This window comes from Podarcis liolepis (assembly GCF_965112155.1).
Source record: "Podarcis liolepis genome assembly, chromosome: 7".
NCBI classification, from domain to species: Eukaryota; Metazoa; Chordata; class Lepidosauria; order Squamata; family Lacertidae; genus Podarcis; species Podarcis liolepis.
The window spans coordinates 41,285,196-41,357,284 of NC_139561.1; the positions used below are offsets into that span (position 1 = coordinate 41,285,196).

Genomic DNA, 72,089 nt, shown 5'->3' on the forward strand with positions numbered 1-72,089 from the left:
ACCATATACCTATGGGAAGCCTGCAAGCAGAACCTGAGCACACTCCCCACTTGTAACCACCAGCAACTGGAATTCAGAGACATAATTGGACAGAGGCTATATCCCTTGATAGCCTTTCACTCCCTGAATTTGTCCAATCCTCTTTTAAAGACTTCCAAGTTGGTGGCTATCACTGGATGTTGTGGTGAGAAGTCTGCTATCCAGGCACTAACTGTTGATGGACAACTTCAGGGCCTATGCTCCCCTTTTCTTCTGTTTCTTTATCCTTAGACTTGTCACGGGCCTCTCAGTGCCATCAGGAACTGGCATGGTTTGTCAGCCACAGGCCGAAGAGGTGTGGTGGAAGGAGAAGAAACAGAAATCACAGTCTCTTGGCCTAACTACCTCCCAGAGTGATTGTGGGGATGAAATAGTGAAGCAGGAGAACTGTGTACACCACCTTGAGTGTCTTGTAGGAAAGGTGAGATATAAATGTAATCATAAACTTAAAAACAAAGGTCCCTGGTCCAATCTCTGGCACCTCTGCTCATCAGAGAACCTGGACAGCTAATGCCAGTCAAACAGAAGAGACTATTGTGGACTAGATGATAATAAGGCAACTTGTTGTTCTCCTGATATGGTAAAAAAAATGCCAGATCTTGCTGTGTGAGGGTGAATTCCAGTGGCCCAGGACCGCAATACCTCAAGGACCACCTCTCCCCATATGAACCAACCTAGTCTCTGCGATCATCATCTGAGGCCTTTCGTTGTGTGTCCACTCCACAAGGGATCTGTTTTGAGAGAATAGGGCCATAATAAGGAGTGGAAACTCTGACAGAATTTGTTGTTTTATTTTTTTAAATTAATGGACTCAATATTAGGTATGGCGATAACTTCTCATTGTATCAGGAAGGACACCAGCCTTTGCCCACATCCATGGTTTGGTACCTGGAAAGCACCAAGCTGAGAATAGCTACATAGCAGTCGTATTGTTCTTTCTTTCCTTCTTGCCACTACATCAGTCCCAAATCTTACCATTTCCCCTCTGACATCATTTGAAAGATTTCATCATAGCTGATGTTCTCTTCTCAGACTTCTTGTTCACGTGGACTCCTAAGAGATATTCCTACTGACAGCCACAATTTGGACAGGAAACATGGGAGGCAGGGAAGCATGAGGGATGGTGGCGGTGACTATTATCAGTTGACAAGCACTGGCTGAACATATCCTGAATGGAAAGTGAGCCAAGGTTAAAGTTGATACCTTTCCCAGCTTTCAAATTTAAAATTGGAAGCAAAATATTTTTGGATTGAAAGTCTGTAGGAAAGCTTGTCCTGCTGGCGACTTTCTTTCTACAACCTGGTTCAATGGGCCTGGGCACAACTTTGCACAACCTTGCTAACTTTAAAATTTAAAGTGCAGGAACAGGTGATGATACCCTACCTGACCTCACCCCCTTGGCCAAAGGACAGTCCACAGCTGCACTCCCAAGGAGACTCCAAGCATGCAGGCGGGTCTGTACAATCTTGTGCCCAAGTGTTGCCATTATGATACTGCTATGAAGTAGGAATCCAGACAAAGGAAAGGAAAGAAGAATCTAGCCTCTCTTTGTTTCCCTCATTGTCTGACCTGAACACTATACTGCAACAAGCAAATGTAGAGCTTCATTCTTTTGCTAGAGCAAGGCAGCTTCCTCATTTACCAGGGATATTCACAGCATTTCATTCAACAAGTGTGCAATCTCTTTACCTGTGTACACAGATGGACCACTTGTTGAATGCACCTCTCTAGTACCGAAGGTGAGAATGAGGCTTAAGCTGTCTTCAGTCAGAAGATGCCATAGACATGTTTGAAAAGGAATTTTTTTACCTGTGTTGGGATCCCAGGGCCCATGTGCATCAACTCTGCCCCAAACATCCCCACATGAACCAGCCTCAACCTCTCTGTTTCCAGCCTTCCCATGGAGCAGGGATACCTGTGTTTGCTGGGACTAGAACCTTCTGTGCAGCTGGTAACTTTGATAAATAGGGGTTTCCAATCTCACAAAGGATGCTACTCCTACTCAAGCGAAGGTGCATTGAAACCTCCTCCAGATTTTCACTGCTAAGCAAGGGAAGGTCTGGAACTAAGCAGGTGAGGATGGGACATTTAAGCCAAGGTCAGCATGTGTAGTTAGGAATGGAGGACAAATCCAATTCAGTTCTCATTCAGAGGCAAAACTATCAAATTTGTACCATCTGAAACAATTTGAGAATTGAAACACAGCCATCCTTAAAAATTCACACTTCTCTAAATTTAGCAAAGTCATTCTCCAACCAAACAATGCTTACAAAAAAGTGATTATTGGGGAAAGTGTCGTTTTAATGCATATATTAGGGGAAAGTGTGTATTTTAATGCAAATTTTAGGGAAGATCACATGTAAAAATACATTAAGTTATGCTTGCAAAAATTCATCAAAACTGCACACAAAAGCATTTTTATTCAGAGAAGTTCAGAGAAATTCAGAAAAAAACGTACTAAAATACTGGTGAATTTTCATGACGATTCTAGCATTATTATTAAAAAATAAGTTGCAAATTGCTACAGAGATGCAGAGAACTGGATTTAAGATTGGAAAATGATGGAAATGGACATTTCCTTCTATCCCTAGGCATTGCCCTATGCTCCCAACACAGATCTTGTACCCAAGACTAGTTAGAGGAGACCTGCCAAAGCTAGTGGACATGGCTAACTGTAGGTCCATTGATTTCAATGGCTCTGCTCGGCATAGAGTTTAGTTTGATGCAACCCAATATTTCCTGATGCTTGAACAGCTGCTGGAGAGGGGGAATCGGTTGTGCTTGGACTTTGATGAAACTCCAGGGGAAGCTTTCGTTGAAGTGATCTCAGAGAGCTAGTTAAAAGAGGAGAGGGGAGAGCAACGGGCAGGGCAGATTAAGAGAGAAAGCGGTTTGGTGAATCCTAACGAGGAAGGACTCCCCCAAGCATTTGCAGATGACAGCACAAATTGCATTGGACCTGTAGGACGTGTTCCGCAGCAGCGACTGGTGTTACCACCCATTGAAGGGGAACTGATTTGGGAAGCCTGCCTAGTCTAAGTAGAGAAGGGAGGTGAAAGGAGGGAAAAGCTCTTCTCAGAAAACATTTAAATTGATGTAGACATTTATGACTTGTGAAAGTTGTAAAAGCATCACACAGCGTTCTCATAAAAAGCAATAAACCCTATTTACAGCCTCAGCATTATTGGCCCAGTAACTCAAACCAGAGCTGCCTCCTCCTCCTCCAATCCTTGAATGGATTGATATGCATTCAAGAAGGCCCTTCTCAACTCGCTTGGAAGCATAGAGAGGAGCCCTACTGTTCTGGGGACGGGCGGAGGGAGGATGAAGAAAGAGAAGGAGGAACAGGGGTGGGGGAGAGATTGCTACATTTGCACTTCTTCGTGTTGTTTGTTCTGCGGTCACATGGGCACTGTTCTTTTGAAGCTGGGAGGTGTAGTCTTTGCCATTTTGCATGCATGAAAGCAGGCCAATCAGAGGCCAATCAGAGGCCAATCCCAGAATGCAATGGGAAGCCATAGTCCTGAGCTGCCCATAATTACAGAAAAACCATATTCACAAGCCACATGTTTAAAGCACTATTGTGCCACATTTGTTTACTGAGATCCTGTTAAATAAACAAATCCGCCTTAGCCCCATCTGCACTATACATTTAAAGAAGATTCACACCATGGTAAACAGCCAAGGCTTTCCTCAAATAATTCTGGAAACTATAGTTTGTTTAGAGTGCTAGGAGTTGTCAGGAGACCTCTCTTTACAGAGCTACAATTCCCACAATTCCCTGGGAAGAGGGATGGACTGTTAAATCACTGAGAATGTAGCTCCACCAACCATCAAATACTATCCCCAAGGTTCTTTAAGGGAAGCCTTGACTGTTTCAAATGGTATCATGGTGCTTTAAATATATGGTGCAGATGGGGTCCAAGGACATGCCCTACAGGGACCCAGGTTCAGGCACCAAAACAGAGAACTGACCCCTGAGTGCTCTTCAAATAGAGGACTGGGCTGGGTGAGGTAGGACAAGAAGGGCAGTAATTGACTGGCAAAGCAATTGCTCTGAATGCAGAAAGTCCTAGGTTCAATCCCTGTCATCTTTAGGTAGGTCTGGGAACCCCCAAAGAGTCACTGCCATTCAGCATAGACAGTGCTGAACTAGATGGGCCTATGGCCTGATTGAGTACAAAGAAGCTTCTTAAGTTCCTCTGATGCACAACCACTCTCATTTAGAACCTTAAACTGAGCTCGGAAGCAAATTGATGCCAAATCTCAATGATACAGGGCAGCCACAACATTTTGGACCAGTTGTGGGTTCTGAGCAGCTTTAGGTCAATCTGGAGGTACCTGGACTTTCTAGGGAACTGAAACTGACATTGGGGCATAGATCAGGGCTGACTGTTGGGAAGGGTCATAGCTCAGAGGTAGGTGATCTGCTCTGCATGCAGAAGGTCCCAGGTTCAATCCTCAACATCTCCAGGTTGGGCTGAGCCACTGGAGAGCCACTGCAGGTCAAGCTGTCACTCAGAGGAAGACAGCTCCTTATTTTTCTGTGTAGGTCTACTCTTCTGTGTTCATTCTGTATGAAGAAAAACACCATATATCTTCAGTACTCTCTCATTCAAAATGGAAGAGAGCCCCATCATGCCTGCTCCTGGATCTTCCCACGAGCCAGGGAAATGAGGAACTAGGAACATAAGCTGCCCATCAGTCCATCAAAACCAGTATTGTCTACACAGACTGGCAGTGTCTCCCTCCAGGATTTTGGACAGGGGACATTCCCAGCCTGAGCTGGTGATGCCAAGGTTTGAAGTTGGGCCCTTCTGCATGCAAGGGCTCTTCTGCTCTACCTCTAAGCTGTGGCCCTTCCTCAACACGGTCAGATGTTTTAGCGACAATGGCGTCTCCCAACATTACAGATGTTAAAGGGGAAAGAGAGCGGGTGGGTGAATTCAGGGGAGCTAGCCTGGTCCAGAGCGTATGAGAGCCATTGATGGAGGTGGTGGGGGTGGGGAAGGAAAACCTTCCAGTCACTTAATTGGGCCATCAATCAGCCTCAGCATCTGTCTGATCCAAGACGTGAGAAAGGGCCGTTCAGGAAGATTTGTTTATAATTCAACTTTCTCAGCATAGCCAAATATATGAAAAGAGGCTACCCCGTGGAGATAGCTGGGGTGTCAAGTTACCGTTGGTGGGAAGCCCACCCCTCCCATTGGCTACAATCAAATTGTATCTGACTGTTGTCATCGTCCAAATGAACAGAGCTGAGCCTTTAAACCTCTGCCAGAGCATCTACTACTGACTGTATATGTCAGGGAATTATTGATTGATTTATTTTTTTAGCAGTGCCTGTAAAAAATGAACAAGTTCAAAGTAAGTAGCACAGAAAGGCAGCCATCTGGAGGGGAGGGGGGCTCACTCGCAGGATTTTTTTCAAAGACTAGGATTCTAAACAGAGTTAAATTTCAGGATTGTGGACTCCTTGGACGCTGCGTCTAACCCAGCAAACTTCCTTAGGTTCCTTTAAGGGTGCCTCCACTATTTGATGTGAAGGCTTCAAGCACATACGAGAACATTAGGTTTTGGGAGTTAATGCGGTTTCAAGGGCTCTGTTGCCCTAGGGCAGCAAATCTGCTTTTAAGACAAAAATCAGACTTTTTGCTGTAAGGAAAGTGATGGGGGAAACGCATTGAAAAGTATGGGGCAAATGAATGGCTAATGGGGAGATGTGTAAACACCCCACAAACAAACCAGAATGAAAACAGATGAATGTTCATTAAAGCACAACGATCCTACAAACAAATCAGAAAAAATGCTCAGTAAAGACCAGATATAATCTGACTTCCACAGAAGCTTTGTGCAGGCAAATCAGGATGAATGATCATCCCACATCATCTGGAGTGGGAGTATATGATTTCTGAAGCCAATGTCCAGAATCCAAAGAAATATTTCAGATGAGCCCAAGAAAGCTTTGATGTGCTCAGAGGAACTGATAACTTCTCTTCCCACTACCTCCCTGGTTGTCATTTCACAAACTTTGCCAGCTTTCCAGGTGTACTGAGCTTGGGTTTGTTTGTTTGTTTTTTAAAAAGAGAGCAAGAAGAGGAAGAACTTATCACCATTATTAATTATATTTATACCTTGCCTTTCCTCCAATGAGTTTAAGGCAACACACACACACTAACATTTATATCTTCACAACAACCCTGCGAAGTAGGTTAGACTGAGAAGTGGTGTCTAGCCTAAGGTTGCCCAATGAGCTTCATGGCTGAGTGAGGGATTTGGACCCAGTTAGCATAAGAACACAAGAAGAGCATGCTGGATCAGGCCATCTAGCTCAGCATCCTTTTCTCACAGTGGCCAACCAGATGTTTATGGTAAAACTGCAAGCAGGAACCTGAGCACAGAGCACTCTCCCCTTCTGTGGTTTCTAGCAACTGGCATTCAGAAGCATTACTATCTTCCAACAGTTAAATATGCAATGAATATTTACTCTTAATTGGGTGAGCTTCCAGCTATGACATGCAGACCCCAAACACAGGTGGACCACCACCTCTGCTGCTCATGAGAACTAAATCTTAAGCATTATGGTTAATTAGAAAAACTGAGTTTGAGGAAAGAGAAAGGGGGACTGCTGGAATAATAAATGGCAAGAATTTATGGTTCAGTCAGCTATTTCCTAGAGAAGACCTTGCCCTGGGAAAGAAACCTGAGTAGGCTTGTACCTTTGAATCAAGGTCTTTAAATAGCTCTTTTCCTTTAACTGCAAATCTCAGGGTGGGGAAGGAGGATTTTCCTTGCCTTTTGCATCGACTGTGTGCACACACAGCAACTGCATCTGTCTTTCGTTCCCAAAGAACAGGACATGAGGAAGCAATATTGTATTATAAAGCCAGAAGACAGGTCCAACCCGCACTGAATTTTCTTTTGACGGACAATTAACCCAGCCTAGTTCAGTTGGCCTTTGAAGCATTGCTTCTGTCTAAGGAATTTGCTTCATAAGAACATAAGAAGAGCCCTGCTGGATCAGACCAGCAGCTCATCTAGTCTGGCATCCTGTTTCCCACTGTGACCAACCAGATGCCTCCGGGAAGCCTATCCTCAGGATCAGCTCCCACTATTGATTCCCAGCAACGGCATTCATAGGCACACTGCCGTAGATCCTAGAGGTACCATATACAACCATGACCGGCAGCCAAGTTGGTTATCATCATGACACCTTATGGGAGCAAATTCCATAGTATAATTATCAGCTGTGTGGAGAAGTCCTTTCTTTTGTCTGTCCTGAATCTTCCAACATTCAGTGTTATGAGAGAGGGAGAAAAACTTTCCTTTGTGCACTTCATCCATGCTATGCAAACTTTTCTAAACTTCTATCATGTCAGCTTTGGCTCACCTTTTCTCTAAACTAAAAAATCCAAATGCTGCAACATTTCCTCAAATTCCAGGATTATGAGAAAGGGATGGGGAGAGTCTCTCTGTCCACTTTCTCTTCCCTGTGCCTAATTTTATGCATCTCTGTCACGTCCCTCCTTACACTTTCCCCCCTCTTCTAAATCAAATAGCCCCTGATTTTGTAACGTTTCCATATAGCATTGCTTTACATGTGACATGTTGCCAAAGCACATTTGCTACCATATAGTAGCCCTATCACATCAGGGAGGGCTGAGGCAGACCCACCTTGTACCTGTCCACACGGTGACAAACACAAGCACATCGCATGCATACATTTTGGTTTACGAAATTTTGAGCGGCTTAGTCATACTGGCCACATGATCTGGAAAAACTGTCTGCGGAAGCAGACAAACGCCAGCTCCCTCTGCCTATAAAGCGAGATGAGCGCCGCAACCCTAAAGTCATTCGCTACTGGACTTAATTGTCAGGAGTCCCTTTACCTTTACCTTAGAGCATATCTTTGCCTTTGATCAAGATGCTAAATAAATAGTCATTCATTTTATTATTTATACCTTGCCCATCTGGCTGGGTTCCCCCAGCCACTCCCTAGTATGGTGTCATACCCATGGTTTTTAAATATTGGTCAAGCTGGACTTCCTTAGCCAGGTCATTGTTCGTGTGGATGTTTCCCCCCCCTCCAGCACTTTTGTTTTTCTTAAGAGTATTTGTGAATTTTGTTATATGCTAGGTTTAATGATAGAGATAGAGAGAGAATTTCAGTTCAGTCTGCCACCCTACTTTATTCTGGTGGACATATTTGAAAAGAAAAATTCATGAAAATTACTTGCACATAGGATGTAATTGAGGATTTATCAGCTAAGCAGAAAATGAGCTGGTTTTTTGTGAGCTGTGTAGCAAATCATCATAGGCTACCATTATTATTTTTTAATGGAAGAGATTACTTTGAACTGTAGGAATGGGGGGGGGGGATTTGATTCCTTTTGCATTTACAGGTAGACTCACCTAATTCACACTTCCTGAAACAATACACAAATCAAAACACAGCCATCCTTTGAAAGCCACTCCTCTGAATTTTGCAATGTAGTTCTCCATCTAAGAAATGAGTACAAAAATGCATGTATTTGTGAAAGTAGCATACCCTAGTGTTAGCGAAAGTTGCTTGCCAAAAAAATGCATATATTAGGGAGAACTGCATACAAATATGTGTATATTAGGAGAAATCTGCTCTAAAGTGCTGGTGAAAAATTGCAAAATGTGGCAGAGAACTAAATTTAAGATTGGAAAAATGAGAAACTGAAAGAAACAAAAATTGACAGCTTTCCTCATTCATAATTTCTACCTGTTTTAACTATGGTATTTTTCTAAACTATACTGGGGCCATTCAGTAAAGGATGGGTTATAATAACGGATAAATAAATACAAACACAGATTTGAGACAAGTCCATGGATATCTGTGGCTCATGTACGCTTCCCATAAGAATCCATTTCTATCAGCCTGGTGCCCTGGAGAATATACGTCAAGCTAATTCATGCAGTCATGCTATTTAGACCTTGTGCAATCTCTCGGCTACGGTTAGGTACCAATTCTAAATATTTGCTTTTTGAAGTGCAAATATGAATTTTCCCTTCTCTGTCCTGCCTCCACCCACCTCATCCACTAAGAGTCCAGGCACATTTTCTTGAAAAGATTGCAGAAAATAATGTCTTTAATTAGCACCATATTTTTAGGACACTCTTATTTTGAAGGGTAGAAGCAACAACAACAAATATATCTTGGCTAGTGCAATCTTGTGTCCTTGCAGGGTTCTGAATGGGTAACTTGGAGGAATGTTTTCTTGACGGGCACCAGAACTTGATTTACAGTTCTCATTACAATAGTGATCTGAGACAGTGTGTTTCTCCCCTCCTTTTTATCTGAAGTCCATAATTTGAAGGACTTATTACAGATTGCCCCTTCTAGGATCCACACGGCCTTCATCACCTTTCCTAGCTCACCATCCTGAACCATTGGCCATGTGGGCTGAGCTGATGGGAACTGAACTCCCAAACATCTGGAGGGCACCAGGTTGGCTACCCTGATCCATGAACTGATTGCACAGTACTTTGTCTGTTTGATCCCCTTTGAAGCCATGGCTTGGATGCATATTCCCAAGGAACTTGTGGCCCTCCAGATGTTGTTGGAATCCAACTCCCATCATCCCCGAGACCATTGGCCAACAACATCTGGAAGGCCACAGGTTTCTCATCCTTTGCCCCAAAGGCAGGGGCCTCGCTGTATTCTTGGCGGCGGCAGGATATACATTTTGCACTTTACATTTTATCTTCCTGATGTTTCATCTGCCACCTTCCCAGCCCTGCACATCTGATATTAATTCTGCACCTCTACAAAACCAGTGTGTTGTTATTTCCTATTTCATGGGGCGCTCGTAATATTTTTATCCAAGGCCCTGTCTTCACCCCACTACACTAACTCTTTTATGCTCCAGATAGTTTTAAAAAGGGGGAGAGGTGGAGAGAAAAAAGGAATAAAAAAGTGAAAACCAAAACCACAGATTAGAATTATTGCTACGAAGTTGCAGGCGCTTGACAGATGCTTTCATCCTGGATATTTAAATCCTCTAAAACAAAAATACCGCAGCTTCTACATAGACTCCCCGCTCTTTCCTTTTTCAAACAAAAACCTCTCCATCTGTGTTTCGGGAAAGAAGGAAAGAAAGATCCACTTCTCTGTTCGATTTTCTTTTTAAGGTGTACAAACAAGTCTTTAAAGGCTACAGATGGTTTGAACAGGACAGTGCTACTTCATGCCCCCCCCCCATCTCTCCATGCGCTAGAACAACAACAAAAAATGCAGAATCTGGCTTGTAGGCAGAGGCTTGCAGGAATCTAAAGGATAGCAAATTCCATGTCAGAAAGGGAGCAAGGCAGCCCTGTTTCTCTTGGCACAGTGCCCCCTCACTTATATGAACTTGTAGCCATTTCTCGCTCTGCGGGGCCAACCTCTGGAGGGAACATTTCAGAAGGAGATCTGTCTCAGCTTCAATGAAAACTGTCACACTTCCTCTCCTCCTCCTGCTCCCCTCCCCTTGCAATTTACCTTGGGAATATATGGGGCATGTGAAAAAATGCAGCCACCCACACAATGTGAACCCGCCCACCCGCCCAGGCTGCTGTGAAACATTGCTCAGGATCTGTCCAAGAGCACCCACTGGGTTAAAAAAAAGAAGTGGATTGTAGGCAGCTGTTATACGCACAGTAGAGTCATTAAAATTAATGGACCTAGGTTAGGCACGCCCATTAATTTCAACGGGTCTACTCTGAGTAGAGCAAACATTGGATGCATACCTGTTTCTCTGCACATTTTTTTAACCATCAGCAGATAAAAGGGAGACTGTGCACAATCAGGCACAAGCCATGAGAGCCATATTGCTGTTGAAACACCAACACTCCCTGCAGATGGAAAGCTATCACACCAGGGAGATAGCAAGGTGAAGAACCAAACTAGATGCAATGGCAGAAATGTGGCTAGCAAATGCATGAGATGCTTTTTACAAATAAATCTCAGACATAGGGAACCTGATCAGTTAACCATGTGCCCCCACTGTGGTCCTGATCCAGATCATGCAGCCTACAACTGCATTGGCAGCGAGGAAACCCTTTTGGTTCAGCGGCAAATTTGGCCCTCAAACGCATTTTTAACATGTTAACCCCCCTCCCCACAACACAGGTAAGTTATTGTGTTTCATTTCTTCTGTGGAATCATTCAAGCAGGTAATCTGTCCTAGCTATCATTTAATGAGATCTGGTCCCTTTCTGATGATGCCAGAGGCTTTCTCTACATGTTTGAATAGTATAGGAGTGGCCACAGGTCTGCAACACAGCACACAATCTGCTTGAAGAAGTTTGTAGAGTCAGAATTAAGTGTGAACACACACACACACACACACACACACACACACACACACCAGAATTAGCTCATTCCAATCACTGGAGGCAGCCCAGAACATTTCGCCACCAGAGGCAGAGGATAAGTTCCTCTCCACCTTCACATTTTATGTTCAGAAGTCTAGGGTTGCCATACATCCGGGAATTCCTGGACATGTCCTCTTTCAGGGGGTCCTACATGCCCGTGTGTGTGTGTGTGTGTGGAATTTTACATTTTAAAGCAAATGTCCTAGATTTTGGTTTTTTTAAAAAAATGTGTGCAGGAAGCTCTAGCGGAGGGGCTACTGGCCAATAGCTTTTTTAAAAAGCTCCAGATTTTTACCTCTTGAAATATGGCAACCCTAAAGTCAACAAGATCAGTAGTTGGAGCAACGCTGGCTGAGAGGCAGCATTGTGCAACACACCTGAAAGCTGTAGGCTAGCTTTCAGAGTGCAAGCTGGGCCAGGTGGCGCAGACACAGCTCTGTCCTACAACAGCTGCAAGGGCTGCCACTTGGCAAGTAAGAAGGCATCATCTTCTGTCCTGCCCTGTATTCATCTCATGCAGCACTGCATCAGTTCCGCTGCAGTTCATCTTCCACCCAAAACGGCATTAGTCATATCACGGTCTACTGTGGCAGAATGACTTACATGGTTTATGTTTTCATTGTTTTATCCCACCCCATTCATTTCGGTGCAAAGGAAACACAATGGAAATGGAGCAGGGGGACATATTGTGTGCGAACTGTAAGCAACAACAACAGTGAATACCAACTGTATTCGCTGGATTGATTTCCATTCTGGACATGGGACAAATAAGCAAATGTCAGCAATTTCTGCTCCCGTTTCCATTTTCACTGGAATCTTCTGACATCCCTCATGGAGAGGTAGCTCAGTTGGTAGAGCATGAGACTCTTAATCTCAGGGTTGTGGTTTCGAGCCCCACATTAGGTGAAAGATGCATGCATTGCAAGGAATTGGACTAGATGATCCTCATGGTTCCTCCCAACTCTATGATTCTATGATCACTGCCACTGCAGCCCCTTACAATCCTGCAACATCTGCTGCCTGAGGCAGCCACCTCACTCTATCTAATGGTAGGGCCGGCCCTAATCATTGGAAAAGATCCTGAGGATCATCAGTTCTTTCTTCCTGAAATCTTGGTGAGCTTCCCTCAGTCCATGAGTAGACAACACGAGCCATGAGATGGGCCAAGGGTCTGACTCAGTATACGGCAGCTTGGCATGAACAAATCCTCTTCAAGAGTCACTGGTGAAGAGTTACAGCATGTGGCTTCTTTCAAAGACACGAGTTAGGTTGCTTTTTGAAGACCACCAAGAAGCAACAAGATATTTTTAGGAGCATCTGAACATTTGCCGGTTCTTATTGGTTATTCCCTCGTTTTCATCCAAGCCAAACCAATAAGAATATCAAGTGTTGCTTGGGTGGGTGGCCTTAATGATTTTACCATTATAGCCATCGTAACCAAAAGAGAGAGAGAGAGAGAGAGGCCCAGTGGATTGCCCTAGTTAATTGGGAATAGTTAAATTTGTTGCATATGAACAAACAGACAGCTAACCACGGAGTTGTTAGCGGCTTAGGGAACAATGTTGCAAAGGTAGTCATTGTGCCACTGATAGAGTGGTGGTCCTGGAACCCACCCAGCTTCTTGGGAGTCCAGAATCCTATGCTCCCTTTTTGTGTGGAAAAAAGGGCTAGGAATGTTGTGGACACAGGCATAAGTCAGAGTCAGTTCTCAGACCTTCTACTCTTCAACAGAAATATTATAGCTATAAGAACACGGGCAGCTGCTTTGCAACAAGTCAGATGGCTTGCTCCTTTGACTCAGTGCAGGAGTAGCTGATGTGGCAGGCCTCCAGATGTTGCTGGACAACAGCTCCAACCAGCATGGCCAATTGTAAGGGATGATGGGAGTTGTAGTCCAGCAACCTCTACAGGACGCTGTGTTGGCTTCCCCAGAAGTACTGTCTCCTTCAAGCAGAAGCAGTTCTTCTGGATATCACATTGAAAGCAGGATTCCATAGTGTCCCCCTCAGGTTTTGTGTACATGCATAGGTGCATATGTACATATATGTATGTGAACATATTGTGGGATGTGAAACACAAGAGCAGTCAAGTGCAACATCCCTAGAGTGGACATAAAAGGGGATGTCTGGACCAGCCAGTTGGAACTTCTTGCTTCTCCTAGGCTGGGAAAGATTTCCTCTGCATGTGACTAGAGGTGGGCGTGACCTCACCTGCCCAGGTAGCAAAAGAGCAGGACTGATCAGCCATCTCTCTCTCTCTGACCACATTCATCAAAAAAGTAACATCAGCTCAGCCTAAGATGCTCTCTTGGCTTGCAGCCAAGAGAAAACAAAGGGGCTATCTCCTTATGGGATAGTTTCCAGGTGTATATTACTTTTGTAACTTAAGTCTGCCTTCTAGGATCCATCTGGAAACAGAATGTGAGTGAGTAAACTCTTTTTATACTTTTATAGAAGACTGTGTCGTGTCTATCTTTTTATGAGGGACTTAAGGGGAAATTAGGGACGTGGGTGGCACTGTGGGTTAAACCACAGAGTCTAGGACTTGCTGATCAGAAGGTTGGCGGTTTGAATCCCCGCAACGGGGTGAGCTCCCGTTGCTCTGTCCCTGCTCCTGCCAACCTAGCAGTTTGAAAGCATGTCAAAGTGCAAGTAGATAAATAGTTACCGCTCCGGCAGGAAGGTAAATGGCGTTTCCGTGCGCTGCTCTGGTTCGCTAGAAGCGGCTTAGTCATGCTGGGCACATGACCCGAAAGCTGTATGCCGGCTCCCTCGGCCAATAAAGCAAGATGAGCGCCGCAACCCCAGAGTCGGTCACGACTGGACCTAATGGTCAGGGGTCCCTTTACCTTTTTAAAGGGGAAATTACCAACGAAACCTATTTTAGAGGCTTTAGCGAGCCTGAGCAAACGCATCCGCTGTGCAAGTTTAAAAGGGGAAAGTTACTTTGCTAAATTGTAGAACTTGTTAACACAAGTTGGAAAGGATATAATCAAACAATATATCCTCTCCTGCATCCCTGAACATTCCCACACATATTCCTCTACTGAAGGGGGTTGGAGTAGATGGCTCTTTGGGTCCCTTCCAACCCCATGATTCTATGATTCTACACATACATATACGTATCAGTATATGTTTTGTGTTCATTCATATGTGTACATGCCCCTTAGGTAACTGCATAAATGGCATCCTTCTATCCCCTGCTCCCTCTCCCACTCTCTTAAAAAAAAGCTTTGGGCATTTCAATACCATTATTGTAACCTTTCTTTGCAGTTTGTTAAGTGATTTACCCCCCCCCCCGGAAGGCGACCGCCCCAATGATTCTGGGATAACAGCAGCTCTCATTGTTAAAAGGCAAAGAGCAAACTGATGGATGGCAGGTAATCAAAGTGGCAGAGAGACCTTGGCCCCAGCAATAGTCACCTTACATCTGTCACTCAAGACATTTTACTGCCAATCAGCTTCCTTAAGAAGGCTGGCTGGAACAATAGAGGCCTTTCTGTTTCGTTCCCGCTATTGACGCGAGCTTGTGCCTACAAAGTTCACCCTTTATGTAATCCTCAAAGCATGTGTGCTGGCTTTCTCAGCCAAGTTTTGAGATATATATCCCCCAGTGTCAATGAACTGGTTCGTGGAGGGGAGGGGGGAGGCCTCTCCTCGCAGCCAAAGCGTTGAAGGTGGTCCTTTGCAACGGCGACTGGGATGAGCGTATGATCGGCTTTGTCCGAAGATGAGGTGTCAGAGTGATAGGAATTCATTCGGGACCCTCCCTGCAGCTGCCAGAGATGTTAGGGGCCTTTGATGGCTCAGCAGTGACCACTGTTCTCGGATCATTTCTAGCTGTGAAGACGCTCTGTCAAAACAAGCCCTTTCTGCATGCGGCTGTGTGCGTCATCCTGCCTTTGCCGGGAGACCAGCTTTTACAGGGTGACTCAGAAAAGCCCACAACTTAGGGCAGGATCCTGTGAATGTGGGAAGCCCAGAGAAAGTGTGGATTTCTTTCCCCTGTATTTCTCTGGTCACACTCACATCTTACATTTAAAGCACTATGATACCACTTCAAAGAGTCCTGCCTTTCCCCAAATAATCATGGGAGCTGTAGTTTGTTCCAGGTGTGTAAGGAGATTCCATTCCTCTCAAAGAGCTACACTTCCCAGAGTGGTTGAGCAATCATTCCTTCTTCACAGGGAACTCTGGAAATTCTAGTTCTGTGAGGGAAATAAGGGGTCCCCTAACAACTCACTAGTGCAATATCAAACATTTCCACACCAAAGTACATTCAGACTGCAGAAGACATGAAGGTTAGTTAAATAACACAGAATTCCTGACCACACTTTACTGAGGGAATTGAACAAAAACAGTATACAATTTGTGGAGAATGGGAAAGAGAGACTTCTTACTTCAAGCTTTGTACATAGCAGGGAGACATTTAACCACAGACAAAGAGAAAAATCTCCCTCAGAACTACATAGCCAATCAGAGCATGTGCTACCTCAGCATGCATCATGACACTCTGCTTGCTTGGTATGCAACACTGCCACCACTCTCTCTCCATTAGATGACTTTTTGATAACAGGCTTAACCCTTAAGGTACAAACTTAATTATTCCTGCCATTGCACGCCTAACACCAAGACTATCTAGCGCACATGTGGGCAACCTGTGAACTTTAGACCATATGTAGACCATGCAGCCCCTTGAAGGACCCTCCTCAGCCACCATGAGGCAGAAGGATTCTAACTAGTGTGGCATAATAATTAGAGTGTCAGACCAGGGCTGGGAATAGATTTATATCCCAATCCATCCTGGAGGCTCACTGCATGCTCTTGAGCCAGTCCCTACTTCTCAGCTTAGCCTACCTCACAGGAATGTTGTGAAGACAATGTGAGGAAGAAGGGAAGAGGATGATGCATGCTGCCTTAAGCTCCTGGGAAGAAGGATTTTTTTAAAAAAACTAAGATATCATGACAGTGACAAATAGGGAGAGAGATATGGAGACTAGACAATTTCATTGTGAAGGTCACAGGAACCTTTCAAAAGAGAAAGTATGAGGACCACAGGGAAATGAAGGAGGGGGGTTTGGAATTGGGATTTTGCCAAAGTAACTAGCCGACTTCCAAGACACGTCTGTCAATGCATTTGCTCTGGAATTTCCTCTGCCTGTACTAGAGGGTTTAATTTTTCCACAAGCCTCAGTATTCTCCTCGATTGAGGATCATGTTATTAAGCAAGGGGCACTGACCAGCGTTTCAACCTGGACTCCGCTAACCTGTTTTGCTCCTGACATTCTCAGAGGCCAAAGCAAGGATCATGTTCTTTTGACACTTCTGTAGGGGAGGCGATAAAAGATGGGCTGCCAGATTCCAAAGCAGGCTTGATTTGCCCAGGCGTGTTTCTGGAAAACAGACGTTTCAGGGACATGGAATGGCCAAGCTGCAAAGGAACTGAGTTTGCATGAGACAGTCGCTTCCCACACTCCCAGCCTGGGAAAAGGAAAGTGCCACTTCCCCTTGGGCATCTCCACACTCAGTTGCAGATCACTCACTGCCCCTCCTCTTAGTGCTGAAGGCCATGCATCTCTCTCCAGCTCACTGGGTCTTTGAGCTCAGACCCACTATTAACAACCCGGGTTCATATATCTTATTCTGGATGGGCCATAGCTCAGTGGTAGAGCCTCTGTCTTACATACAGAAAGTCCCAGGTTTGATCCCTGGCATCTCCAGGTCAGGCTGGGAATGCCCTCTGTCTGAAAGCCTGGAAAGCCACTGCCAGTCAGAGCAGACAATACTGAGCTAGATAAAACCAGTAGTCTGACTCAATATAAGACAGCTTAACTGAGCTTAGATAGCTCAGTTGGTTAGAGCATGGTACTGACAACACCAAGGTTGCAGGTTTGATTCCCACATGGGACAGCTGCATATTCCTGCATTGGAAGGGGCTGGACTAGTTGATCCTCAAGGTCCCTTCCAACTCCACAATTGTATGATTCCAACATTCCTATCTTCAATATACTGGTCAGGGATTGCATGTTTCAAGGATCTTCCACATAAGAAGATAATAATAATAATAATAATAATAATAATAATAATAATAATAATAAATTTTATTTATATCCCGCCCTCCCCAGCCGAAGCCGGGCTCAGGGCGGCTAACAACGATCAAAATAGTTTAACATTCTAAAACATTCATTATAAAATTAATTAAATCAAATTAAAATCAAATTAATGGCAACCATCAAGCAAAATTTTGTGCAGATTGCCAGAGGAGGGGGTCAGGCTGCGCCCTGACAGAAGGCCTGGTGGAACAGCTCTGTCTTGCAGGCCCTGCAGAAGGATGTCAGGTCCTGCAGGGCCCTAGTCTCTTGTGACAGAGCGTTCCACCAGATTGGAGCCGCGGCCGAGAAGGCCCTGGCTCTAGTTGAGGCCAGCCTAACCTCTCTGAGGCCTGGGATCTTTAGGGTGTTTTTATTTGCAGACCGTAAATTTCTCTGTGGGACATACCAGGAGAGGCGGTCCCGTAGGTACGAGGGTCCTAGGCCGTATAGGGCTTTAAAGGTTAAAACCAGCACCTTAAACCTGATCCTGTACTCCACCGGGAGCCAGTGCAGCTGGTACAGCACCGGATGGATATGATCTCGCAGCGAAGACCCCGTAAGGAGTCTCGCTGCGGCATTCTGCACCCGCTGGAGTTTCTGGGTCAGTCTCAAGGGCAGCCCCACGTAGAGCGAGTTACAATAATCCAGTCTGGAGGTGACCGTCGCATGGATCACAGTGGCTAGGTCAGGGCGAGAGAGATAAGGAGCCAACTGCTTAGCTTGGCGGAGATGAAAAAATGCCGCCTTTGTTATAGCTGTAATCTGTGCCTCCATAGAGAGGGAGGTATCGAAGATTACACCCAAACTCTTCACGGACGATGCTGGCACTAATTGCACCCCCGCAAGAGACGGGAGTTGCCCCCTCAATCCCATATCGCTCCGTCCCAGCCAGAGGACCTCTGTCTTCGAAGGGTTTAACTTCAACCGGCTCCCACGTAACCATCCAGCCACAGCTTCCAGACATCTGGTCAGTGTATCTGGGGCCGAGTCAGGATGGCCATCCATCAACAGATAGAGTTGGGTGTCATTGGCATACTGATGGCAACCCAACCCCAAACTCCGGACAAGCTGGGCGAGGGGGCGCATAAAGATGTTAAAAAGCATCGGGGAGAGAATCGCACCCTGAGGCACTCCACACACCAAGGAGTGGCGCGATGACAATTCCCCCCCCAAGAACATGGAAATCTAGCATGTAGGGTGATGAGGGTGGTTCTAGCCCTGATATTCTTTGTGCAAAAAAATATGCAACTCTGCATTTCTGGCAACATCAGTTGACCAAACCAATCAGTTTTACCAGAAAGGTTGCCAGCTTTTGAGCTGGCCTCTGTAGCTGTCCCTTGAATTGTGACACAATGTCCAAACAAGGGCAGGTGATAATGTTTACCTCCATACTGTGAAAGCTTCCCCTGCCAATTCCTGCAGCTCAAGCTGTTATTAAAAGCAAGAGACCAATGCCTGTGGGTTTTCTTTTTCTTTTTCTGCTGCTGATTAGTTGGCAACCCTATTTGTCAGCCTCTTCAGGATATGGTCATTGTCCCGCAGTTCACACTCCATGGTGCAGTCCTCTGAGAGAAATCAGGATTCTCTAGAGAGCAACCGTTCAGGTTCCAGGGCCATGCATAGGTGACCTTCACTGACCTTGATGTAGGTTATTAAAGATATACTGGAAAGTGCTTTGTGCCTTGTTTAGCTGAGCCCTTTTAAAACTGCAACCCATACCCACTTCAAAAGAAGAGACTTCTTTTGCAGTGGAGAAATCTACTAAGCCGGGTGGACAAATGGTCTGAGTCAGTACAAGGAAGCGTCCTCATATAAGTAAACTGGGAGGTCTTGGTGACGTAATTCAGAAGCAGCAGCGTGAGGAACGCAACACGGAACATTTTAAGCTCTTCTCCTCGTCCCTTTTGGAGACTCTTAATCCACCCATATCTGACCAACCTCGAGGAGGATGAAAGGGAGCTGCGTAATGCTACAGCTGTCGAAAAGGTAAAAGTTCAGAAGTGCAGGCACAGGCACAATGAAGATATCAGACCTCCGCTTTGTAGAAATTTAAAGGAATATGGTTCTGAATCATGGCTTTGGAATGCAGCTCTGACTTAATAGCTGCAAGCAGGACAGATGACAAAATGGAAGGTTTGTGAGAGGGCATCGCACCGCAGGCCATCTGAAAAACAAGACAAGGCGATGTTGAGAATGGGAGGAAATTCTATGCCGGCTGCTTTCACTAGGGGAGGAGGTAAGCTCATGTAACACGCCAAGATAGGTTATGTTCCAGCTCCCAGTGGTTTCAAGGGGAGATTTATGGGTTTCAGCTGGAGCCTTGGCTATTCCCATCCAGAGCTTCACAGAGCTCGCACACAATGATCTGTCACTGCGAGGGCCAAGGCCAAGACCCACCCAGCTGAGTCCAAGATTGCTGTGGATTAAGGCTTCATGAAAGGGTGAATGAGATAGGAGGGGAACTATCTCCCACCTCTCCAGCCTCATAAAAAAAAGAACAGGGAAGATGTTCCGATGGATTTTGGAGACGCAGAAAATAATGCCCAGCACATTTATTTTTAAAAACAAATATATGAGCTTTGTGTTCAGTTTTAGCTACACACAATACTATATCAGGCACCAGTATAGGTAGTGGTTGTTGTTGGTAGGTGATATCCAATTCTAGTGCTATTTAACTTGCTGGAGTTAATAGGCACCAGTCGCTAAGGTTCATTAATGTCCATGTTTCCATCCGAGTTCTGCTTTTGAACTTCCCCAGAGGCATCTGACTGGCCACTGTGGAAAACAGAGTGATGCATTGGATGGGTCTGATCCAGCAGGACTCTTCTCACGTGTTGTATCCAGAAGGTTCAGTCCCTGGTATCTCTAGGTAGGACTTTAAAAGAGCCCTGCCTGAAGCCCTGGAGAGCTACTGCAAGCCAGCACGAACAACACTGAATTAGGTGGGGCAGTTGTCTGACTCAGCGCCATAAGGCAGGTTCATATACTGACTGTGTTTGCAGCTCTCTAAAAGAAACTATAAATGGCTGCCGGCCACAGCCAGTTGAATGCCATCCTGCTGGTTGCTGGCTACTTCAATGTCATCCCTTTGAGGGCATGACGTTCCAAGGAAATTGTCAAACTGTGGTGCAGATGTAGATATATGCATATTAGCAGGGGACAAGTGGTTAGATGTGGCCAACAGTCAAGGAGATGATTCTTTCCCTTTTAGAAGATGAACCATACAGTGTTTCCATTAGAATGGTTCTTTTCTTTGTACCATCTCATGGGGCAGTTTCCATCCTTTGTGGTTTTCCCATCTTGCAAATTCTACAGAAAAAGAAAGAAAAATAAAAAACCAAGACCCCAAAGCCTGTTTGCCGCATCCTTGAATCATGAGTCACAAGGGAACAGTATATCTCTGAATTAATACGGATTCTGGAGATAGGAAGCAGAGAGAGAGAGAGAGAGAGTTTGGTTGTCTATCTTTGTACCCAACTTACTACTAAACAAACCTTTAGCAACAAGGGTCTCACTTTCAAGTTAGGCTGCAGATTTGGGCCAAAGGGGACACAAGTCATGATCATCGGGGAAGTGTCCAAATATTGCTCTGTTTTGGACATTTTTTAAAAAATCCAATGAAGATTTCCCTTCAGCTGACAAAGTGGCATTGAGTCCATGAATGCTTTTGTGTGAAGAAAATAATTTGTCCGTCTTTGAGGTATCACAAGAATGTAAGCCTGCTGGATCAGATCAAAGGCCCATCTAGTCCAGGGTCCTGTTCTCACAGTGACCAACCAGATGCCTATGGGATTCCCACAAGCACAGGCACCAACTCCTAGGGGCCAAGGCCCCTTAGCCCCCCATTAAAATATTTGAGGGGGCTGCCCCCAAGATGATGGCCATTGCCATTAATATGGCATGTGTGTGCCGTGTATTTTGATTGATTATGTGGGGCAAGGCTTACCTGCCCTCCATATTTTATTCAAGTTGAGACCCCTGCACATAAGCAGGACCTGAGTGCAACAGTACTTTCCCCACTTGTGATTCCCAGCAAGAAGACTCTGTTGTTTTAACCACAAGAAACGGAAGATGGGCTACCCCTCTTGAATTTTTTAGCTTGGCAATTGCCTCTGTGGTGAGCTGGTTTTGGAAGCGGGTTCAGATCCCATTTGGTTGCCCTTTTATCATTTGGCTTTGGACAACCACCCTCAATTCAATAAGGAAGGGAATTAAAAAATTTGGCATCTGGATCTTGAATGTTTAATTATTATCTGAAATCACTTTGACTGATTGAGATCACTTATGTGAGTGATTTTTTAAAAAATGACCCTCCTTATTATGGTCCCCAGTAGGGATGGGTGAACATGTCGATTTCATTTTCTCTGTTCTTATTTCTTTAATCTTAAGTTTCATTCTTCATATTACCACACTGGCTTGCAATCTCTATCATCTATCTATCTATCTATCTATCTATCTATCTATCTATCTATCTATCATCTATCTATCATCTATATCTGTCTATCTATATCTCTCTATCTCTCTATCATCTATCTATCTTCATGGATTTTTTTCTGATGCAAGTCAAAGCACAGTCATTCTTGTGAAATTTGCACTTCTCTGAACTATGCAATGCGGTTCTCCAGTCAAGTAATGAGTACAAAAATGCATAGAACTAGTGTAAAGCATGCCTCTTAATGCATATATTGGTGGAAATAACCAATTTAAATGCATTATGTTCAGGAAAACTGCTTTGCGAAACTGTATATATTAGGTAAAATCCTCACTAAAATGCTGGTGAATTTTCATGATGACTCTTTTTAAAAAAAACAACAACAACCAAGATTGTTGCAGAAATCTGGAGAATTCAAATTCAAAGTGGGGAAAATACGAAATGGGAAGAAATAGAAATCTCCATATTCTCTCATCTCTAATATTAGCTCACGTGAAGGCATTACTTTCAGCTAGAAAAGAACGGATGGAAGAATAGATTTTGCACACCCAGAACCCATTGTTGGCTTTAAAGATGGTGGTCAGGAACCCAGGGTCTCCTGTAATGGAGAAGAAAATGTATCACATCCTAAAGTCGCAATTACACCCACTCCTATGGCTGTATAGACTCCTCATTCCGAGTGGATCAAGTGCTTGCTATAGACATAAGGGGGTACTATGGGAACTACCATAGTTTGGAGGAGATGTCAAGCAGATGTGAGTGAGGTCTGCATGCACAATTCCTTTACTTTTGTTTCCTGTTTAAGGGCATCCTCTGGAGATGCCTGTGGGTCTGGTCTGTATGCTGTGATTTTCCTATGGATCATCTCTCTTCAAAGAAGCCCTTTAAAAATGCCCCCATTTGTGACAACTGCTCTATGAATTAGCCGCAATGTGTGGAACGGCTCCAAATTGAGAAGGGATATTATTATATGCTATTATGATTATATATTGTATATGATGGTGTTCATCACTATATTTGTCAGTGGTTTTACACTGGCTCTTTGAAGTGTGTGATCCATGTAGTTCTGACTCTATAATGTGACAACGCCTTTTGGAAGATGGAACAATTTTGGTGCAAAAAAATGCCCCAAAGCCCAGCAAGTGACGTCATGAAAACCTTTTCTGGCCTATTTTGTCGCCCGCAGATGTTTTGAGAAGGAGTGTTGAGTTATTATTTGGACCTCCAATTGATTGATGGGCCTCCTGTTTTTGTTTTGTTTCGCTGAGGTGAAATATGTTTACTGTGGCGTGATGTGGGTTAGGAACATTTTTCTTGTAATATTGCCTAGCTGGGTCACTGGGCACAACTGGCTTTTTATGTCAACCTCTATAATTAAAAAGCTGGGAGGGGGGTTCAAATGTTAATTATAAGCCCTATTTTGGGTCTTGTTTGAAAAGCTTCCTCTGTGATGCCAAATGTCACCATAGGGGTCTTTCCAAAAAAACCTGCTCTCTGTTTTGAATCACGACGACGTCAGGAATTTGTGGCTGACCAGTTGGAGGAAGTGGTCAACTGTATCCGCCTCTCCATTGAATCATGGGCCTTGGATTCCATTGGCTGTGACCACTTGAAAACGTAGAAGTGCTGTACCCAAGCCAAATCGGGACAAAATATAGCACAAGAGTAGCTCACTTGGGACCTGTTTTCAAATGGCATAGGAGAATGAATGATGGGGAAGGGCCAGTTGGTCAGGCTTTCATATTTATTATGGTTTAGTCGATTTATCTGCTGCTTTCCTCTAAAGAAAAAAATATATATCAAAGGAAGGAAAGCCACACAAATACAATTCATACAAACACAACATTTAAAAGCAATATCAACACACTAAAAAGGACCGTCCACTAATAATTATCACAAAAAAATCTCTTCCTGCACTATGAAGGCATGGTTGCCAGCTAATATGAACACAAGAGTCACAACACTGTTAGCACATGTCTGGGTTTATTCTATTTTTATTTTGTTATTACATTTATATTACACTTTTCCTCCAAGGAGCTTAGGGTAGTGTACATTCCCCAGTTTTTATCCTCACAACACCCCTGTGAGGCAGGTTTGACTGAGAGAGAGAGTAAAGTGCACATGGTCACTGAGTGAGTTGTATCTGGCTGAGTGGGGGGCTGAACGCTGGTCTCCCATGTGCTCTTCATAGAAACCAAAACCATGTCAATATCCGCACCAGGTGAGCCTTTCTGGGTAGAACATTCCACAAGCAGGGGGAGCCACTGAAATGGCCCATTTTTTTCATTGTCATTCTGCAGGGGGGTCTTCTAACAACCCTCAGAGCCATTGACAAACTACATTTCCCAGGATTCTTTGGAGGAAGCCATGACTGTTGGTCGTCATGTTGACCATCTGCTTTAAATGTATGGTGCAGATTGGGGTTGAGGCGGCTTCCTTTGTTTACTAAGGAGAACTTTCCACATCCATAATGCTGGTGTCAGGAGAATGGGGAATAAATACCTTCTGGATTACAGATGGAGAACTTGCAGCATCCCTACATGGACCTAGTCTGACTGACCTCCATTAGTAGAAACTTTCAACTTCCAGCAAATCAAGACCAAAATTCCCAATCTGTCAACTTGATTCTTGATAACTTGTTTCACTTCTGCAAGAAGTAGATCTGGATAAAGTTGTTTTTTAAACCTTAAACAGGCAGGCTTGGTCAAGGCATTGACCAGCCCACTGCAGTCCTACCTTACCAGGTCATAGTGGGTGGGGTTACACAGGAACCTGCAAAGACATCATAGCTCAAAGAACCTTCCCCTCTGCAACCATAATCAGTTTGGCACAAAGGGTAGTAAAGGAAAGGTCCAGTGGCTTCCAGTTCGAGTCCTAATAATAACAATCTGTTTTATCCAAGAGATCTTGGAGTTGCATACCCTCAGGCTGCAACAGAGGGAAAGAGTGGAAGTAGGACTATTCCAGTACCTCTACTTGAGAGACCAGCTGCCATTTGCTCTTCTCCTAGCAGCAGCCATTCACATCAGGCTGCTTCATCTGTCTCCAGATGGTGATTATAAAAATGTTTGAAGAACTGATACTTGTCTGTGTGCTTTGTCCACCATCCTCATCATGACGCAGGTGGCGCTGTGGGTTAAACCACAGAGCCTGGGACTTGCCCATCAGAAGGTCGGCGGTTCTAATCCCCGCGACAGGGTGAGCTCCCGTTGCTCGGTCCCTGCTCCTGCCAACCTAGCAGTTCGAAAGCACGTCAAAGTGCAAGTAGATAAATAGGTGCCACTCTGGCAGGAAGGTAAACGGCGTTTCCGTGCGCTGCTTTGGTTCGCCAGAAGCGGCTTAGTCATGCTGGCCACATGACCCAGAAGCTGTACGCCGGATCCTTCGGCCAATAAAGCGAGATGAGCGCTGCAACCCCAGAGTCGGCCACGACTGGACCTAATGGCCAGGGGTCCCTTTACCTTTATTTTAGACTGTAAAGCTGAGGACTGGGACTGCCTTTTTTTTGCTTACCAAACTGAAGGGCTGGATTTTTTTGATTATTTTTTTTTAAAAAAGCTTTAACTAAAATGTTTGAAATGCTTTGAGTACTAACATCTCTTGGCATCTTTGGAGAACTTGGCCATTACATTCCAAAGAGCTAGAATGCTGGCCTTTGACTCTGTTTCTTCTCTACCAGAGTCTGCATGTTGCTCGCCAGGCGATTGCAGCTAGCTGTAAAAAGAGAGATTTCTGAAATTTTAACAGGTATTTTGTGGTTGCGCCTGGGCTGCTGCAACATTTCTCAAAGTCTCCAGCTCATACTTATTGCTAACCTTTTGCAGGTTTCTTTCATAGTATTGTTGTTGCAAGGTTTTCACTGAAAACCCTGGAGATGTGTATTTCATTTCCAAGGGAGAGTCTTGGCAATGGCCCGGCAAGGGCGGCTTGCAATCTGGGAGGATGGGGTAGGCCCTGCCTCAGGCAGACGTGGTGTTGGCTGAGTCCTTTGAAAGCAAGATTGAGACCCGTAAAACAGCCATGCATCATTCTGCTTCAGGACCACACAGAGCTATGAAGCTGGTTTCAGAAAATGGTGCCCTTTCTAGGGATGGAGGAAGTCTTTCATTCTGCTTGTCGCAGCAGATTTAACAAATTCAATGCTCTTGGTTGGATTACGCATTTCTCTGGATTCCAGTGCACAAACAGCATTCACAAAAGTATGCAATTTACAGGAAAAGATGAAGATGAAATGCATATTTCATAAATAAGGGAAAATGCATAGAGAAGCATTGAAACATAATATTTTAGGTTATTCAAAATGTGTAAGGTGCATATGTAATGAAATGTGGACCTTTCATACATTCTCTCTCTCAAAAAAAGTGCATGGAAGAGGATGGAACAGACCTAGGATAACCACCAGTGGAACTGAAGTGGGATGAAGCTAGGCTGCTCATTCCATTATTAGCATTTCTTCATGCACACACAAATATATATACACACATGTGTGTGTGCAATACTTATTTGGTGTTGAAGACTATATAATTGCTATTCTTCACTAGGGATGAGAGAGAAATTTGATTTAGTTTGCCTATCAAGTGGAAAGGATTTAATCTGCACTTTCTAAAACAATAGACAAACTGAGACATTGTTAATTAATTAACACACATATATAATTCAGTGGAGCATGTGACTCTTAATCTCAGGGTTGTGGATTTGTGCCCTCCGTTGGGCAAAATATTCTTGCATTCCACGGGGTTGGGATAGATGACCCGTGTGGCCCCTTCCAACTCTACGGTTCTATGATCGTAAGGCAATATACAGGATACACAAAAAACAGTACAAAAATAACAAATGATTTTTTAAACAAACAAGCAAACAACAAATGAAATGGTCCCCACAGCAAAGACGTATTCTTATAGCTGGGAAAACCCATGGAAACAAAAATGCCCCCAGCTATTTCTGGAAAGTGGAGATAGTGGGGCACCACCCATCTCTCAACAGGAAAGCAATTCCACACAATGGGTGCCATGTAGCCGTGAAATTACTGTACTTTCCCGTGTATAAGACAAGCTTTTTTTTTCATGAAAAAGTAGGTAAAAATTTTGGGCCTTCTTCTACATGGAGAGTGCACGAGGGGGTGGGCGAGGGATTGTTTGCTGCTGGGAACCGGAGATTGTCAGCAGCTATTGGTTGTGTTTTTTGTGGCTGCGACAAGGGCTTGTGTTGATTGTGTGTTGCTGCGGCAATTGGGCAAGTGGGGACACCCCCCAAAAAAGCTCAACAACTCTGGGCAATCTCCCCCCAGTTTCTTAATTTGGAGTCCCCCCAAATAGGGGGTGACTTATACATGCAGGCATGTTATACATGAAAAAATACGGTAACTTTGAAATTCACACTTTTCCAAATGTTGCAATTCTCCCCTAAGTGTGCAGAAATACATCTGCTTGGTCAAGTGTGGATATGTTAGCGAAAATAACATACAAAACACATTTATATCAGGGAAATGTAGCAGTGTTCAAATTAGGGGAAATTGCATGCAAAATAATGCGCATTGTCAGGAGAGAAAAAAATTGAACTAAAATGCTGGTGGGTTTTCATGAAGACTCCCCTCCTCCAGTAAATAAATATCAAACTGATCTGGAGAACTAAATTTGAGATAGGAAGAATCAGAAATGAAGAGAAACTTAAATGGACATACCCACCTATCCCTATTCTCTACCCACCAGATTGCACCCATAATACAGTGTTTTTTAAATCTGTGTCTGTGGTGCATATTTTGACATCAGAATACCAAAGACATTGTCTTCATGCATCTAGTATTTTTTTTTTAGCAATAGCAATAATAACAATAGGCCCCAGTGCCTTTTTATAACAAGGCCTCACGCTGAGCACAATTAAACCTACTGTTTCCAATCAGGTTTAATGCGAGGATAAAGTGAGCGCTCCCTGAGATTTGAGAGGAGGATAATTTGTCAGTAATAATAAGTGAAGACAAACAGGATGTACTCCAGTGAATGTAGCCTGATTAGAACCAAATGTGTTCTTAGGGATCATTGCTAAACTCCTTAAAACGAAGGGATTGGCCAAGCCTAGTAATGTGCATTCTTCATCTCTCCAATTCTCCCCACTTTTCAGGTCTGCTTTGCAGCCAACAAATGTAGAGGGTAGAAATTATGTGAGTAACTAGGTTGTGGGGTTGTCATCAACCCAGTCTGTGCTTTTTAATACATTTTCTCCAAATTCAGCTTTATAACCTGCCTAGGGGAAAGCATTTTAACAAGAAACGAGGGGGAACTGCTGGATTTCCCCACCCCATTTGCCAGCAGAAAGCCAGCACACAGTATTTTGCACTGGGAGGAAACATGTCTGGTCAGAATTTGGACCTATGCGTAGGAAACCTGGGTTCAAATCACTCAGCTCTTGGCCACTGATTTGTTGTGTAACCTGCATATCCTCAATCTCGCTCTGTAAAATAGAAACAGAGAGAACAAACAGTTGCAAAGCCCTCTGCAATGTTTGGAAAGGGCCTATTAGACGATTATAATAATTTAAAAAATAGTCATAGCCAATAATAGCAGGATAGCAAACCAGAGACTTGTTGGGTAAAGATTTTTCTTTCCTTCTTTTTATTTGGTTCAAAGTGTTACGGAAGTAGAGGTTGAAGCCCTGCATCCAGAAGGGTTTCTCCTTGGCTGAAGAAGAATTTCCATAACCCAACATAACAGCGCAACTAACAGACTGGCAAAGCCACTAATTAACCAACCGCCTAGATGCAGACAGACTGCCTGTTTCCAGGCAAAATGCAGCTCTAATTCAACATTGCTCAGTCTGTGCAGGATAGCCCAGCGGAGGGTGTAAAACTGACTGGCTAAGGAAGAAGCAACTATAACATCAGAGGCATTGTAGACATATCATGGAGATATGCTTGGGGTTTTAGACAGGCATCTGGTTGGCCACTGTGAGAGCAGGATGTTGGACTGGGTGGGCCATTGGCCTGATCCAGCCAAGCTCTCCTTACATTCTTGCCATTAGTGCTATCTTTATTATTATTATTTAGGGCTGTTTATTTCTTTTGTGTGTGGTTTTCCAGGGGGCATTTCAAATCCCTTTTCTTAAAATTTCTATTCTGCTGATTAATTTCCTTTTCTTTCTCAGCTGCTTCTGTTGAAGAGGGGGGGAATATAAATATTCTCACAGTGCCATTTCTATGTGTGTCTACCCAGAACTAAGCCCAATTGAGCACTATAAATAAATGGCTGCCTTGGGTTGATCAAGTATCGGTTCATCTAAGTCTCAGTACCAGCTAGACTGACTGGCTCCGAATCTCTGGGGTTTTAGATAGAGATATTTCCCCAGCCTTACCTCAACATGCCGGGGTTCAAACCGGTGACTTTCTGTATACAAAGGATGAGCTATGGACCTTCCTTATACCTGGAACTTTAGAATGGCCAAGGGTGGGTGAGTGTGATTTGGGGGGACTCCTGAAACACTATCTCTATCAGGTCATGTAGTGTCTTGCAAATCTCTGCTTTCACTGATGCTGAGAAAACCGTCCCATCTCAAGGAGAGGATCCACACTGAACCAGACTAAAAGGCCTATCTCAGCCAGGATCCTGTTGTCTAGATGCCTCTAGGACGTCCACAAACCAGACCTCAGTGAGTGCAGCAGGACTTGCGCCACTTCTGATTGCCAGTGACTGGAAGTCACATAACATGTCGCAGCAGTAGCCATTGATGGCCTTATCCCTCAAGAATGTGTCTACATGAAAATACTATTACTCCTGTTCAATGAACTGGGCATAAGAAAGAAAGAATGAATGTTATGGTGAACCACTGCCTCCATCACCTGCCATTCTCAAGGTGGTCATTTGAGGGTCTCCTAAGACATGATTCCCTGGACTTCAGCCCTAAGGTCCAGGTCTAACTGCACCACTGACTAAATTATCAACTAAAATCTGATGGATGGCTCCCTCTCTGTATCCCACCTATGGTGGAAACCTGGTGGCTTAGGCAGGAGTTAAAGCCACACCTAAACAGTGGAATACCTTGCTCCATGAAGCTTGCATGATCCCCTCCTTAACCATCTTCTATTAGTACAGTGGTACCTTGGGTTACAGACCCTTCAGGTTACAGACTCCGCTAACCCAGAAATAGTACCTCGGGTTAAGAACTTTGCTTCAGGATGAGAACAGAAATCGTGCGGTGGTGGCAGGGCAGCAGCGGGAGGCCCCATTAGCTAAAGTGGTACCTCAGGTTAAGGACAGTTTCAGGTTAAGAACAGACCTCCAGAATGAATTAAGTTCTTAACCCGAGGTACCACTGTAACTATGCTGCTGCTGCTGCTGCAGGCTTTTGCCTTGCTAGTTACAATGTTTTTTTATCAAATAATTTATCTGTTATGCCAGCCTTCACTGTAGGGATGAACCTAAGAGTTGACTTCTGCCCCATTTCCATTTTGTCCCGTTCCATGCAGATATTTTGAGAGAATGCATGAAAAGTCTGCACTTAATTTGTGTGCATTTTATGTGCACTTTTTGATGTAAAAATAAACATTTTCTCAATGTTTTTCAGTATATTTTGTATGCATTTATTATGTAAAAAGTATGTATCTTTGTGCGTGCTGTTTGTACACAAGAATAGTGTTGCAAAAATCCAAAAAAGTGCTTAATTTGACTGAGAACTGCTTTATGATCTGCAAGCAGGTTTAGGAGCTTTAGATTGGATTTGTCAGCTGTGAAAAGCAGACAAAATGAATTCCTCTCTATCCTGCCTTGTTAATGTTGTCATTTTGTTGTAATTTCACCTGTTGTAAAAAAAGGTTTGCCCACGATAAGCAGAAAAACCAAACTATGAGCTGGGCAAAATGGGAGGAAGAGAAATATATGAGATCAAATACTCAGATTATCCCATCAAGACTGACAATGTTTCACATTAAAAATGTGATTGCTTGGGATGAATTGGTTTTTAAGTGTTTCATTTTGTTTTGCCATTACTCAGAACATAAAGGAGAAATGACAGACACAACACAATGGAACGACGGCATAAAAGAAAATAATTTATGGGAAGTGGACAAGGAGCTATCAGCCTGCTTCAAAAAGCTGTTCAGAATATGGGCATCAGAATCTGACAATGAAGTAACAGCACACTGTGCATGTAGAGAGATAATCAGCATGGGGATGAATAGGTACAATAAACAGAAGGGGGTTTAGGGGGGGCATACTGAAGCTCATGAAATCCATGCGTTTATCTAAGTGGGTATTCCTTGGCAATTTTATTTATTGGATTTCATTTACAAAACCGCTTCCTATGAAAGATCTCAAAATGATGTAACAATAAAAACACCAACAAGAAAACCTATGCAAAAGAATTCTGTATTGCAAAACAATTGAAAACAACTTCATATATAAAGACAATTAAAAGCTACACACACACACACACACACACACACACACACACAATTCCTTACCCAGTGCAATGGCAGACCGGTATAAAAATTTCCACTTAAAGGCTTGTTGAAAAAGAAATGTCTTCGATAGGGTCCCCAAAAGACAAAAAAGTACATTTCCAATATCATATGGAACAGACATCCCAATTATCCTATTCTAGCAGCACCATCCAAATATATGAAAATTTGCTTTGGTAGTTAATTGAATCACGCAAAGGTAATTCAGGGAATCTGTACTAAACTGCTAAAAATCGTGCACCCCCCAAAAGCTATCAAGATGCTGACCGTTACACCTTATGTTTAAAAATACAAGCTGGTCTATTTTAAGATTTTCGGGGGGGGGGGGCAATCCTGCTAATTCCCACTGTGCAGGGCATAAGCCTCACTGAGTTCCATGGCACTTATGCAAGAATAACTGAGTTCAGGTTTGCATCATGAACTTATGGAATGCTACTATTTCTTCACTTTCCAGGTCAGCAAAAGCAACAAAATCTGATTGTCAAATTTAACCAAATCTTTTAGGAATTAACAGTATCCTTTAAAAAAGAGAAAACACGTCATATAAAATTGCAGCAACCACCATCTATGACATACACACTCCAAAATAAAACAACAATTTCATTTATGTAATATTTGTGAGACCGAAATAACACGCCCCATAATTCCTCTAACAATCTCAGACAAACACCTGCACTTGTTTTCTCTGTCTTTCTACGTCTTTCTTCTCTTTCAACTGAATGCAACAATACCTTAATCTCACAGAACCCATAGTGCTCCCAATGCTTCCCAGTTTAGCTTCCACTGGTCAATGATTTCCACTGCCATATTGAAGATTAAGATGCTCCTTTTCCTTTGTTCTGGCCAATGACATCTTTGCCACTGTTAATAAAATAAATACTAATTCATTCTCACCCTTGGATCATATGTTTTATCCAAATAGCCTTTTAAAAAAAAATCATAAAAAGCACCATCACAACCTTAATTCTTGCGATGCTTAAGAAATTCAATGTTCATTTTAAGCTTAACTTTTCAAAATATGTCCAAGGAGACAATGAGAAATGTTTTGCTTTCGGTACATCAAACCAAAGCAACTCTTGGGTGTGTATTTGTATTACAACATTTGATCATTTTAAAATAATAAATGTAAACTGAACATGGCAAAACAAAGCATGTCAGAATGCCTTTCCTCCCCCCCCTCCCTTTCTTTAGAAAGTGTGTGTTTTCACTGGGAAATTATCTGCTTGTAATAACCGTTTTATGGAAGGAGACAAACTCATGCTAACATTTTGTCCATAAAAAAAGGTTATATTGCTTGAGTCCTGATGGAAAAGGCAGATGATAAAAACAGCGAACAGCAATTACGGAAGGGGGTAAAGCAGATCTTGCGAGAATGGAAAGATCTCTTTTAAATTGAGCAAAATACGGCCAATTAAAAAAAACACCTGAACTAAATTAACGAAGGCTTAAATGGTATTTGAACAAACATCCACACACTGGATTTCCATCTCTTTCTGCCTCTCAGACTAGGATTCTTAAGTGCCATCACCATTTCCTAGTCATGCGGTGCATGTGGGTATTTTATTAGGAATAATAAACCCCCGTTTTCATACTTGGGTGCTGTCTTGGGGGCCCTAGGAGTTTGACCATCAGATGCATCAAACAGACAATGAAGGAACCAGGGAACTTTCTCAAGGGTTCAAAGGAGCAATTTGCTGTGTCTCATAAAGGTAATTGCCTCCCATTTTAACTGCAATCTGTTTTCTTAGTTGGAGAGGGTCTTAGAGGCAAATGGCCCTTCTTCCAACCACCCCACTCTTTCTTTCTCCTCCTTCTACATGAACAAATATATATTAGCAGTGGCACTTTAGAATGCAGACTTCTAAAAGAGATTTGGAAACAGTTCAGATGCGTAGAAGAAATTCATACCCTAAAGGGAAAACAATGAGCCCTATAGGGACTGAGGGTAAGTAAAATGAGCCAAAGGAGCAGTGCGGGAAAGAATTGTTAACCAAGGAAGCTTTCTATTTAAAGATCTTGGGGACTTGGGGGGGGGCGTTACATATTGGAGGGTTGTTTTGATTTGAATATATTTTGGGATAAAGTAAATACTCCGTTCTGGAGTTTCAGGTTTTCTGTGGTGCAAGAAAGGTGACGGTGAAGAATGTGAATTAGTCTGTGGTAGGTCCAGCATATGAAAGGATTTTAGCCAGTGGGTATCGAATCCCTGGAGCTTCCTAAATTCTCTGCACATTTTTTATTTTAAAAAATCTGATAATTGTGCCTTCACCCCAAAGAGAGGTTTGATTCTGTTGAGATAAATGATCCAAATCTGCAAAAGTTGCCATGAAACAAACAAGCAAATCTGATTCACTATATATACAACTTTTCTTGTTGACATGTATATCATGGGCAGCGTTACTATGTGCATTACAAGTTAAAATAAGCGAATCGAAATGATGGATCCGAATTAGATTCGGCTAGCATCAGCATCATGCAGGTTACTAGACTTTACAAAGGTGCAGAGCCACACTGTCCATTTACAGCACATTAGGCACACATTTAAAGCCCATGACTCCCCCCCCCAAGCATCTTGAGAAATGTAGTTTTCTCCACACAGAGCTATAATTCCCAGCATCCATACAAACTGCAGTTCCCACGATTCTTTGAGGGAAGCCATGTGCTTTAAATGACGATGATGATGATTTTCATTTTCATTTACATCGTATCCGTACTCACAAAAGAGCTGGACGGCAAAGTGACCCACAATTTAAAAACAAAAAGAAAACACTGTGAAACAGTTAAAGGTATCTAAAGAACATTTATGGTTCAAAACATCTAAAAAGCAGTTTTTTTAAAAAAAATATCATCCAATCTAGGGACAGTATCCTACCAAATGCCTTGGTAAACAGGAATCCTTTCAGATTTTCCCTGAAAGTGAATAATGATGGGCACAGGCACACCTTTCTAGGGAGGGCATTCTACAAGTGGGGAACCACCACTGAAAAGGCCCTGTCATGGGTCAACACAAACCAGGCAGCCCCCAATGGTGGCATCACCTGCTTGCTGATGATTGGTAAATGTGCTTTAAATGACTCTGCCCTCTCATGAGCATTAAAAAAAACTTAGGTCTCTGCCCCCAAAAGCTTGCCTGCTAAATTTAGAGAGAACGGAAAAAGAACACAGGATTAGCCAAGGAAAGGAATTGGTTGCATAGTCTGGCTACTGTTGTTAAAACCAATGTTTTTGGCAAATATCCTCTCCCTCTCCCCTATATCTAGGCCTTCATAAACATTAGCTGAATTCTCTTGTATTAACTGCCGGTAATACTATTCTATTTGTTCCTGTCATTTTTAATTTGCTTTGACTTGCTATTTTTCACGACTGTTTTAGTAGGCTGCCATGGAAAATGTAAGTGGAAAGGTTGGGTAAATTTTAACTAACTAAATGTTAAGAGAATAGATAAAATTTAAATTTAAATGGTGGGCAGTGCAGTTTGCCATTCTCAGGCTTAGTTTTGGCTAGAGGATTTTGGCTGTTATTTATTTAAAGCATTTTAATGCCACTTTTCCAAGAAGCTAAAAAAGGAAGAAGAAGAAAGTTCAGAACACGTGCGCACACACTGAAACCGGGAAGTCAAATCAAATAATAGAAATAGAATAGGCGTCATTTACAAATTCACTAAAGCTGCCTGACAAAAATACATAAAGCACAACCTGCTGGACCAAAAGTTGTTCACTATTGGTCCACATTTTCTGGAGGTAATTAAATATATTCTTCAGCCTGGAAGCCACCACTATAAAGGACCTGCTTCTGCTGTCTAGAGCTCTAACCTCACACTGAGGGGGTGCAACCAGACTCTGATTCATAGAGTATGGCTGGTGGAGGAGTGTTTTTTTTTGGGGGGGGGGAGTTTTATCTTCTGTGGATCCCAGGCTTTGAGGAGGTTAGAGAGAAAGGTGATAATCTGTTCTGGGAGAAAAATCCAATCTTAAGGGGGCACTTAGGGAGAAGCAGCAGACTAGTTTAGGAGAGAGACAAATCTGTCAGTATTGATTTTTCTCAGTTTGTCATTTTTTCCAAGCTTAAGTGCAAATCTTCACATTTCCAGATCAGTTTACACATATAAAAAGTCCTCATGAAAATTCATCAGCACTTGAGCACACCTTTCTCCTAATGTACACATTTTCCTATGCAATTTTCCCTAATAGACTCATTTTTAGCCAGCCAGCTTTCCCTAATATAACAGGTAGCATCCAGCTCAACGGAGACCCGTTGAATTCAATGCAACTATGTCATGCCCATCAATTTCAACAGGTCTCCTCTAAGTAGGACTAATGCGGGATACAACCCAATGCATTACTGCATGGCATTTTCAACAACACATGCCTTTTTATTTATGCTTTACCCTGGCATATGCATTTTAGACACATCACTTGGTGGCAAAACTGCGTTGCAAAATTCAAAAAAGTGCCACTTCCAAAGGATGGCTGTTTTTCGGTTCGTGTATTATTTCAGAGCCTGCAAATTTGGTGGGCTTACCTTTAAATGCAAACTGAAACACATTCCACCACCCTCATCCCTAGTGTGAGATCATCAGGCAGTTCAGAGTGGCAGGAGTGGAGGAGTAAAACCTCATGGGAGGGGGGGCATCAGGAGATGAGGTCAAAGAGATAAGGGGTGGGGTGCTGCCTCTGATTCATAAATCAATAGCCTTTTAGAACCAGATCTAAATAATGAATTGTTCTGTCTGTTGATCTCTCCCCCCCCCCCCCGCTTTTAAAGAAATATAAACTTCCAAGTTACAATGCTATTGGGTCTCTCTCTTTCTATCTTTCTTTCTCTCACACACACAAACACACAGTGTCTGCTAGGAAATCCTCCTTGGCAGTCCCCAGCTCACATTTCTTAGGCTGCCCAGCCTAACTGCCAAGCGCAAAGGCATCATCCATTAAAAAGTTGGCTGGATTTTTGGAATGGTTCCTCAAGATAGCTTTGACACCCATCTCTGACTTGTTAACTCCCCCACACAAGGGGGAGGGAGAGAGTGGGGAGGATAGGAATAGGTGACAAGCTTCTTTGCCCAGCACATTTCAAGGGTAAATCACAGTGGGAGACAACAGGGTCAGCTTGGATCTGCGATTCCAGTGGTTCAGTCCTTCCCTAAAAAAAGAAAACAAACCCCAAAAGGGCATTGTGAACCACATCAGATTGCCAGTGGCCAAACCATCTCCAAGGCCCAGATCTCTATATGAGGTTAGAACAGCAGTGCTAATCTCCTATCCAGTGTTTATAGAGCCTTCTCATCTCTGGGAGGGAGTGGAAGGCAGCCAAGTTGCAAGAAAACATTCATTATTTCATATATATATATATATATATATGCGCTACTGTCAACAGTGACATTCAAACTCTCGGCATAACCCATCGTTAGAAATCTATGAACCAATCTGAAGATAATCCTGGCACAAGGTCAGTTCACACCCTGCAACCCCAAAGCATCTGAGTTCAGCACTGTGGAAATCCAAAAATTATATGTCAGAGAAGGTCGAATTCTATGCTGAAATTTCTGCAAACCAGAAAATAGCATGTATGAAAAGTTGGCTCATTTCAAATCATGTTACTTCTCTCTCTCTCTCTCTCTCTCTCTCTCTCTCTCTCTCTCTCTCTCTCTCTCCTCTCTCTCTCTCTCTAATATTCTGAACTGTATCAGTGGTGAAAGCAGGCAGCTACAGCGTGCTGGCAAAATATTGAGAGCTCTTGCTGCATCATTTCACCCAATTTCAGTGCTGAGTACCAGAAAAAGCAGCAAGAGAGTTGCTAACCATTTCACCGCTGAATCAGAAGTGTATGTTTTTGCAGAAAGGTCCATTGCTTTTGCAAGAAACATCAGGCCCCTGCCATAATCCCGCGTGTTTTGACTTTTGCATTTCCCTAAAGATGCTCAGGACGCGATGGATCTCCAAGAGAAACGCATTTCACATTTGCAGGGAAGCCACTGAGAAGACCCCTGTGCATGCGCATGATCTTCTGAGCGGACTCATTCGGTACCACAGAGACAGCACCATCGCTTGAAGAAGGGATGTAAGTGCAATGTTAGAGCATATGCTTTGCCTGCCAAAGGGTCCAGTTTCAATCCCCAGAAGAAAGCGCTGGGAAGATTGACCAAAAGTCTTACTTGGGTGGAGAACCTGTGACCCTCCAGATGTTGTAGACTTCACCTCCCATCATCCCCTCCCATTGACTATGCTGGCTGTCAACGATGTGGAGTTGGAGTCCCAACAATATCTGGAGGGCCACGGGTTCTTCATCTCTGTTGCAAATCGATATGCCAGCGTTGCATGGTTGATTGTGGAGAAATGATAGAAGATGATAATAATAATAATAATAATAATAATAATAATAATAATAATAATAAATTTTATTTATATCCCGCCCTCCCCGGCCGAAGCCGGGCTCAGAGCGGCTAACAACAGTAATACGATGAAACATTCTAAAATCATTTCATTATAAAATTAATTCCAATCAAATTAATGGCAACCATTGGGCTAGAAGTTCTGTGAGGATTGCCAAAGGAGGGAGTCAGGCTGTACCCTGGCCAAAGGCCTGGTGGAACAGCTCTGTCTTGCAGGCCCTGCGGAAAGATGTCAAGTCCCGCAGGGCCCTAGTCGCTTGTGACAGAGCGTTCCACCAGATTGGAGCTACAGCCGAAAAAGCCCTGGCTCTGGTTGAGGCCAGCCTAACCTCTCTGTGGCCTGGGACCTTCAAGATGTTTTTGTTTGCAGACCGTAAGTTCCTCTGTGGGACATACCAGGAGAGGCGGTCCCGTAGGTACGAGGGTCCTAGGCTGTATGGGGCTTTGAAGGTTAAAACCAGCACTTTAAACCTGATCCTATACTCCACCAGGAGCCAGTGCAGCTGGTATAGCACCGGGTGAATGTGATCTCGCAGCGAGGACCCCGTAAGGAGTCTCGCCGCGGCATTCTGCACCCGCTGGAGTTTCTGGGTCAGTCTCAAGGGCAGCCCCACATAGAACGAGTTACAATAATCCAGTCTGGAGATGATCATTGCGTGGATCACAGTGGCTAGGTCAGAGCGAGAGAGGTAAGGAGCCAACTGCTTAGCTTGGTGGAATGTCACTGAATGTAACTGAGAAGCAGTGGTGCTTGATGCACAAGTGTTATCCATACATCAGCTGTACTAAAAAGGAACTGCTGTCTTCATTAGCATGGACAATACTCATATCATCCCTGGTCATTGGTCATGCTGGCTGGGGCTGCTATATACCGTCCTAGATTTGCATAGCACTGACCTTCCTGTCACTTTGCCTCTCCCCCTCTTCCTCCTGGTAAGCAAGAGTGACCCACCTGGCATGGAACTATTGTAGTGATTTTGCCACTCCTAGTAAGCTGCTTCTGACTGGTGTGTGTGTACACCCCCCTTCACTTTAGAGAATTATCCCCAAGTTATGGACCACAGGTATGAAGTTTACGGCATGTAATGCCTTAAGAGAGAATATTATGAAAATGATATACAGGTGGTACATGACACCAGTCAAGCTTGCAAAAATCTATCATTTGCCCGATAATAAATGTTGGAAATGTAAAGAAACTGAAGGTACAGTCTTTCACCTTTGGTGGACGTGCCCAAGGATCAAGGCTTTCTGGGAGACGATTTATAATGAAATGAAAAGGGTGTTTAAATATACCTTCCTGAAGAAACCAGAGGCCTTTCTCCTGGGCATGGTTGGCCAATTGGTGTTAAAGAAGGATAGAACTTTCTTTATGTATGCTACAACAGCAGCAAGAATACTTATTGCAAAGTATTGGAAGACACAAGACTAGGGACTTCCGGAGGCGGCGCGCTCAGCAATGGCGGTCCTCTTCAGCTGCTGAAGAGGGGCTCCGCGGAAAAGGGTCGTGCGCTGCGGCACAGCGACGACCCATCCAGATAAACCACGGGTAGAGTGAGCTCGTGGCCGTGGGGTTCGGCGGGCACCAGAAGCGACCTCGGATACGCAGAAGAGACCCCGTAAGGGGTATCGGAACGTGGAGGGGGTAGCGGTGCTGTGAATCCATCGCTCTTTCCGCGGAAGCGAAGCCGCGCGGCTGCTGCTGACTAGCGCTGACCTTTCTTCCTTCAACAATTGGATCGAAACAACTTACTCGTGAGTAAGAAATTTAAAGCTTTAAATCAGAACTAAATTGGTGAAATTCGGCTGAAAGCGGGAGACGTTAAAAAGGAAGTCAGTCTTCCGGCTCTGCCTAAAGTATCAAGCAAAGACTTTTCTAAAACGGAAGCATTGAAAGGAGTTCAAAAGAAATTGGAATTTACTTGGCAAACTTGATTTAGACTGCTTTGACTTTAAAAGAAGTTATAACAGCTTCGTATCTGGACTAAAACTGTAGTATCTCCTCTTCCCTTTCTGTGGATTACAAAGTTTCGAAACCCGGCTCCCGACCTGCCTGGATATAAGTTGTATCGGACTGCGGTAACTGTATACAAATTACAAAACTAGATCGGGCTATTTTGTATCTGGAAAAGAAAAGGGAACTGTTGCATGCACCTTTGCTAAGAACTATTTTTCTCTGCAGTTAAAATTGAATGCAAGATCCCCCTGTTTTGGATGCTATTTGATCCTTATTTTTTCTCTTTCTCCTCTTTTGTGGGAATTTAATGGCGGAATCTTTCTATTCCTCTCCTCCAAGTTTGCTTTTGGGAGCTCCCTCTACTGGATTATAGAACTAACAGTCTTAGAACTGCCGATTTCCCTTGCTCTTTGTTTTTTTTCTGGATGTTTATTCTCTCAGGACTGTTTCCCATGGGATTTACAGTTTGACCTTGAATCCGGGACAGCTGTGGAATGAGTGGCGCATCAAAAACAAGGGCTGGAAGGAAAGCAAAACATTCCGAACTTGTGCAAACAACTCTGCCTGGACAGTTACGCAGATCGTCTGTCCCAATTGTGACAGGTCTGCAAGAAGGACAATTTACACAACCATCTTTTGGGGAGATGGCTGCTGGAGGGATAGATCCTGTCTCTAAAGAAATATTGGATCAACTGGTAGCATTGAATAAGAAAGCTGACGAACAGGCAGCTAGACTTGATGAACAATCTGTCAAATTTGACCAGGTGACAGCTTCCATTAATAAATTGACAGACCAGGTTACTAAAAACACACAGGCAATAAGTGGTATTGAAAAAGTCACAACAGAAAACCGGAAATTAGTTGAGGAAGTTAATACTAAAGCAGAGGAAAATAAAAAGAGGATAGAGGAATTAAGAGGGGAGGTGAGGCCACTCAGTAGACAGGTAACGGAACAGCAAGCATACCTGTCCCTGGCAGAATTGAAAAATAGGGAAAATAATCTCAGATTGAGAAATATCCCAGAATCTGAGAAGGAGGACTTGATTGGCTTTTTGACAACAGAAATCTCCAAATTTTGGGGATTGACAGAAGAAAAGGACTTTAAAATAGTCACCGCTTTCAGACTAGGAAGAGTGGTTAAGAAGGATAAATCAAGAGATTGCTTGATCATTCTGAGATCTAAGCAAGAAAAAGACAACATACTCGGCCTACATTTCAAAAACCCATTGGTGATTCAGGGGAAGACGGCAGAAATCTTCAGAGATATACCAAAACAGCTTCTGGATTTAAGAATTACATATAAGGATTTAGCAAGCCTACTGAGAAACAACAAAATCCCTTATAGGTGGGAATTCCCTCAAGGACTATCTTTTACCCTGAAAGAGAGGAAGATAAGAATCAGAACAGCAGAGGAGCAAGAAAAGTTTCTAAACGACCACGGGGAGGATCTTCGGAAAGGAGTAGCAGGACCCTGGCCACCTCCTTCGTTTGGCTTCAATCCGGTTCCACCTCCAGGTGAAGAAGACAAAAAAGAGCCCCCTGCTGACAAATAAATTGACCCAGGATGTCTCTGCAGCTTCTTAGTTGGAATATTAATGGTGCAAATTCTCCTGAAAGGAGGAAGAAGATTTTTCATATATTAAGAAAAGAACAATTGGATGTCATCTGCCTTCAAGAAACACATGTGACCAGGCTCCACAGGAGAGTACTAATTAACAAGAGATTAGGCCAAGAGTTTATTTCATCAGACAAGGTGAAAAAAAGAGGAGTAGTGATCTATGCAAAGGAGAGCCTGTCACCAAAATTGGTTTTTAAAGATGAACAAGGAAGAATTTTGGCGATCGAAATACAATCACAAGGAGAAAAATTTCTGATAGTTGGAATATATGCACCAAATGATGGGAAGTCGGAATTTTTCAAGAGGCTGCATGAGACAATGCTGGACTATATTGACTATACAAATATCATTTTGATGGGAGACATGAACGGGGTAGTCTCTACCCATATGGATAAGTCACAGAACCAAAATTTGAACAAGGATGGCAGACTGCCAAAGACTTTTTTTGAACTCACAGACAACATGGACTTGATAGACATCTGGAGAACAAAGAACCCTCTAGGCATGGAGGGAACCTTCTTTTCTGAGGCCCACCTATCATGGACAAGAATAGACCAAATTTGGATATCAAGAGGACTGGCTCCTAAGACAAAAAAAGCTGAGATTTGCCCTAAAACCTGCTCCGACCATAATGCTTTAAAAATGGACTTGAGACTTACACCAGCTGGATCCTTCAGATGGAGAATGAATGACCATCTGCTCAGAGATCAGGAGATTGTGAAGAAGGCCCAAAAAACGTTGAAGGACTATTTTGAAATAAACTTGAACACCTCAGTGGAAAAGAAAATAGTCTGGGACGCGAGCAAAGCTGTCATGAGAGGGTTTCTGATACAACAGAACACTATTAAGAAGAAACTCTGGAATGGTAAAAAGGACAAGATTTTGGATAAAATAAGAGATGGAGAAAAAAGACTGAGACTAAATCCAAAATCAAAAGAAGTCTTAAGAGAAATAAAATTTTACCAAGTACAATATACAAAATTGATAAATCAAGAAATTGAATGGAAAATTAAACAGATGAAGCAAAGATCATTTGAATCGGCAAATAAATGTGGGAAGCTGTTGGCATGGCAGCTGAAGAAGAGGCAAAAATTGAACTTTGTTACCAATCTGGAGGTTGAAGGAGAATGTATTCAGAAACCAGAAGAAATCAGAAAGTGTTTCCAGAGATATTTTAAAAAGCTATATACTCAAGGACCACAAGCAGAGATGGAAATAAATAACTTTTTAAAGAGCTATGGCCTGCAAAAGTTAACACAAGACACACGAACAGCCCTGAACTGTAGAATAACACAACAGGAAATTGAAAGAGCCATTCAGAACATGCAGATAGGCAAATCCCCAGGCCCAGACGGGCTTACCTCCAAATACTATAAGACATTGATGGATTATTTGATACAGCCATTAATGGAGGTCTGCAACCAGATTTTGGAAGGGAAGGGGGCACCAGAATCGTGGAAAGAAGCATTCATCACCCTGATACCAAAATTGGAATCTGAAAAGACCCAACTTAAAAATTATCGTCCCATCTCACTCCTAAACGTGGATTATAAAATTTTTGCTGACATTTTAGCAAATAGACTGAAAAAAGTTTTGAATGAAGTAATTCATAAGGACCAAGCAGGCTTTCTCCCTGGTAGGCATTTGTCTGACAACACCAGGAACATCATAGATGTTTTGGAGTTACTACAGACAAATATGAATACGAAAGCAGTTTTGATCTCTATAGATGCGGAGAAGGCCTTTGATAATATATCTTGGAAATTTATGAAGAAAAACCTGGAAGGGATGGGAGTGGGAGGGGCGTTCCAAAACGGTATTGAACGGTATCTATTCAGAACAGAAGGCCAAATTGATAGTAAACAGCGTGGTGACAGAGGAGTTTAAAATTGAAAAAGGGACACGACAGGGGTGTCCCTTATCACCCTTGTTATTTATCTCTGTCCTGGAGGTGTTGCTGAACTTGATTAGGAGGGATCAGCTGGTGGAAGGAATACAGGTCGGAGAAAAGCAATACAAACTTAAGGCTTTTGCAGACGATTTGGTTTTGACATTACAGGAGCCAGAAACCAGTACAAAAAGAGCTCTAGAATTAATTTCTGAGTTTGGTCGGGTGGCGGGATTTAAGTTGAACAAACAAAAAACTAAGGTTTTAGCAAAAAATCTGACATCGTCAGAAATAGATGGGTTTCAGAAGGAAATAGAATTAAATGTGGTTACAAAAGTGAAATACCTGGGGGTTAACTTGACTGGGAGAAATCTGAATTTATTTAAGGATAATTATGAAAAATGCTGGTCAGAAATTAAAAAGGATTTGGAAGTTTGGTCAAGATTGAAACTTACCTTGTCAGGAAGAATTGCTGCAGTTAAAATGAATGTTTTGCCAAGAATGCTGTTTTTGTTTCAAACCCTTCAGATTGTGGACAGGGTGGAATGTTTTGGAAAGTGGCAGAGAGACATTACGAAGTTTGTCTGGCAGGGCAAAAAGCCCCGAATAAAATTTAAGATTTTAACAGATGCAAAAGAAAGAGGGGGGTTTGCCCTGCCGGATTTAAGACTGTATTATGAAGCTGCGTCTCTCTGCTGGATGAAAGATTGGTTCCTGTTAGAAAACACTGATGTCCTAGATCTGGAAGGGTTTAGTAATGCTTTTGGGTGGCACGCATACCTTTGGTATGACAAGGCAAAGTCTCATAAACTGTTTAAAAACCATATTGTCAGGAAAGCTCTACTCATTGTCTGGACTAAATACAAGGACTTATTTGAAAGTAAGACCCCGAGGTGGTTATCACCGGTTGAGGCTAAGGCTATAAAATTACGTAACATGGAGAGTGGCTGGTTGAAATATTGCGAGATAATTGAAAGAGATGGTGATAACTGGAGGTTGCAGAGTTTTGAAAAATTGAAAGGAAAGGTGCGAGACTGGTTTCACTATGCCCAAATCTTAGAGACTTTTAAAAAAGATAAAAGAATTGGTTTCCAGGTGGAAAAATCAAAATTAGAAACAGAATTACTTGAACCTAAGACGAAAGTGCTTTCAAGAATGTATAATCTGCTGCTTAAGTGGAATACCCAAGATGAGATTGTCAAATCAGCAATGATAAAATGGGCACAGGACATAGGGTACAACATTATGTCTGAAGACTGGGAAAGGTTGTGGACCACCAGTATGAAATTTACGGCATGTAGTGCCTTAAAGGAAAACATTATGAAAATGGTATACAGGTGGTACATGACCCCAGTCAAACTTGCAAAGATATATCATCTGTCTGACAATAAATGTTGGAAATGTAAGGAGGTTGAAGGAACTTTCTTTCACCTCTGGTGGACATGCCCGAGGGTGAAGGCTTTTTGGGAAATGATTTATAACGAATTGAAAAAGGTGTTGAAATACACCTTTCACAAGAAACCAGAGGCCCTCCTCCTGGGCATTGTGGGCCAGAGAGTGCCAAAGAAAGATAGAACTTTCTTCTTATATGCAACCACAGCAGCAAGAATCTTTATAGCTAAATACTGGAAGGCACAGGAGTTACCCACGCTGGAAGAATGGCATTCGCAGCTGATTGACTACATGGAACTGGCTGAAATGACGGGCAGAATTCGAGATCTGGGAGAAGAGGCAGTGGAAGAGGACTGGAAAAAATTTAAGGACTATTTACAAAAACATTATAAGTTATATGAATGTTGACAATTTGCTAAGTACTTTGGAAAAATATGCCTCAGTATTGAAATTGGTAAATGAGAGAATTTAAGTTTAAGACTTAGAAATGTATAAATTATGGATAATATAACTAAATGAAAACACAAAAACAACTGAAATAAGGTATTAATTTGCTGTTTATTTTATTGTAAAGAAAGCAGGGGATGGGGGATGTGGGGAAGTCTGGTTGATTATGAAAATTGATTTGGAAAAGTGAATCTTTTTTCTCTCTTTTTTTTCTTCTTTCTTATTTCTTTTTATAATTCTTTTCCTTCTCTGTAAAAACTGCTTTTGTAGTGTTAATGATGTTGTATTTTTACCCTGGAAAAAAGCAAATAAAAAACTATTATAAAAAAAAAAAAAGAAGACACAAGACTTACCCACTCTGGAAGAATGGCAGATGAAGGTGATAGACTACATGGGACTGGCGGAAATGACTGGCAGAATCCGAGACCAGGGAGAAGAGTCGGTGGAAGAAGATTGGAAGAAATTTAAAGACTATCTACAGAAACACTGTAAAATTAATGAATGTTAGAATGATGTTGGATTGAAGTTAAGTGGTTTTTAGCAGCAATGTTATAAAGGAATATGTAAAAATGGATTGTTAACAGGTGATAATCTAAAGTTATAATATATTAAGATAAAAGATTAAGATAAAATCAAAGAGGGAAAGGATTTGCTGAATTAACTAATTGAACTGGAATACAAAAAAGGGAGGTGTGAGGAAGTCAGGGAAACAAGCAAATGAAGGACAAGATATGGAAAGACTGATTTGTTTTTAACTGTTTTTACCTTGTTTTTTCTATATATATATATATATATATATATATATATATATATATATATGCAGGTTTTGGTGTCTTCGGGTGTCGTACTCAGAATATCACTCAAGAAATCACTCAGGATATCCCTCAAGTAATTAAGGAACAAAAGAAGAAAAGGCACACTAACCTGGGAACTTCCTATCTGCCCAGAACGTTGGAGGCTACACACCACACCCCCTCAACAGTATTTATAGGAACTCAAACACTGAGATCCTGCTCTGTTCCAGTAACAAGAAGCCGAAAGCACCAGCCTGAAGATGACGAGTGAGACCTCGTCGAAACGTCGCCTAGACACCCCAACTCTTACACGGGAAGACACCCGAAGACACCAAAACCTGCATTCCTATACCCGTGAAAATCTACGAAAGCATATATATATATTTCTTTCTTTCTTTCTTTCTTTCTTTCTTTTTCTTCTCTCTTTTTTCTCTTATTTTTGTAATATGTTGAAACTTTAATAAACATATTTTTTTTTTTAAAAAAGAGAGAATTATCCCCAGTGTCACACTAAGGTACGAATTAGCATGACAACTATATAAACTGTGTGTGGGGAGCTTTGGGGCATCCAGATGCTGTTGAATTTCCTTCCTTCCAGTTGAAGTCAATAGGAGCTTTCTTCCCACCCGGAGCCAAGGAGTTTTCCTTCCATTTGGAGACAATGGGAGCTTTCCTTCCATTGCAAACAGCGAGCACGTGGGGATTTGAATCGGATCATAGCCGAGGCAAGGATTAAAGCTCACCTTCCCCATGTCACAGTTCTAGTCTGTTTCCTCCAGCCTCACCAGAGCTTTTTTTTTTCCCCAAGGGCAAAGCTTACTTCTAATTTTGTTATCGGATGCCTTTTTTTTTATTTTTTAAGTGATTTGAAAGTTTTGCTTCTTATGGTGTGCACACCTAGTGCTTTTGTGCCACTGTCACTTGGGGAAAAGGGGGTCTTGAAACATTGCAAAAGCTGTTCAACAGAAACCAAAGTGAGTTTAGTATATCACTCACAAGCATTCCTCCCCCTTTCAAACTGCCTCCATTTTTCTGAAAAAGTGATTGTCACCAGTACAAATGGTGAGAGGTGCTTTTTATTAAGGAATAAAACACTTAAGACTATTTTGTTACTGCTTAGGGGGTTGTTGTTTTTTAGGCTACTATAACTCAAACTTTTATGAAATCATAGTAGATATATTTTTCTTATATGCAATTAGATGCATTCCACCATGATGTCTTTTGATTCCTTTGTTGAGTTGCAGAACTTTTAATTTTATGAGGTGCATTTCATTGTTATCTTTTGCTGTGATATACATCTTGATCTTTTAGATGCCCCAATTTTCTTTGCTACACACAATGAGTGGCGTCAAGGCAGTTGGCAGTATCCACTCAATGTAACCCCAAACACATTTGTGTAAAATTAGTACACAGGATTTGCTAGAGAGTATATATACTTTGTTTATAGAAAGTATATACAATGACTATTGGATTTGGTGACTTAAAATTGCAGTTTTTCAAAAATGTTTGCATGAAGTAGAGAAAAGTAACTCAGTTTAAAGGAATTTTGCTATGTTTTTAACTGCTTCAAACAACCTTTCTTTTCTGGTCTCTTTATCATTTTTAAAAGTTGGCAAATCTGCCTATATTCCTAGACAGTGAGCTCTTTGTCATAGTGGCTTCCTGGTGTTCCGATGAGCAAATTAAAAATAAACAAAGTTTTGCCTTCAGTTTGGAGAAACGATAAAAGAGACAAGATTTGTTTCTACTGGCAATACAAAAGGTTTTGGACAACCTTTACTCAACATCTGAGAAGTGAAAGGAAATTCAGAATCGTGCCCTCTAAAACCAAACCACTGACACAGATTTCACTTGTGGGGCCAGAATTTATCTCAAGAGGCATCTATCTTACATTTATTTGCATAAATTGAAACTTGCACCATTTAAACCTGCACTATGGGCTAGCCCCATATCAAGCTTTAACCAATTTCTCAGTGACTGATTATGGCTGATTTTGAGGATGGTCAAATATATCAATTTCAGTTTCTAAAGTTCTAATCATAAAATCAGTCACCCCCTTTTCTGCACCAGATAGCAATTTTTAAAATTGTGCAGAGCTTTCGTGTGTGTGCATTTATATTAATGCATGCCCTTTTGATGTAACTTGGCCCAATATTTACCACTTTCCCAGGGAATTTTGCGAATAGAATGCATTTTTATACATTATGGTTAAGCTGGAAAAGTGCATTGCAAAACTTGAGGATGTGCAGCTTTCAAAAGACAGCTAGTGTTGCAGTCTGCATTCTGATTTGGGAAATGCAAATGAGGGAGGTTCCTATCAAAATGCAAACCAATCAAATGCACCTCCCATCCCCGTGCTAGTGACTGTGGAACTAAATAGTGACAAGAATTCGGAATTTATTAGCATTGACGCAAGCTTGTGTACATGGTCTGGAAGCAAACAGATTAAAATGAATTCCACTTAGCTGTTATTCTTGAGTGTAATTTGGTTTCTGGTTTCTTAAAATTGGTCTGAGATGCTAACAATACAATGTCTACAAATCCACATGAAAATACATTGTAAGTGACACAATTCTGTCTTGTTCTCTCTTACTTTGTGCGAGGAAATACTCCAGTCTAAATTTCTGGAGGAGCAAGGAAATTATGAAATGCTGTGTAAATGTTTTAGGAGCATGGATTGCTTTAGGTTCATGGAAAATTGCTCCGGTATTTTATGAAGTACAGTTTCTTTTAATTTTACTGCCTTTCGGGCCAGGGAGGTGGGGAGGGAAAGGCCCGTCTCTCCTACTGACATGTCCGGCCGTCAGATTTGCAATCTGTTTGTTTCAGAGTTTCTGTGCAATTCCGCCTTCCAAGGCAGCCTCAGGAAAACGAGTAGCCTTTATGCATTTGTTGTGTTTCCTTAAATGATTGTTTAGTCGGGAGATGTTGCCAACTTCCTGATGGGTTATTTCTGAAGCTGTGCTAGAGAGACATGCTTCCTTTATTTTCCTTAAGGAAAGGGAGACCAGCAGACGAGAAGCAACCGGCTTGGGAGAGAGGTGGACTCTTCAATCTGTAGGTACCGGATCTTTCTCTTTCAATGTTTTGCCCATCTTCCCACCCCTCCTCCACTTTCCCAAGACTGAAATGCACACACTTTCTCAGGAATCATATAAGACCTTCCAGTTTCAGTGTGTTTGGAACCTTTCTGGAGAAACCTCAGTAATCTATCACCCTATTAAGAAAACTTGCTGGGTAAATACTGGTTGCTGTTGAAAGTTACTTCAGAGGTCTGCATGCCCTTTATTCACTGTAACTTTTGTTTTTATAACATATTTTGCCCTACATGCTTCAGATTTTCTTTTCAAAAGCTGCTAGCTCTTTTTCCTCGCTGCAGATTTATTGCAAGCCGATTAGAGGTTTCATTAACAGATACAGCATTCCATCTTATGCATCTCTCCACTGAATGCGTATATCTCTACATCTGTCAGTCAGTTTTTAATTTGCCTTGCTCCCGGAAGATTTTGGGCAGGCAACAATCTTTTTTAAAAACCACACATTTAGAATCTGGGGAGATTTATACAAAGGAAAAGCAGCTTTTAAAAAGTTCACACGGCTCACACTATTTCACTTGGTTTTATTTTATTCTTTCAATCCAATTGTTCCACCCGTATTTTCTTCTTGCGAGCCAGATTGTAGGCATTTGTACATTAGTATTTTGTCAAAATGTAGCTTGCTGCATTAAATCCTTAGGATTTCAATTTTATTTCTGCGTTATAAATATGTTTGCCTTAATCCCAATAACATTGGATAAATAGAGAGGCACCAGCTTGATTTTAAAAGACACCACTAGCGATATGATAAAAATCTGTAGGACACTATGTCTTGTTTGCCGATGGTTGAAATGAGTGGGGAAACAACTAGTTTCATCCTCTGTATGAAGTACAGAAAGAAAGATTTTGCTTAATGGAGCTGGAGGGCGGGGTGACCTCTGCGTGTGTTACTATTTTGTGAAAAGTCATAGGAATTATTTCAGAATCTGTTGACAGGTAACATATACGCAGGGAGTGGGATGTGCAGATTATATGTGCTGACATAATGAAATCTCAAATCCTGGAAAGTTTTTCAAAGTACAGACAACAGAGCCACAGCCCCCAAATTCACAGATTATTATTTTTTAAGCCATGCTCCAGAACATCAATGGCCCCACATCAAAGTCAATGAGTTGTTCTTTAAATATAAATGAAACGAATGACACTTGGTAATGATGACTAGCTTGCAGCGCAAGCCTACTCAGAAGCAAGCCCCATTGAGCTCGACAGGACTTGCACACAGGTAAATGTATTACACCCGGGATTTCAGCACAATAAACTTTCTTTGAATCAAATTCAAAGTTCAAATTCAGGCAAAGGGAGAATCTCTCTGTGTGCGGAGGCTTCCACAACTTGAGTGGAAGGGGGGGATAGATCTGTGAGTACATCAGAGCAGGTTTGGAGTCCACGTGTCTTAATAAGACTAAGATCCAAGTCATGGCACCGAAAAGAAAAGAAAAGAAAAGAAAAGAAAAGAAAAGAAAAGAAAAGAAAAGAAAAGAAAAGAAACTATGGAGACACATTTATGATACTCATGTTGAAGCAGAGATGTCTACAGCAAATAGGAATTTTTTTAAAAACAACAACAACAACCCCACAACTTTGATAAACATTACAAAATTCAAAGATTTTGACAAACAAAAGCAAAGTTTTCTGAGTGCAAACAATGTATCACTTTTATAAAATGTTACTTGCTTATTAAGGAAGGATTCTGGCAACAATTCAATTTTCCCTGTCACAAGCAACAGATTTCCATGGAAAATTCATTTAGCAATCTGGAAATTGTCCAGATCAGGATGTGTGCCCATCATTTTCTGTTTTGGGAATTACTCTGGTTAGTGTTAGTCCACGAATGGCAACCCAATACATCCATTGCCACTCCAAGTTACACTATCATCCCACTGTGTGCGTACTCCTCAAGCTACACAAACCTTTAGCCTTTCTCATTAAGTGTGTATTTCGCTCGCAGTTGCATTGCCTCATTGATTATGTAGTCTTTAAATGTTTTGTTCTGTGGATGAAATGGAACAGGTGTTAATCTGGAGAACAAATGTTCAGTTTTAAAAGAGTTCCCAGTTTTAAAAAATACACCATGCAGAATTGACAAAAAAGGGTTAACCTATTGTCTGGGTGCTTGTACGTGCTGCTTTGAAGGTGCTTAAATGCTTCCCAAATGAATGGGCATGAATTTTCAGATCAAAACTTAAAACCGCAGAATTCAACTTGAATTTTGGTGTTGCTGAAATTCGGGAGCCACCCTCTTTCAAGTACTGGCGTGCAGCAAAGAAATCCAAATATTTTTCGAGCCTCCACCTCAGCATTTTGTTATTCTTCCAGATAAACTTTTGCTTTGTAAATCTGTTTTAAAGGATTTAAAGTCTGGGTAAAGATCTTTATCAGGAGGAAGCCTGCTGTGCTGATTAGGAAAGGAGTTCCATCTTCATCCATTAGGGGGCATTGCTACTTCTGCAGATCAAACCAGGGGAGAAAAAAACCTTCAAGATTCCGAGAACCTGACAATTTAAAGCAGATTCGACCTCATCATCTCTGTTTAGCTGCTCAGAACACTAATTTGGTGTAAAACCATCGTTTAACAGTTTAAAGGAGCTGTTCTTGTTGCTATTTGTGGCTTCAAGCGTTAAAATCTTGGTTCATCAAAGGTTGTTCAGACTTCCAGTATGGCGAGAGGAAAACTGGCTGTCTATTTGCAAACCATAATTAATTAGTCTAGCAGGGCACAATTCAAGGTTTTTGCTTTTTCCTTTCTTTTTGACTGATCTACATTTTCCTCCGGTGATTCATTTAATACAGCATTTATCCCGTATTAAAAGGTTAAGGTGTTTAATGATTAGATTTCTAGGGGAAGTGGGAAACACTGGCTCTCAGGGATGAAGTTAATGGGGCAACATCAGTTTGTTCAAGGAGCGTATTGTGGACCAACTAATGGCAAACACTGTTATTCCAAATTCTTACTAATGAAATATTTTATTTTTGTAAAAATTTCTACCACATCCGTCTAGTGTCAATGCATCACTCAGGTCAGATGACAGCATTTTAAAATCACAGTATATTGAATATACATTACAAAACAAAGAATAAAACAAGGTAACATTCACAACATATAAAGTACACAACTTTTAAAAAAGAAATCTATTCAAAAGCAACGACAGAGATCATGATAAAAATAACCTCCTTTTTTAAACCTTAGCAGGCAAAAGCCCACTAGAATAAAATGCCAGCAAAAACAGCTAGAGAGGCTACAATCTTATACCCATTTACCTTGGAGTAGGTGTTATTGAATTCAATGGGACAACCTTCTGAATAGATTTCTGGAAAGAGCCAGCCTGGTGTAGTGGTTAGAGTGTAGAACCAGGACCTAAGAGACTTAGGGTTAAAATTTTTACTGAGTGATTTTGAAAACTAGTTTCTCAGAAACTCGGAGGAGGAGAACCTTGTGTGCCATCTGGAGCCTACATATATTTGATAATAAAATGAAAATGAATATTTTATTGCAAATTGTCCACTTGTTAGGGTTTCAGTCTTGCTTTAAATGTATTTGTTGCTGTGCTTTTACCTTTTTTAAAAACCTGTTATGTAAATCACCTTGAGATGGTGGCTGAGAAGGTGATGAATAAATTGATGACAATTATGATGATAAACCACTTTGAACATATTTTAAAGAGGAAGGGTGGTCATTTTGGCCATCCTTTATATATCAACCAGATTCTCTTGTCCATTGTATGTGCACCTTCCACAGAGGTGAGCAAGGTAGTTTAGAAACTGGAAATAAAATCCAAGAAAGAAAAAAGAAATTTCTGCCCCCCTCCGAGCTTTCAATCCTTGATGTAATCTGGGCTGTGGAGACGTTTTAAATTGCTGATAGGTTACTGAGTTTATCCTGGGCTAGTTGACTGTTTTGGAGCTGATTTTTTTTAGATCATTACAAAGTGTGGCTGTTTTAGCGCTGTGGTAACAGGGCCCTCCAGATCCTGCAGGACTCCAGATCCCATTAGTCCCAGGCAAGATGGACAATGTTCAGGGATGCTGGGAGATGTAGTCCAACAACATCTGGATAACAGGACTGTGCTGGCTTACCCTTCTTTTCGTGCATTTCAATGGTATTTGCATTGGTCATTTTTATTACTGAGAGCCAATGTGCTGTAGTGGTTAGAGGGTTGGATTAGGACCTGAGAGACCAGGGTTCAGATCCCCACTTGGACACGAAGATCATCGGGTGACCTGGGGCCAGTCACTGCCTTTCAGCCGATGCTTCCTTACAGGGTTCTTGTAAGGAATAAATAGGGGGGGGGGGGATAGAGAACCCTGTATGCCACCTTGAGCTCCTTGGAGGAAAAAGTGCACTCAAAAAATAATACTTCATAGGACTTTGTCAAGAATGTTTTCTGAAAAAAGGAGTTTATAAATTTATTAGGCTTGAATTTAACAACCAAAGCACCAGGCACACCACTCATTGCTCAGGGAAGCAATGTAAGTGTCAAACATCTAGACTTCCCATCTCTAATGGAAGCTTAACACAGTTTGTAAAACAACCAAAATTTGGGGTTGTGTCCAGTGTTAGCCCTGCTCAAGAGTAGACCCACCAAAATCAATGCTCTTGACTAACAGGTTCATTCATTCAAATGAGTTTACTCTGAACGGTATTTAGACTGATGCAACCCATAGGAATTTCATTTGATTCCCTATCAATATTACATCAGGTAAAAAGAATATTGAACGTATTACTGGAGGAAAACAGGGATCATTACTCACTTATTAAATCAGTTCAGCACTGCAAGAATAGATCGATCAGTTGTGTGAGCCTAGACATGTCTACTCAGAAGTAAGCCTCATTAAGTTCCACGACATTTCTTCCCAGAGGAAGGGAGTGTAGGATTGCAGCCCACGTATATCACCCCAGACTGTAAATAATTCTTCTAAATATGTCCAACATTTTTCCCTTAGGGGAAATGTTTAAACTTGCAGCAGCCCCATAAACCGTAAGCATGTTCACTCGGAAGCTAGTTCCCTTGAAATAAAAGCGACTTAGACTCATGTAAATACTGCACAATCATAACAGAGCATATTAAAATGAAAGAAACATAAAATTTGCTGCATGTAATGGTAATAACCCCCACACCAGATTAGCAAACATATATACCTACGAATGTGAAATGTATTCATTTTGTATTTTGTTCTTTCTGCAGCAGGGGAGTTAAGTCTTGTGGGCTGCATAACTAAATTCCCAGAGTGATTTTCATAGGTATGATATAATTTCTTTTCATATGCACGTATTTGCTGCATTAACTTTTTAATTTTTTTGTTTTTTTAAAAAAGTCCAGATTTCTTCTTTGGTTGGCGTTAGATTGCTTAAATCAGCAACAAATGAGATTGCCAGATAAAACTTGTTCAGATTCACATTTTAACAAGCAGTTAATTATTCTCTGGCTAATTCAGCTTCACAACTTGATCTTTAACTGATACATTGTCTTCTCTCAACTAATCAGACCTATTCCTCTTCATTCACCACAGATTTCCCTTCCTATTTCCTGACATGTTTGGGATCGCTGGTGTCAGCAGGGGGAATAACAAGTCAAATGAGCGGCAGAAACACCAACAGACTTACACTGTGTTGCTATATGAACCCGACTACAAACAACAACTTAAATATTTAAAAGGAACAAATATAGCCTAGTGTTTTACCCAAGGTGTATATTGCTGAGCTCTGCCACAAAATGTCAAATCTTGTGGCATTTTCAGTTGCGGGATTATTATTCGTAGACCTGTAGAGATTTCCAATTTACGTTGTTTCAAAGGTCGCAGCCAACTTAAATCAAAGTCTTGCTGTCTTTTATTTATCCTAGTGCCATTCTGCGGAATGGAGAGTTTCTGTTCATGATTGACGTCTTAGGGGCAAATTAGCCCTAACGTTAAATCTAGTATTTGCATTGAGGTGGCAGGTTTTTTTTTTTTTAAAAAAAAAACAACAACAACCGCACATGAGATGCAAAGATTTATCTGCTTATATTATTTATATCTTCTTCTTTGCCCAAAGACCTCAGGGTGGGTTACAGCAATTAAACATTGTCATAATCAAATATTAAATCAGGTAAAAGCCACCACCAACTAACTGTATTCTGTGTCATGTGTTGTTTTCCTCAATATATAACTTTCCCTCTTCATTCATGGACTTACGTTATTTTCTCAAAATTCTGGTTAAAATATTTATATATATCTATATATATATATCTATATGACCAGCTAGTTTTTCCAATGCAATTTCTGAGGTGTCTTGAGTTCATACCCCACCCCCACCCATTCAGCGAAAACTAATTTTGGGAGAAGCTCTTCGGCAAGTCAAATAATAGGGTTGTCTGTGAGTTGGCACATTCTGTTTTGTTTGGTTAAGGTGGAGGAGATTTACGAGAAGCAACTGGCACTTCTGACTTCTGCTTTTGACCATCCCTTATTAAATAAGGGAGAACAAACGGGTTCTCAAATATACAAAAAGAAAGCATTTCCCCAAATAACACATCATTCATGTGTGGAATTTTCTGCAAAAAGAAGCATCAGTGGTCACTTACTTTACATGGAATTAAATGGAGAATATGTTTATTGGTGCTTATTGGTCCTGACAGTTAAATAGAGCCTCCATGTTCATAAGCAGTTTACCCAACGGTACATTTATAGGTACACTCAGTATATGTAGAAGGGCCCATGCAGCTGAGAGACCCCTCCCTGAGTTATAATATTTTTCAAGAGCATTTCATGAGTTTGGAAATTTAAAGTCATTTAGAAAGCTAGAGTACTGCAAGAGTTAGAGTGTTGGACTAAGTCCTGGGAGACCAGGGTTTGAATCGACTCTCTGCCATGGGTGGCCCTGGTCAGTTACTCACTTCCCAGCCTAGCCTATTACGCAGGGTTGCTGTGGGAATTAAATGAGGAGGGAGAGCACCACGAAAGTAAACCTTGAGTTCATTGGAGAAAAGGTTGGATGTAAATGTAATAAATAAAACAAATAATAAACTTCAGCCCTCTAAAGTTCTGCATAGCAAGACGTAAATTACAGCAAGTTCCTCAACCAATTTGTGCAAAAGGAAATGCCAGAAAAACACACACGTATATTTTGTGACTACCTGTGAATAGTTTACAAAAGTCTTTTAATTTTCATCCATTTTGTTCCCTTAAATAAAGTTCATTTTCTGACAGAAGGTGGTGTTTTCTTTTTATAGCTCTCTATGTATACATATCATTAATGAGAAACAAAAAGCACAGTGTAATAATATAATAGTAGAGAAAGATAACCTGTGTTATTAACTCATTCTTATGCAGTTAGCTCTGACCTATTTTCAGACGCATTCATGCTTACTTGTGCACACACAAAAAGAGGACTGTGTTCAGGGCCCCACAGACCATAAATCCACCATTGTATATACCCGTGAACACCAAAGGGCAGTGGGGGGAACAATCAGTTTATGAAAAATACTCCTTTAAGTTTTGCTTGTGGGATTCCCTTGTGGTTGGCCACTGTGGGGAAGAGGCTATCAGAATTAGGGATGGGAAGAAATTTGGTTTGCGTTTTCATGCGAACCCATTTTATTCACACTTCCAAGAACAATGCCCAAATGGAAACGCAGACCACCTTCGAAATTCACGCTGCTCTGAATTTTGAGATTCAGTTGTCCGAGCAAAAGAGTTTTCAAAAGTCTGCATATTAGGGGAAATGGTGCGGGGGAGGGAAATGCACACATATTTCTGCGAAAATAACATCCCTAGGTGCATTATAACAGAGAAGATTGCTTATAAAAATGTGTACATTGGGCAGAAAGGCACTAAGAGAATTACTAAAATGCTGATAAAGTTTTGTAAGGAATTTTTTTGGGGCGAGGGGGTGTCACAAACTGATGCAGAAATGTGGAGAACTGAATTTAAGACTGAAAGCAGGGAAATGAGAAACTGAGAGGCACTATCATTTACAGGCTTGCCCATCTCTGAACTAGATGAACTGAAGTCTGATCCAGAAGAATCTGATGCATTGAAAATGCATAGAAATATACATAAATGTTAGACAACAAACAGGGGAGGGGGAGACCAGAACTTAATGGCAACAGACAATACGCTGAGAAATATGCTGCATACAAAGCAGCATGTTTATTAATTTGACGGCAAGTGTTCCGATTTAGTAGCAAATAGGCTTAAAAAAAGAGAGATCTGTTTAAAAAAGAAATAAAGATCTGATCCCGTGTCAAGGGGAAAGGGCATAGCTCAGTGTCAGAGCGTGCTCTTTGCACACACAGAAGGTCCCTGGCAGAATTGCCAGTTCACATTGTTGTTTCAATTTCTTACCCACCCTTCGCTGTAAGATTCCAGGGCAGGTTACAGCCATTAATTTTTTTAGCATTAAAAACAGCTTAAAACAAATTACAGCTGCAATAGCAGGGTGGGTGCTACAAACATATCTTCCAGGTGTCAAAGGCCAGGGTGAAGAGGTCCATCCTCAGAAACTTCAGCACTATAGGTTTAAAGAAGTATCATGCCATTTTAAATAGTTATGCCTCCCCCCACCCCCCAAGAATCCTGGGAAGTTTAGTTTGCGAAGAGTTGTAAAGAGACCATTACTCCCCTCATGGAGCTACAGTTTCCAGAGTTCCCTGGGAAGAGGGATTGGTTGTTAAACTGCTCTGAGAATTATAGAAGGGAATAGGAGTCTCCTAACAATTCTCAGGGGACGCGGGTGGCACTGTGGGTTAAACCACAGAGCCTAGGACTTGCCGATCAGAAGGTGGGCAGTTCAAATCCCCGCAAGGGGGTGAGCTCCCATTTCGCGGTCCCTGCTCTTGCCAACCTAGCAGTTCGAAAGCACGTCAAAGTGCAAGGAGATAAATAGGTACCGCTCTGGCGGGAAGGTAAACAGCGTTTCCGTGTGCTGCTCTGGTTCGTCAGAAGCAGCTTAGTCATGCTGGCCATATGACCCAGAAGCTGTACACTGGCTCCCTCGGCCAATAAAGCGAGATGAGCGCCGCAACCCCAGAGTCGGTCACGACTCAACCTAATTTATTATTATTTAATGGTCAGGAGTCCCTTTACCTTTACTTTAACAATTCTCAGCCAAGCCCGACCTGCGTGCCTTCTTGCTTACATCCAAGTTGTCCTCGTAGAACTCAGCAGGGAGCAGGTTGGGGACAAAACTGGGATTACTTGGCTCTGCTTATCATTTGCTCTGGCTCCCCCTACTGTTGACCTCCATGTCTTCTGCCCCACCAGTCCCACTGGGCCTCAGCTATCACTGGGTGGAAGATAGCCCTCTCTGGAGCTCTTCAAACAAGGGCTGGGTGGTCATCTGTTGGAGATACTGTACTCTAATTCTGGACTACTTGTTTCAAGTCCAGGGGTGAGCTTGATGACTTTCAACCACGCCTCTGACTCTCTGATTCTACTGCCACATTTTTAGAAGAAGGTTTTGCAGGAACTGCTTCCAAGCCAAACCACAAACAACAATTAGGGTCAGGAATTTTGGTGTTCTATCTGATGCTACACAGAGTAGAACCACTGAAATATTCATTTAAATGGGTCTACTCTGAGTAGGAGTAGCATTGGCCCACAACTCTTTTTTCTTTTCTTTTTAAGGTACGGCCTATTCTTTAGCCCGTTGTACAAATAAGGGATTAATATGTATTATCTTAATAGTGGCATTTCATGTAAGCATCTAATATCAGTTACATTCAATGTGTTTCTGATCATGTATTTGCTGCTGAACCCCTTCCAAGCCTATGAAACTGAAACGCACTTTCCATTGTGCTGCTGCCCTTTATAACCCAACTGCAATGATTCCCCCACCCCTTCAAAATCTTTGCCTACAGTAAGATTTTGTTATTAATATGTTGAGGAATTTGCAAACGTTTCAAAGAGCAAGGGCAAACCCAACGAAAACTGTTTTGGCTGGAGGTGCTGGGCGCGACCCTTTACGATCTCGCCTAAATTCATTTGTCCGTGATTAAATCCAGCCCACAGAGTGAAATGTTAGGCATGTTACTTAAGAGCCCCACACCCCTTGAGTGGCAAGACAGAGGATCACCTGGCCTCTCTTTTGGCATAAGCTAAGAAAGTATGGAGATAAAAGCTGAGCATGACCTGGTACCTTCTTGCTTTTTGGCAGAACACCAACCAGAATGTAAATGCATATTTAAAAATAAAATAAAATCTGTGAACTGCCCCAGAAGTCATCACCAGCCCCATTCAGGTGTTACTCCTGCTGCATACAACAAATGGAGACAAGAGGGGCTTGGTCTTCACTGGGTAGAACCCCCCTCCCCCAATCCCTGACATTGCACATGCTGAGATTTTATTGCTTTGGGGTTGAGTGGTGGGGAGCAACCATTTCTGGACTGAGAGCTGCATTGACCCATGGTCAGCCCTTGGGTAGGGGGACACATGCCAAGGTGGGTGTGGCCAAAGTTTAAAAGGTTGTTCGCACCACACAGTGGAACTCACCGCCACAAGATGCAGGGATGGCCACAAACTGAGGTGAAGATTCATAAAGATTGGCCTAGCAATGGATAGCCTATTAACAAATAGCCTATCCGTGATTAATAGTCCTGACAAGTTGGACCTGAAACGGAATGTTGCATCATGGAATTCCTCCTGTTCAGTGTTCAGTCTGCCATGCTCTCTTTCAAAATATTCCATTCCAACCTCCTCCCAACCTGGACTTTCCATGTGTCCACCAGCCGTGCGACAGGTAGGCAGCAGTCCTTGACCACCAAACATCCTCACTGGAGTGTTTAGGGAGTCCCTGACCCCATTGCAAGCCCCAGTTAGGTATTCCCCCCATTTAAAGATAATAGAATCATAGAAATGTAGAGTTGGAAGGGACCCCAAGGGTGTCTAGTCCAACTCCCTGCAATGGAGAATTTATTTTTATTTTTTATTTTGTCTAATGTGGGGCTTGAACCCACAACCCTGAGATTAAGAGTCACATGCTCTACTAACTGGACTAATGAGTGAGGTGTTTTTTTAACAACTTATTAAAATGTTGAGGTCCTCCCAAGCCTGTTGTTATACGTATGTATTAAGTGCAAGTGATGACATTTTGGCTAAGCAAGCACCAGCACACACCTCTGGACATGAGTGCTGGAAGGAATGGTGGCTAAACAGACCTCCATGTTAAGAGGCAGTGGCCTGCTTCTGAATAACAGCAGCGGGGGGGGGGCTGCTGTCTTCATGCCCTGCTCTGTGGGCTTCTCGGTAGCTTCCGGCTGGCCATTTATTTTTTTTATCTGGTGTTTTGTTAATGTTGTTAATATTATTTCATAGATTCTGTGTCCGTTTGTTAATCACATAATATGACTTTTGCTGTAATTGTAATGTTTAGCTCATTTGTTAGTCACTGTTTTGTTAATAGTGTTTTATAAATTGCGGTTGTCTTACTGATGATTTGGTAATTATTTTCTGTGATTTATGCTGTAGCTGCAATGTTCTGTTATGCTTTGTTATGTTATTGCTATTTCTTGTTTGCAAGCTGCTTTGAGGTTCGTTTGAATGAAAAGTGGCATAAAGGTAAAAGGTAAAGGGACCCCTGACCATTAGGTCCAGTCATGACCGACTCTGAGGCTGCGACGCTCATCTCGCTTTATTGGCCGAGGGAGCCGGTGTACAGCTTCCGGGTCATGTGGCCAGCATGACTAAGCCGCTTCTGGTGAACCAGAGCAGTGCACGGAAATGCCGTTTACCTTCCCGCCAGAGTGGTACCTATTTATCTCCTTGCACTTTGACGTGCTTTCGAACTGCTAGGTTGGCAGGATCAGGGACCGAGGAACAGGAGCTCACCCCGTCACGGGGATTCGAACCGCCGACCTTCTGATCGGCAAGTCCTAGGCTCTGTGGTTTAACCCACAGCGCCACCTGCATCCCGAAAAGTGGCATAGAAATGCAATAAATCAAAGCAATTGGGGGCAGAATGCTCAGCTATATTGTACCTTTGGTCCGATACAGCATGACTCTAACACTGGATCATTTCAGCTGCAAGACTATATTCTATGTTCAGATTTGTTTCACCTGTTGCTTGTTAAAAGCATTTCTCAGCAGAATAGAATAGAATAGAATAGAATAGAATAGAATAGAATAGAATAGAATAGAATAGAATAGAATAGAATAGAATAGAATAGAATAGAATAGAATAGATACCAAACCTTTAACACACATTTCCCCTCCCCCAAAGAATCCTAGGAACTGTAAATTGTTAAGGATGCTCAGAATTGTAGCTCTTCAAAGATAAACTGCAGTTCCCTGGATTCTCTGGGGAAAGGTATGTGCTTTGAATGTGCTTTACAGGTATGGTGTGTATGCAACCCAAAATAGAACAGAGTGAGTGGACAAAACTTACCCGCAAAGACCAAGACATTGTGGAGTATATGAGTTTCTTTCCAAAAGTCAGCACTTCTTGCCTTGGGAATTCTTCACTTGTGGTAATTGCTTTCTTTCCTCCTCACCAGATACTAAAACTGGCAGTTCCTCTCAGCCAGTTAGTTCCTCCTCCTTCCCAACCCTGCTTCCATCCTTTTCCTGCAAATAAAGTAAAATAAAATAAAAATCCATCTTGCTTGCAACAGAGCACAGTTTTAGCTTGGACGTTATTTATGCCTTGTCCTACGTGTGTGTGTGTTTATATATATATCCTTTAATATTCCTGGCTTGTTAATGCAAATCCCTCTTCGATGCTATGATCTGAAATGTTTCATCTCGCAATGTTTTTGTTTAAACACATTCTCACTCATGCCTTGCCAACACAACCATAAATGCAGAGTGAATGCTGAACGTCAGATTGAGTAGCTCGGTGCTATTTCGAGGTCATACACCAATTTGAAAGGGGATTGGTGTTAATCTTGTCTCCCAACCAAATTCCAGGAATCTGGGTAATTTAATTGGTCTGATCTGATTTCCCTGACAGCTACAGCTGGCAATGACATTTTCCGTGAGAGCCTGACCTGCAGGGGTGTAATGCTGCGAGCTCTTAAGTAGCTGATGGATCTCACCCCAGAGGCAGCTGCATTTAAGAGAGACAAGTGGGTGGGGGTGGAAGGGGATTAAAGGTGTACACCTGGTCAAATATAATGTGTGAACTGAACAATCATGGCGATCATTTTGTGATCTCTGCAGCAGTTCCCATACAGCCACTAGATAGACAAACTACACAATCAGAAATATCACATGGCAAATTCAGGCTAGGATTGCAGAATCAAATAGAGGGTGTTCAATTAAATGTTCCTACATATTTTTTTTAAACAAACCCTCCATGTTAAAAAAAAAGTGAATATTATGGAGAAGGGCAACAGCCAAGTTTGCTCCTTGATACACTAGATTTCTACGCACAGGGCCATAGATTTTAACTAGGTCTCTGCTTATGGAAGTACCCCCTAAACAGGGTTCCACACAGGACGTTCACTAGAGTAGAAAGGGGGTATGTTTTTCCCCATCAATTTCCCCTTCCCTCTGCAGTCTCTTGTACCCCCCCCCCCCAAAACAACAACAACAATCCCACAACCAATCTGTTCTGAGGACTGGGGGACCCCGTGGAGCAGCTTGAAAAACTGTGCAAGGGGCTGCAGGGGAAATTAGTGAAAATTGCCTCCCCTCTTTCTGCTGGCAGAATCCTGCACTGGACCTCAGTCTTCCTGACCATGAACAAAAGGAACCTGCCCATTTGTGGATGCTTAAGATGCATGCTACACTTTGGCTGTGGGGGAGCATGTCAGAGGTTAATTGCCACACCATACATTTGATGTGAGGGACCTCAGTAATAACTGACTCTAAAAACCGGTCTGGACATAATGATAATAATAATATAATGCTTTTGAAGGTTCATATACATTATAGAGTTGCACTCTTACAAGAGCCCTGTAAGGCAGGCCACTATTATTATCTATATACTGCAGACGTTGCTAACACAGATTTGACTAAGGCCACCCAGAGAGTGCACGGCAAAGGCAATATTTGAATCTGGGCCTTTCTTATTTGTAGCTCATCCCTCCAGACATGTCCAAATTCCATTTTGGGGGCATAATCTGGCCCACCAGTTGGTTTAATCTGGCCCCTGTGGCAGTTTAATTCCTGGGGTAAAATCCCGGGGGGGGGGGGGGAGCTCAATAACTTCAATCCTAAACAAAGCTCAACAACTTTGGAGTAAAATCATAAAAACAGCTCAACAACCTCATCGCCCTTCACTTCATCAAATCTGGACACCACTTAGCCCATAGATATCCAATATGGTAACTCTCCAGATGTCACTGGACTCCAGATCCCATCATCCCTGACCACTGACCACTCGCTGGGGCTGTTGGGAGTTGGAGTCCAGCAGTATCTGCAGGGCACCAGGTTGACTCCCTCTGCCTTAACCACTCCACCTTCTCCAGCCCTCACGATCTTTGAAAAGCTACAGCTAAAAACAGACATCATTCCCAATGGTCTCATACAAGCAACTCCCTCCCTTATTCAGAGGGAGGTTTCTGCGGCTCCAAGTGTCTTTCTTTTCTTTTGGATCAGTGTTCTGCAGTTCACCCAAGGGTGCTCGAAGGGTTAATCCTAGGGGGTTGTCCAACTGGAGACCTCCAGCATCTCCTGCTGACATGATGGAGGGCTCACATTTCACACTTAATTACTTGCTCGCCAATCACGCCTCCAAGAGATCGATGTGTTTCTCTGTTTGGTCCCCGTGCAGCTGTGAACTGTTTATTTACTTATCATTAGGCCGGGAATGGCTGTAATTTAAAGGTTCAGATCTCGACTCCCCCCACCCCCATGTGCCAGCCCTTTCCCTTTAAACACTTCCATATTGCTTTGATGGAATGTCACTTGCAAAAAAACCCCTCTTTGCTTGCCTCCTTTTCTGCCAATTTGTCTAAGGGACAACAAGTGCTTGGGGGCTGCAATAGCCTGACTTGTTAAACCTTTCAGAAGGACTACACACACATATATACCCCCTGAAAGAAAGGACCAAAAAAAGCTCAAAATGCTTAAGGGATGGAACACCTCTGGATGTTGCTTTTCACAAGTATTGCACCGTTGCTGCCTTGACTGTCTCCCCCCCCCCCCACAAAGGCCAAATGGTCTCATTAGGGTGCATGCCACTTCATGAGAACCAAATGGTACTAACATCAGTGTAATACAGTCATAGGTGTGAGCTCCCTTGTTAAGGAGAGCCCAGCATCATCCAGAATCCTGGTCTCATTGTGTTGAACCAGTTACCCCAGTTGGAAGCCTGCAAGCAAGTCATGAGCTAAATGGTTGGGAGATGCTGTCCAACAACATCTGTAGAGCACCAGTTTAGGGATGACTGGTGTAGACAATGTTGAGCTCGATGGACCAATGGCCTGACCGGGTAGACAGCAGCTTCAAATGGTCCATATGCATGGAACATGATCCAGAGGGCTATAGTTTCTATCTGCTGATGTTTCAGTTCACTTGTGAAAGCTAGAAACCAGTGTGCATACTCCCACAGCTAAACTTTTGGGTACATCTTGCCATCTTTCTTTAATGGACCAGTAAGGAATTTGCCACTATACAAATCTCAAATTGAAATTTGAATTTTGAACTTTCTTTTGCTTCCCCAATAAACAAGAAAACTTGCTGCTCATTGGGGGGGGGGGGGGAGAATGGCTAACATTCTGACAGTCACAAGGCATCTATGCCATCATGTGAGATATTAAACATGAGCATGTCATTTCAGTGCAGTAGTTCTCACCGAGGTTGTTGAGTTGAGTCTGGCCAGTCAAAGTGCTCTTACTGTTAAATTATTTTTGTTTATTTATTTCATAAAATTTATACACCACTTGATTGTTTTTTTAAAAAACACACACACCTCAAAGTGGTTTACAAAAGATAAAATATTAAAACCAAGGGGGGAAACCACAACCTTACTTTAAAACATATAAAAGTTAAAATAAGAAAACAGATTGAAATTACCTAAACTTTCTAAGCATCTGTGTAGACTTGTCTTCACAAGAATGCTTTTAGCAGGTACCGGGGGAAAATACAGTGAAGGCGCCTAAATGCTCAGCCTAAATCTACTAGGGCAGTAGGGGACAAGACTTTGCCTTCTTCTGGGTGACACTCATTTATAATCAACAGAAAATATGGGGTCATCTGAAGCTGGGGCCATCAGCTTCTACATGGAACTTCTGCTAGAAAAAGAAAGGTTTTGTAAATACAACCCGGCATTCTTTCCAATCAATGTCAGCTACTGTATGGAGTTAGCGTTTTTGGTGAAAACTCCATTGACCCTGGAATTAAAACCAATACAATAAGCATATTACTAAATACCATTGGGAAATTCCAAACTGGAGTGTAAAATCCAGAAGCATTAAAGGATTTACTACTTGGCATTGGGAAGGAGTGCAACTTTTGGATTGCTGGGCCCGTCTTTAATTACCAAACGCCCTGGCTTTCAATCTTAGCTTCATGGCTAGGCAGCGAAAACTTGTGAAACGAAAACAAGCAGCGACACAATGAGTGAATCAAATATCTTATTACTGAGAAGTTGAAGTGGATTCTTATGGAAAATTCATTTCCCATTCACAGCAACCTCTTTTCCTTTCTCCAAGTCCCACCCACGGCTGGCTTGAGAAGCCAGCTAAGCCAAATTTGGAAAAAGAGAGAGGGAGAGATGGAAGGGGAAGGGGGCTCCAGGTCAGAACATAAGAAGAGCCTTCTGGATCAGACCAATGACCCTCTAATCCACCCTCCTGTTCTCACAGTGGCCACCCAGTTGTCTGTGGAGAGCCCTTAAGCAGGACCCGAGTACAACAGCAGCCTGACCACCCATGATTTCCAGCAACTGGTAATCAGAGGCATAATGCCTCTGAGAGCGGAGACAGAGCATTGCCATCATGGCTAGTAGTCACTGATAGTCTCCTCTTCCATGTATTTGTCCCATCCTCTTTTGAAGTCACCCCAGTTGAAGTCCATCATGACCTCCTGTGGGAGTGAGTTCCATAGTTTAACTATGAGCTGCGTGAAGAAATTCTTTCTTTTATCTTCTCCGAATCTGCCAACATTCAGCTTCTTTTGGGTGCCCACTCTAATGTTAGGAGAGGGGGAGAAAACTATTCTCTAGCCACTCTTCCCATGCCATGCATAATTTTATAAACTTCTATCATCTCATCTCTTACTTGCCTTTTCTTTAAACTAGAAACTCCCAAACACTGCAGCATTTTCCTCATAGGGGAGTCTCTCCATCCTCTGTCATTTGGCCTGTCCTTTTGTGAAACCTTTCTGAAACCAGGTTTTCATTTGAGACCGGGCCCAGCTCCAGGATCTGTTGGATCCCTTGATCAATACTAGCTCTAGTGTCAGGGAGAAGCACCACCTAAGGCAGGGGTCAGCAAACTTTTTTCACCAGGAGGCCGGTCCACTGTCTCTCAGACCTTGTGGGCCCGGACTATATTTTGGAAGAAAGAAAAAGAAATTCCTATGCCCCACAAATAACCCAGAGATGCATTTTAAATAAAAGGACACATTCTGCTCAAGTAAAAACATGCTGATTCCCGGACCATCCATGAGCCAGATTTAGAAGGCAATTGGGCCGTATCCGGCCCCCGGGCCTTAGTTTGCCTACCCATGACCTAAGGGGAGCAGCCTCATGGCTGGGCAAGTGCACTTTGCATCCCCTTCCGCATGCCATAGATAACAATAGGAGCATGCCTGTAGCACCCCTGTTGCAGCAAAGATCACCATGGAATCCTATGCTCATCTGCTCAGAATTAGGGAATGACCCACTTATGTCCTGGGGCTAAGAGGAGAGACAGGAGCGAATGGCAAGATTAGCATGGCTAATTGCAGTCTGACTGTGACATGCTCTGCCCCTTAGCTAATCAGCTCAGTGCTAGTTGACTGGGTGTATTTGTGTGTGTGTGTGGGGGGGGGGTGATAGACCAGACTTCTCTGATGCATTCTGCTCCTGGGAGCAAAACGGCACTCGGATCTCTGCTCAGCAAGCCTCTGCCCAGCAAGTTAACCCATTGCTTATAGTTAGTGCAGCTAACCTTTGTTATGTACTTTGGCTGCTTACCATAAATGCAAAAGAGACAACTCTGTTTGCATAGGCTCATGTGGGGAAGGACCATAGCTCAGCAGCAGAGCATCTCCTTTGCATGCAGAAGGCACCCGATTCAATCCTCAACATCTCCAGGTAGGGCTGGGAGGGATGCCTGCCTGACACCCCGGAGAGCCATTGCCGGTCCCTACTGAGCTAGATGGACCAATGTTCTTTCAGTACAAGGCAGCAAAGCCTCCTAATTTGTATAGCTATGTCTTGTTTAGCTCCAGCAAGGAACGAAGGAGAATTTCATGAGCTCTGCCTGGTGCCTCATCCAGCATTCTCTTGGCACCAGGTAAAAGCTTACCTTTCCCCACAGGCTTTAGATGAACTATGATAATGTTCTTTTGCTGCTATATTGGGTGCACCAAAACTTTCTGCTGCTGTAATGGGCTGAGTTGCTTTGTGGCTTTTTTTTTTTTAATGGATTGCCTGTGTTGTTGTGAGTGCTTACATTATTATGCGCTTTTACTTAACGTTTATTTTTAAAATATATTGTAAGTCACTTGAAGACTTTTCTGGGTCTGTTTTAAAATAACAGCTCAGTTTTAAAATAACAACATTCATTTATTATTAGGGGTGAGCATTGGTTGTGGACTAATATTGGGGCGGGTGTACCCCAAATTATGAGATGAATTAGATGAATTAGGATGATTCAGGAAAGTTTTTCACCTTTCCAGATCAGGCATCATCTACAAGGTGCTTCAAGGCATCTCAGGGACCTTAGGCTTCCAAGTAGTGCTGTGACTTCAGCTCTCCAAACAAAGCAGATTTGTTAGATCCTCACCATAAGAACTGAAATCAACCTGTCTGGGGAAACACTCAGAGCCTGAGAGGGGAGGGGATCTTTTGTTTTGATGGGCAGGTCTAGCTTTTAAACAGAGTTAATTGTTTTCCCAGGGCACTCCAATCACAATGCCTTGGGGGAAGAGGTAAAAATGGTGCTTGTATGGTCTAGCGTTGGGGTCCTCAAAATGAAGATTGTGGGCACCATGCAAAATGGGGCCCCTTGTCCTTCCCATTTTTTAAGAAGTACATCTGGGTGTTGTTGTTTTTCTTTTACCTTTGCATCGGGCAGCCTGGATTGATTTAAATAAATATAATTCAAACCATTGTTTTGAACCAACTGGAAAAGAGGCTTATCATTGAGCCATTTTGTAGTGGTGCCCACAACAGAATTCAAAATGTGTCCCTGGGTCTGAAAAGGCTGGAAACCCCTGGGATGCAGCACTCTGGGTTTGTTGCGTCCCTAGTGAGAGATGAGCTGGAATGGGAAGGTCACCAGGCAAAGGTCTTCCCTGCTGACCTTTGAAAACCACAATTGAGCTCAAGAGCAAATGATTTCCCCCTTCGGTATGTTGAGCTAAATAACTTCTCCTTTCCTCCTCACCTCACATGCTGAAAGTCCGAGAAGCATTTCCTTTTCAATTTACTTCTCTGCACATAATGCTGACTCCTAACAGATTATTTGACAATGCAAAAATAAAAATCTCTCCAGCCCCCAACAAAAGGCATTTCCAGTGAGGCTGCCTAGCCCTTTCCAAATAACAATGACATGACTTCCAAATGGGAAGATTTGGTAACGTCATAGACATAATGTGGTTCTTTGAACAGCTGAGGTAGGGAGGCCATAAAGCTGTCAACACAACAATTGCTACTCTGCTCAGCTTCCGATGGACCCGGTGGATTGAGCTATGGAATATGGATGGTGGCTCCGCTACCATGAGACCTCCTTGAACAAACACATCAATACCCAATTACCTCTTGGGCAGGCTATAGAGTGTGCTGTATTTGTGCCAATGATATTTCCAGGTCAGCTCCTCCTAGGATAATAAAACAGCTCTTTTGCAATGTATAGTTATGGTGAAGGCCTTACATGACTGACAGAACCCTAGTAAAATGAGTTGATGTCATGGGTGAGATTGTGTGGGGATAGAACAATTGGCGGGCAAGAAAACTTCCACAGACATGTATAGGGATTGTTTGTTCTAGGGGTTAACAGAAGGTTATCCGAGTTTTCTTTTCAGCAAGGAAGCCGTGTTTGGAAGACACACACCTACTCCCAAAAAACCACCACAAAATCCTTCTGTTCTCAGTACCTTTTCTCCCTTCAGGGCTTCTTTGGTGACTATCATTTTCATCCAACCCACTCAAAATCAAATACTGGATGTGATGATGTCATAATACTATGCAACCAAACTGGTTTGTGGGTATCACTGGGATTGGATTGGATCAGAGTGGGCATAGGGAACCTCAGGCCTGGAAGTTGAATGTAGCCATTAGTTTGGTCCTCAGGACTTTCCCCAAGCTATGCCCCTCTTTCCTCCTTCAAACCCTCACTTTCACCCTTGTCAAAAGTCTGGCTTAACTCCAATAAACCAAACTCCACACAGATAATAACAACATGCTCTCTGCTGTGGAGAACAGGGCCTATAAGGGTTGAGGCAATTTTATGATCTTTTCCCTTCCCAGCTGGTCATTAGAACAACTTGCAACTAAGAACTTGAATCTAAGTTTGCTTGTTTTTTCCTCCTTCACAATCCATTTTCCTTTCGTGTTGGGTCTTTTTAGATTGTAAAGCTAAGGGCAGGGGCTTTTATGTTTCTATGATTTGTTAGTCACTCTGGGAGCCTTCTGTTTTTGGCTGAAAAGCATGATTTAAAAATTGTTTTTAGATAAGTAAACAATGATGTGCCAAAAAACCCCAATATTATCTTAGTGTATAAATGAATATTATAAAAGTGCTGAAGCGCCTTCTGGCTAAACCTTCTTCTGTTCTGCCCCCTCATATGGTGGCAAATTGATGCTTGTGTTCTGCCTTGGGGCCAATATTCTCTTTGGATTCAGAACACAATGAACACAGAAATGGGGTGCAGGCTAAAGATTCTATTAAGTGGACTAAAAGAAAACTACAAAGGAGTACAGTTATGCTTATATCCCTGTGGGAGAGCTTGGCTGGTGTGCAGCATTTTCTGCAGTCTAGGGTGTACATTGAGGTCCTGTCTAGCAGAGCTGATCTCGAAGCTTAGATGTTGTTGGGGTTGCATAAGCCATATTGAGTGCTGGGTGACACGTATCTTCCAATTTAAGTGAAAGACTTCTTCATGCTTGGCAGGCAACCCACACAGATAACTTTTAAGACTAACCAGTACTCCTTATTCCAGGTGCCAGTGTGAGAACAGGAGCTTATCTTAGATATTAAGATTTCCATGCAGTGGTATCTCAACATATAACTAGCTGTGAGAAACTAATAGTGTGTGTGTGTGTGTGTGTGTGTGTGTGTGTGTGTGTGTGAGAGAGAGAGAGAGAGAGAGAGAGAGAGAGAGAGAGAGAGAGAGAGAGACTGATCCTTTAAAGGCCCCCCCCCCCAGATTTCTTAACCTCAAAGGAGCATAGCTGGACAACACCTGAAACTCTTCAAAATCACAATAGTTTGACAATGCAGCTTATCTATGGATGCTCTTGCCTCCAGGATGCTCAGATGAGACTTGATATTTTTTTAATGTACTTTTAAAAATGTTGATGTTGACTCCTGAAATGTTCTGCTTAAGCTTACAGCCAGCAACAGAAGTAGAAACTATATCAGAGAGAGGCAATTTCTGTGACATTTAATTGTTTTGGAAGAGAACATAAATCTCTCTGAGGAGAAACACTTGCTTTTCTTGCAAGATTTTCTGCCCAATGAAAGCTTTAAATTCTCTTTTTCTTTTTTTAAGTGAGAGATGGAGACACATGTCCAAACCTTTTGAGGTCTGCCCCGTCACCCACTCTCCTGATTGCCCTCTTCAGGTTTCAGCTAATGGTCTATGTAGGTGATGTGAACGTTGAAGCAATCAAGCTATTTAACAAGGCAATTCCACAAGTTTTCATTCCATTTATGGATGCTGGTGGGTCTATTTGATGGAAGCCAGAAATCGGGAGAATTAAAAAGTCAGGTTTCTCTTCCCCCTCCACCCTTTAATTTCCTAGCTATGCTTGGAATCTTTCAAATTGAGATTGCAGGTTTCGGTAGATTATCTGAAGGTCTTCTGTCTTAACTCCTTTCAGGAAAAAACCCCCAAAACCCAGGATCCCGTTTATGCTGATTGCCACAAAAAGAAAGACGGGTGAAGGCTGCTGTTGGTCGTTCACCATCACACTATAGCCCTGTTCGTGCTATTCAAAGAGTATTCAGTGAACGGGTGTAGCTGGGCAGCTGAGGAAAAGCAGCATCACAGTAGGAGAAATATTGATGGATTCATGGTTAACAGTGACTTTGTTGTATCTCCATTGTCGGAGGCAGTAATGCTTCTGAATATCAGTTGCTGGAAACCTCAGGAGAGGAGTGTTGTGTTTAGGTCCTGCTTGCGGGCTTCACATTGTTCTCTGATTGGCCACTGTGAGAACAGGATGTTGGACCAGATGAGACATTGAACTGATTCAGCAGGGCCCACCTTATCTTTTCTACCTCTAGGAAAGAAAGCATAGCCAATGGCCAGGGATGATGGGAGTTGTAGTGCAGCAACATCTGGAGGGCCACAGGTTCCCCTTCCTTGCCTTAAAATGAAGAATTCATTCCCCACAATGATGTGCCACACACCACCGTTGCCCTGGCCTTTGACAGCTAAGATATTTTAGTGAGACCAATTTCTTCTGTTTTGTTCTACTTCTGCCCTGTCATCTTTGTTCAGAGCTCTTTTGCTTGCTTCTTTATAATTGTATAAACCGTTGGACTTGTTTCTTAATTGCATGATTATGTTGTTGTAACCCATGCTGGGGCCTTATGGTGAAGGGTGGGTAAGAAATCTCATGAGTAAACCAATTTTGCATGTATAAAACGATATATCTAAATCAGCATAGGCATATGGTATGCAAATCTGTGTCACAGATTTTCATATTCATATGAAATTACATGCCCTACATAGCAGCACAATATAAGCCAAACTGTTCAGAGAGCAAGAAAAGGCAAGATCTGACGGAACAAGATGGATATTCAAAGGGGGGTTTGAGTGGGCTGCTGGTGAAATACTTGTGGGCTTTCTGCTGCCTTGAAAAAACCATGGTATTTTTTTATTATT

The 72,089-nt window shown here is 42.4% G+C and overlaps 1 long non-coding RNA gene across 3 annotated transcripts; it reads left to right on the plus strand.

Moving 5' to 3' along the window:
* The first annotated feature begins 19,341 nt into the window (after positions 1 to 19,341).
* On the plus strand, positions 19,342 to 54,908 carry LOC310711690. 3 transcript variants are annotated; one of them, XR_014528588.1, is made up of 4 exons: positions 19,342 to 19,498; positions 48,871 to 48,934; positions 54,152 to 54,207; positions 54,477 to 54,908. It is a non-coding gene; the product is annotated as an uncharacterized lncRNA (long non-coding RNA). The 3 variants fall into 3 exon arrangements; XR_014528589.1 differs by having other exon boundaries at positions 54,155 to 54,207; XR_014528590.1 differs by lacking the exon at positions 19,342 to 19,498 and having other exon boundaries at positions 48,720 to 48,934.
* The last annotated feature ends 17,181 nt before the right edge of the window (positions 54,909 to 72,089 follow it).